Genomic DNA, 72,089 nt, shown 5'->3' on the forward strand with positions numbered 1-72,089 from the left:
AGGTGTTACTCTCAGTAGCTTCTAGGGCTATACAGAGAGTTTGAAAGAAAAAAGAATTTGCCATGTTGTGATTGTTTTTTTTTTTTTTCCCTAGGAGGATATATAACACATTCCATGTCATTTTGGAATTGTGTTGCCTGAAATGATTACTGTTTTCAATACTGCTTCATTAGTCTGTGACAGACAGACAGACATATATGTATATAGGTAGGTATGTAGATAGATAGACGGATCGATAGATAGATGGATAGATAGATAGATAGATAGATAGATAGATAGATAGATAGATAACTGTCTAGACAACTAGACAGTTGTCCCCCTGTTATGTCTCAGGTGGAGAGATACTGGAACCTTGCATGTGTGCTCAGTCAGAGGATCTGCCTCTGCTCAGGGGAAGTTGCCTCAGTCTGCTGGGAGGGCAAGCGGGAGTATTGCTTCCTGTCACCTCTCTAACTACTTAACTGCTTTGGTGGGAAGCAATGGGGAATTTCCAACCAGAACCCCAAAGTGGGCAATGTCCCCAACTGGCCCTGACTGGTGATGGACCTTGATTTTATGTCCATCAGTGAATGGTCTCATTCATAAGGATAGAGACTAAACATGAGATTTAATTGGCATAGAGAATTCTCAGGTGAGGAAATACCATCTAGCAATGTAAGCTGGTGCCTTAGAGGGTTCCCTGGAACAAAGATGTCAAACATATGGCCATCTGTCCATGTGTGACCTCTCAAGTATGGCCTGAAGCAAATTAAAATGCAATTAAGACATATTTAACAAAATAAATAAAAATATAATAAAACATAGATAACACATTTTAAACCTAAGTCAACATATATAGCAATAGGTATATTTATTTAGGGATTGTTTTTGTTCAATCTTGTCTGATTCTCATGAGCCCATGGACCATAACATACCAATATTGTCCATGGGGTTTTCTTGGCAAATCACTGGAGTAGTTTGCCATTTCCTTCTCCAGTGGATTAAGGTGAACAGAAGTTAAGTGACTTGCCCAGGGCCACATAACCAGTCTATGTCAGAGGCAAGATTTGAATTCAGATTTTCTATTTTTTTTTTCAACTTTTTTTTTCTTTTTGCAGGGGGGAAGGCAGGGCTATAAGTGTTAAGTGTCTGAGGTCGGATTTGAACTCAGGTCCACCTGACTCCAGAGCTGGTGCTCTATTCACTGTGCCACCTACCTGCCCCAAAACAATTCTTTCTTTCTTTCTTTTCTTTTTTTTTGCTTTTGGAGGAAGGTAGGGCAATTGGGGTTAAGTGACTTGTCCATGGTCACATGGCTAGTTGTTTTTTGTGGGTTTTTTTTATGGTTTCTGAGGCTGGATTTGAACTCAGGTCCTCCTGACTCCAGGGCCAGTGCTCTATTTACTGCACCACCTAGCTGCCCCAAATTCAGATTTTCTTAAAGAGTAGCTCTCTCTCCATTATGTTTTACTGCCTCTCAAATTTGGGTATAGGAAAGCAAAATGTTTTAATCCCTATTATTGTGCATCACTGTTTCCAGTTGGGAAACTGAGCAATGTTCCCAAACTTGGAAAGCTATTCTTGCATACATACCTCTAATTGTTATTTCTTTTTTGGGGGGTAGAATGTAGGGAAGGAGGCAACCTGGGTTACTGACCTGCCCAGGGTCACACAGCTAGTAAATATCTGAGGCCAGATTTGAACTCAGATTCTCCTGACTGCAGGGCTAGTGCTCTAACCACTGCACCACCCAGCTGCCCCTCTGATCGTGTTTCAAACACAAGAACAAAGCAAACAATGAGGAGAAGTAAATTATTCTAAGAAAAGAATCTTCTTAATTTCTTCTCCCCTTGAAATGAGTGGGGGTAAGGGGTTTGTCAGGAATTACAAGAGGAGAGGAAATAGACAAATAAGGTACCATTTCTTGAATATATAGAAGGGAAGATATTTATTGAATTAGGTGCCATTTTGGTACTTTTTCATTAATCTTTTTTTGGGGGCAAGAGGCTGACTAATTTTTTGTTTTAATGTACTGGTGAGGATAGAGTAGATTTGCTTTCACAAGAGCAAAGTGGTTCAGGGCCAGAAGTAATAGGAATCCCAGTTAATGTTATTATCCTTCTATGCCCCCTCTCCCCCTCCCCCACACCACTTCTCCCATCATCCTCCCCACTTCACTCCCCTATGCTCACTACTGTTTATACCCATCCCTTTAACAGTTAGGGTCAATTCTGAGCATTTAATGGACTGCAAATTCAATACAAGTTAAATGTAATACAGCAGCCAAAAGAGCTAATGCACTCGAGAGGCAGCATGGTGCAGTGGATAAAGAACTATACTTAGATCTAGGAAGCACTGGGTTCAAATCCTGCCTCTGACTAGCTGTGTCACCCTGGGTAGGTCACTCTTCCTCACCTGTCAAATGAAGAAGTTGGAGCAGATGACCTCCAAGGTCCCATCCAATCTATCATCCTCTAATCTCAGGGTGCCCTAAGAGAGACAGAATGAGCAGAATTAAACTAGGAAGATAATAGTCCCCACTGGACTTTGACCTGGTCATACCACATTAAAGAACTGTGCTTAGAATCACACATCAGGAAGGACAGGGATAAATTACAGCATTCAGAGGATGGCATCTAGGTTGGGGAAGGACCTTCTGATCATGCCATAGGATGACCAGTTGGGCTGAAGAATATTAAATTTAAGTGGAACATGATAATTGTCTTCAAATATTTGAAGGGCTGCTGTATGCTATGGGGCAGCATGGTGTGATGATAGTGCATAGAGCACTGGGCTTGGAATCAGGAAGACTGATACGGATGAGTTCAAATCCAGCCTCAGACACTTACTAGCAGTATGATCCTGGGCAAGTCATTTAACCCTGTTTGCCTCAGTTTCTTCATCTGTAAAATGAGACAGAAAAGGAAATGGCAAACCACTTTACTCTCTTTGAAAAGAAAACCCCAAATGGGGTCACAGAGGTGGTCACGATTAAGATGAATGAAGAAAGTGCTAAACTTATGCTGCTTGATATCAGATAGCAGATCCAATGTACAGAAAATTTTTTAAAAGCAAATTTTGACTTTGATATTATGAAAAACTTAGCTATGCAAAAGTAGAATGAGCTACCTTGGGGAGGTTAGTGGGTTCCTTGTTCCTTGAAGTCTTCAAGCAAAGGCTTGTTCCTTGGAAATGTCGTAGAAGTGATTCTTGCTCCAGTGTAGGTCGGCCTAATTGAAGGCCCTGTAACAGAGACCTGGCCTCTGGAATCTTCTGAGACTTGGAAAGCCCTTGATTTTGGAATAAGCCTCTCCCTGATCCCTCTTAGCACTTACATGCTAAACCTAAAAGAGAAAATTCTTACCTTTAGGCCCAGCAATTTGTCAAACACCCTTTCAGAGTGTACTAACCTTCCTCCATTTCTGCGATTGCAAGAATTAAGGCAACAGTTACTTTATCCATTTGATGTGTTTTTTTGCTGGGCCTAGAGGAAGGAAGGGTGTTCTTGAACACTTTGAAAATGCTAGTTAAGGATCAGTTAGTAAAAAGCCCTTGGTGCACAAAATGCCCATGAATTCAAGTAGTAGTCACATTTTAAAATTCAAACATTGCTTCTCAATTCAACAAAATGGTTCTTTTAAACCCTTTTTAAGATTGCAACATTTAAAAGAAAATCCACCTTTTAAAAAAAGTCTTTGTGGTTTAAACATTTAAAGTGAGCAGGGAAATCATTCTTCTTTATTGACCAATGGTTACTTAACTTCTGATAGTAGAAAAGGAAATAGATTTCTCATTGGGGTTACTGTTTTCACTTCCTCATGGGAAAAGGGGACATAGTACAGAAGAAAGGGTGCAGTCAGGGCATTCATCTTCAGCAGTCATGGGTAACTGGGCAGTGAACGAGGGGCTCTCCATCTTTGTCATTGTGAGTACAAAATGAAATGTTATCATTGTTTCTGTTCTTTTTGGAAATGAAAAATAGCCAAGGTCCTACCCCTTCTCTCCACCCTCAGCAGCTTCATTAGAACTCATTTAATTTACTTTATCGGTACAGGTCTTTTAAAATGCCATTTCCACCATTGCCATCTTTTCATGAAAATAATGTATTTGAGGAGAAGGGTAATTTTTGTCTATTTTAAAAACTGTCTAAGTCACTTGAATGGTTAAATTAACGGACATTTCATGGTGGGAGAAAGCTACATTTCATGCTATCATGAATCCAGGTTCCAGGTTCTCATGCCTTTTCAAATAGTGTCTCTATTGCTATTCATGATGTATTTATAGTCTTATATAAAAATAATGGGTAATTAAAATGTTCCTATGATCTTCCAAAGTAGTATGGAACTCTCACTAATGAGAATTTTGTTTCTCATGTGAATCACTACTAAAATATCCCAAGTTCCTAGCTTCTGTACCCTGCCACCCTTCTCCCCACCCTTTTTTTTTTTTTACTTTACTTTGTCTAAGTTTTAAACAGAAGTAATCTATGATAACCTAAGTCAAATAAATTAGCCAGGTTAAAAAATTTCTCTTACTTTCTGAATGCATGAATAACAATAGATGGAATTTATATAGACTTGCAAAGTATGTGGGAAGTGGGATGTGAACCCAAGTATTTCTGATTCTATGTCTAATGCTCAAGTCATCATGCCAGGGAGTTTCTATAAACTGAAGATTGTTTATGCTACTGTTTTGTTCATTTTTAAAGAGGAAGCATTCTTTCCTTCCCTATATAAAATCTGAAAATAATCAACTATATCCTTTAAATGAGATTCATGATGCCAATTAACTACAAAGATAAGAATGAAAAAGGCTTTGTAGGCCAATTAGGCAAAATAGACTCTAACGGATGAAAGCAGGTGAAACAGGTTTGCAGAGACCTTGGACCTGTACCTTTGATTACTCAGGGCTACCGAGTCGCCTTGACTATGAGTCACTTTCATAGCAGCAGGGTTAAGAAGAAACCTGGGCTTTCCCTAAACATGCTCCTCAAAGTGCTATCCGTTCAAGTGACTTAAATCTGAGCCAAAAAGGTACAGTCACAGTGATGAATATTAAAAAAACAAACCAAAAAGCAAAAATCGTTGACAACATGGGAAAAAAAGAAGTAGCTTTAAATACTTTTTTAAATGTAAAGAAAGACAAGGTTTTTTAAAATAGTCTTTTGGCTTTTATGACCTTTTAGTCTTTTATGTTTTTTTATAGCCTTGACGGCTTAAAGGCAGAGTAGAACAAAACAGATCTGTGGCAACCACAGCTGAATGTGAGCAGCTGAGGGAACCTGAAACCCCCCAACCCCATGCCCTGAACTACCCCACAGGCTCGGTTGGTTCTGGGCTGACCCTTATCCTGACCCAGAAGAGCTTTTCATATTTTTATCCCAAGACTGGTCACCATTCCCTTTCTCACTGAGGACCCTGGGGGACCGTCCATGGTTTCTACATCTGCTCTTCAAAAAGTAAATGCAACCTGTGGGAAAAGCCTATGGGACCTTGGGAGAGAAGATGAAACAGCTTCTTTTCCTCCTTTTCTCTTATTTTCTTCATGAACTGCTTGGGTCAGATTCCACTCTCTCCAAAGATCTGCCCCTGCATAAGACAATAGCCATAGAGTGACATCTTTAAACAAATAGCTCAAACTTCAAAGTTTTCATTTAAATACTTATCTAAGGGCAGAGCCCGGAAGAAAGAAGAAAAGGGGAATAAGTTGGGAAAAAAAACCTAGTAATAAGGAAAGTTGGATAAGCACAATTAAAATGACAGTAGGTTATAAGGAACAGTGATATAAGAGTAGAATAGGAAAGTAGGTAAGCAACATGGGTGTGTTTGGTAGTTAAGGAGAAGGAAGAGAAAGATAAGAAAGAGAAAGAGAAAGAGAACAAGGAGAAGGAAGAGGTGACTTACCCTCACATAGGGCTTTTGTTGTTGTTCAGTCATGTCAGACTCTGAGTGACTCCATTTGGGGTTTTCTTGGCAAAGATAGTGGAGGGGTTTGCCATGTCCTTCTCCAGCTCATTTGACAGATGAGGAAATGGAGGCAAGTGTTAAGTGACTTGCCCAGGGTCACATAGCTAGTAAGTGTCTGAGACCAGATTTTAACTCAGGGAGATAGATCTTCCTGACTCAATCACTCTATCCATTGGGCCATCTAGTTGCCCCTATGTAGTGTTTTACAATTTACAAAATGCATTTTATTTTTGCCTTCAGAACGGCCCCATGAAATAGGTGGAACAGGTTTGAGTAATCCTGTTTCATGAATGGGAAAGAAGGAAAGAAATAGGCATTATGCTAAGCATTTTATGAATACTATCTCATTTGATCCCCATAACAACTCCATGAGGTAGGTATTATTATTATCCCCATTTACAGTTGAGAAAACTGAGGCAAATAGAGGTTAAGTGACTTACCCACAATCACGCAGCTAGTGTCTGAGATGGGATTTGAATCAGGTCTTCCTTACCCTAGATCCTCTATCTATTGTACCATTAACTGAGGAAATTAAGACTGAAAGAGACCAAGGGGTTTGCCTAGGGCTGTACCCTGTTTCAGCAATCCTGTCGGTGTAGTTCCAGGAGAGAGCTTATTCTACCTTAGCTGCCCAGCCCTTAGGGTTCCTGGGGTCCCTGGGGATCCTGATCTGAAGTTGACAGACAATGGTCATGGGGAAAATAAAATTCTTCATTGTAATACTGTAATGCACAGGAAGACATTGTTTTACAAGCTTTTCTGTTCTGTGCAGCTCGTGTGGCTGGGCTTAAATGCCTTCCTCTTTGTGCATTACTACCAAGTTTATGATGTTCCAGACAAGTACTTTTATACACGCAAGCTTCTTGGGGTAAGTGTAAAGCTTTCCTGCATTTAAAATTCCCATGCTTCATTATTCATTATCCCTTTTGATTTTTCCTTAACCATCTTCTTCCACTCTGGGAAATTGAATTTTTTAATATAGGGGTTCTTAGCATTTTTTGTATTGCAGACACTTTTAACAGTCTCATGAAGTCTATGGACCCCTCTTCAACATAATGCTTTTTAAATGCATAACAGAATGCAAAAGAATAAAACATGAAACCAATTATATTTAAAATCACTTATCAAAAAAAATTTTAAGGGTCCCAGGTCAAGAACCCTTGCTTTAATATGAGATATAGAAGGTATAATTATTATATAGAGTCTGGTGCTTTGTGCATTTTTTAAAAAAAATGAGCCTTAGCAGATGTTTCCTCTTGGGAAGACTTTTCTGTGTACTGAAAGCAATCTTTATATGACTTAGCAAATAGTAATCATCAAATATTGTCTTAGAATAATGATGAGTTTGATGATGATATGAAAACAAGAATAATAAATCTTATTTTATACAGCTGAGGTAGTAGCAGATCCCTTTGGGTTCTGGGCATGGCTGTGCCTCAGCAAAAGTGAGGCTGATGAGTTTGCCTTTAGTATTCCCCTTATTGTTGACACCTTCCTTTTCAGTCCCTCCCTTTCCCCTTCTCTCACCAAAAAAATCCCCCAAACCCCAAAACAACAGCTTTCCAGGACCTGCCCTTCTTGGGCAAATCCACTTGTCCCCTTCTCTCCTTTCTTCCCTACCCATGACCAAGACCCAGGACTTCTCCTTGTTCCATGGTTCTCTATAACCTTCCAAAGGGACGACGGGTTAATCTGACAGATTGGTAATGACAGATGAGGAAGTCAAGGTTTCTAACTCCTTTCCAGGAAACACAAGGGCTATTTAACAGTGGTATGCTGTAGACATGGGCCTGTGTTTGTTGTTGAATTCAAATCTCAGGTCAGGTAGGAGGGAAGATCTTTGCCATGGAAAGCCAATGGAAGATACATTTTGGGGGAGGTGGCTTTTTGGAAGCTCTTTAAAATCTCTGTAAGTGATTCTACATGATTTTTGTGTGTGGGAGACCATCTCTCAGGTATCAAGTTTGTTTGTTTTTTTTAAATGTTTTTCCCTCTCTCCTCATGAAGACTTTGGGGAACTATCTAAATGATGACACCCGAATAAGTAGGTTAAGATGGAGCTTAGGAACTGGGGAAAAATATTCCCCTTGTCTTGAAGGATGCGTTTGTGAATTGTTGACAGAATTTCCTGTTGAACAAAATGGTGCTGCAGGAGAGACTATTGCACCAAGGGAGACCTTCTTTCTGGTCCTGCTTCTCCAGGCCCTCTCTCTCTCTCAGGTCCTGTGGCTCTTTCAGTGGCTATAATCATAGAACAAAGTCCAGAAGACTTTGGGTAACCCCAAGGAAAGGTTGCTAGTCTAATTAATAAGAATTTGATCTGTTAGCCCAAACAAACATAAGGCCTTTAAAAAGACATAGCTTCATGATCAAAAGATCAATCCTGAGCTAAATTGATGTAGATTCAGGACTTTTGAATCTACTCATTCTCAAAACTCAAAATTTATGCTTAAAAAAGAAAAGAAAAGAAAAAGCTACTTCTAGAATTCATTCCACTCCCTTTTGAATTGCATTCTAGCCTGCCCTGGCCTTAGCCAGAGCCCCTGCTGCTTGCCTGAATTTCAACTGCCTGCTGATCCTGTTGCCTGTCTGCAGAAACCTGCTCTCCTTTCTCAGAGGCTCTAGTGCGGTAAGATGAAGAAAAGCCATTTGTTGTATCTGAGCTGCTCCTGTGCTAGGAAAAAATCCACTGAATTCCTCACATTTTCAGATTTTCACATTTTAATGACCCATTGCTCTTTCCTAGGAGTTAGTCAAACAAGCATCCTCAGTCAGTCAGTCGAGGAGCAAAAATATGGTTCCTGCCCTCAAGGGGCTGACATTCTAAAGGGAAAAAATTATACTAACTAGTTAGCTATACATATTGATAGATATACATATGTGCACACATACATAGACATATTAATATATGCATATATGCAAACACACACACATAGAATATAGTATAAATGGAAGTTGCTCTCAGACTGGGGGTCTGGGAAAGGCTTCCTGAAGAAGCCAAGATTTGAGTTCAGTCTTAAAGGAAGTCAGTGGGGGGAAGTATGGGGACAGCCCATGAAAAGGCACAGAGTTTGGAGATGGGGTATAAATAGTATGTAAGGGAGATCAATAACCTCCAGGGTTGTTGGGTCATAGAGTACATGGAAAGAAATGAGGGGTAAGAAGAACAGGAAGGTAGGAAGGGGTCATGTTGTGAAGGGCTTTAAGTAACATGCAGATTTTTAAATACCAAAATCAAATTTTACATTTGATCCTGGAGGCAATAGGGAGGCACTGAAGTTTATTGGAAGTGGGGGAGCAGTAGAAATCTGATCAGGCCCAAGTTTTAGAGAGATTGTGTGGGCAGTTGAAAAGAGAACAAATTGGAATGGGGTTGATGAGGCTGGGGACCCACCAGCTATTGCAACAATCCAGGCATGAAGTAAGGAGGCTGTATCAGGGTGGTAGCAGTGTGAGGGTAGCGTAGGAAACACACACACATATGTATATGTATACATACATACATACCCACATATGTGTGTATGCATTTCTTTTCCCTGAATTCAGAAAGACTTGGGAAAGGCCTAGGTTTTTTTGGTAAGACCTATAGGATTCCTTGTTTTAACTTTTTCATCTTTATTAGGGTACAGTTCAGTTTCCATATTATAGGATGTAATATCTAGCTTTTTTTGTGTGTGATTTTCATATTTTTATTTTAATTTGGGTTGTTTGCTAAGCAGTTTTTATAAACTATGAAGTAGAAGAGAAAATAACCATGTTATTAATTGCCTTCACCATCCACCCCCCCCCCCCACTCCAACTTCTTCCAAAAGGAATAATGTTGAGGAATTTGAGATGCTTTAAAAAAGTTTATGAAGTTTTTCTGGATCATGTTGTGACCAGTTTCTTGGTTGCAATGAGTAAGCCACACTTTGGCAAGTATGACCTTTTAAATTCAGAATCATCCACTCCAGACCCAGCATTTTGAACAAAGTAGGAACTTAATAATCTTTATTATATAACTGGTGCTGTTTATATATTACCGATTATATCTGTAGTAAGTATCTACAAGGTTTCATCTCAGCCTGAGGAAAAGTCATGGAATTGCCATGCATTGGTTGAAAGTTGAACTTATGAGGGGCCTAATAACTGAGGACTCAATAGATTTTTTTTTTAATAGCAAAGACCTTGAGTTACTGTGGGGTATGTGTGTGTGCACACATGCGTGTGTGTATGTTGGTAAATGTTTAATGACTCCAAAAAAATGCAAAAAATACACTTTTAAGTTTAATTGGATTATTAACATTTTTCTCTACTGCTTTCTCAAATCTAAACCAGAGGGGTGAAACATGTAACTGTTGCAACTGAAATTTAACAAGAGGGTAAAACTGAGGCAATCCTTTGAGCAAGATAACATTTATTAACAGGGGCATGCTGCCTGCTAATGAATGGATCAATGGCTTGCCTCCATCTATACCAAAGACCCCAAGCAGATGGACAATTATCCCTTTTTTTAAGTTTTGGGGAATACACAATTGGGTATATGACATCATGAAACTGGGGACATTGGGGCAGCTAGGTGGCACAGTGAATAGAGCACTGGCCCTGGAGTCAGGAGGACCTGAGTTCAAATCCAACCTCAGACACTTAACACTTACTAGCCTGTGACCTTGGGCAAGTCACTTAACCCCAATTGCCCTGCCTTCCCCCCTCCAAAAAAAAAAAGAAAAGAAAAAGAAACGGGGGGGTATGACTGGTTACCAAACTGAAATGCAGGATGCTACATAATTGGTTGGAGGTTTGGTAGTGGGGGCTATCAACCACCCCCCTTATTCTCTCATGAGATTAAGAAGTGCATATTGTCTGAGTCCAGTTCCTAGATAGTGAGTGGGCTAGACATTTGGACAGCAGCCCAGACATCCCTGAAGGATAGATTGGAGGTGTAGAGACATCAGGTCCTGTTCCTTTATGTTCACTCACATCTCCCGAGGTCAGTTAGATTTCTTGAGGCAGAATATGTTAGCAGGATTGCTAATTAGAAGGGATTAGCAGGAGAGCTAGAGTTTTAAAATGAATCCATTATAGGCCAGCTGAATTTCTGAACTAAATTCAAGAGACAAAAGAACCTTGCCTTAAGGAGTTACAGGACAAAATCAATTACTTATAAAAAGGATCAATATGAAAATGATACTGAATTCATCTTAATCTTCTCATAAGCCATGGGCTGCATGTGATCTACAAGACTCCTGAATGTGATCAAAACCAGAATAAAATATAATTGGGAAATATTTAACAAAATAAGTTAAAATGCAATAAAACAAATAATACTACATTTTAAAACTGTCAATATGTGTATCAGGCAAAGATCCTTATGTATGGGTTAGTGGCCACCTTTTCTATTGGAACCCAACACCACTATTCTAGACAATCAACAAAACAATAAATAAAGCTTGAATCTGTAGGTTTGGTGATTTATGAGATATAGATGTTCACACTGAAAAATTTAGCAATGGGCTAAAAAAACCCATTGGAGCATACTCCTGTTCCGGCTCCTCTTTGAAGATCCTGGTATTCTTCCCCACCCCCATATGCCTCCCCCCCAACTCCCTACACCCACACCTAGTTTTTTCTCTCTCTTCTGATATCCATGCTAGAGGAAGTGTATAATGAGAAACACAGTTTTCATCAGGGTAGTCTTTGAAGAAATCTGTTACCCCATGGAACTAATTTGCAATGCCAGTGCACTGCAGTCAGGCTATTATCTGTTTGTGAGGGTAGGTATCATCTTGGTCCTCACTGTAATCAAGAGTTAGGGAGGGAGGCAGAAACGTGGGGAGAGGAAGAGAGACAGAAATAGAGACAGAAATAGCAAGGGAGGTCTGGACCTGTGATTTCATTGCTATGGGGAATTCCCAAGTAAGTAAACTCTATCAATATATAGGGTGGCATCTTGCCAACAATTAATAGTCCTGGAGAGTTGTCCAGTGCACTGAGAATCACTGTGTGTCCAGGGTCACACAGCCAGTGTGTGTCAGAGACTACATACGAGCCCAGGCTGTCCTGGCTTTAAGGCTGCCTCTATGTTGGCTATGATACTTATAGGAGTGAGTTGCTATGGAATGAACATTAGCCTAGAAGTCAGAACTCTGCTTCAGGCCTGGCTCTACTGATAACTAGGTGTATGACCTTGGCCAAGTGATATAATCTGTCTGAGCCTCAGTTTTCCCCTTCGTAACAATAACAGCGCTAAATGAAGAGGCTGCTCCGCTGAATCACTCTAAGGTCCTTCCCAGTTCTGATTGGGGCTTCAAAAGCAGCCTTAGCACTGGGTAAGGAGGGACAGCACCCTGGACCCTGTGCTTCCGAGTGGGGAAGAGGAGACCACATGCTCTGACTCATTAGAGGAAGTAGATCTGAACTCAAGATTTCTGACTTTGTATCCAGTGATGTCCCTGGTATGTCAGGCTGAAATGTTCCTGATATAGAACTCTGTTATGAGTAGTGTGAAGACACAATTAGTGGACAGTGAAGCCAGTATGTATTTTCCCCATTAAACTGTGAACTCCTTGAAAACAGAGAATTTTTTTGACCTTATAACTAGGTATTTAATAAATGATTGTTGACTGACTGACTTACAAAAAGTACTTCTGCTCTTTCTTTAGCAAAGGAGGGGAAGAAGCTCTGTCCCCAGGGGAGTGTGCTCCCCATAACCAGTATGTCCAGTACCCTTTCTTTGGATTTATTCTTTGGATTTTTTTTTGGTATCCAACAGTACCAAATAGGGCATAGAGTATATATGAGTGGCAGGCCAGTTATTCTGACTTATTAGTGACTACTGGTTATTTTTGTCTTTTTTAATAAACCCAATGTATTATCTATTTATCAGTTTATTTTTCAACATCTTGAGTCATATAGAACCAGATGAGATGACATTTGAAAAGCACTTAGCATAATGTCTGGCACATAGTAGGAACTATATAAATGATAGTTGTCATTATTGTTGATATTGTTGTTATGTATTGCACTTACATAACTGAAGCCTTCAAAATGTCTCATTTTATCACTGTGTATCCTCCTTCCAACAATGCACACCGGACCCCTTCCACACTATTAAGTATTCACTACTCAGGAAGTTCCATGAGTTTCTGGGAGGAAAGAAATAATCTAGTGATCAACCTTTGGTTAACAAGTTCACCCCTGCTCAGTATTACTGGTTTAGTCGCACCCTTTTCCAGGCCCATCTTCAAAGACTCTTTCACTTTGTAGGACCTACCTGGATTTCTGTTCCATTTCTATAGTCCTCAGAAAACCCAGGATCATCTCCTTTTTAAGAGTTTATAAGAGTAGGACTTCAATTGGAATTTCCCATCTATGCCACTTAAATGTCAAGACATATCATTTAGTATTTTAAACCAGACCCTGAAAGCATCCATCTGTTGGCTTTTAACACCATACGTGATTTAAATTCCCCACCAAACCTTGGGATATTTTCTTCAGTGAAAGACTGTGGGGTTCATTATTGTGGAAAGCCCAAAGATCCTAAAACCCATAAATTTGCTTTGATGGTTGGTGTGTGGTTCTATGTGTTAGAAACTTCTTGTCTGAGCTGGGTTTTTCATGACTAACTTTTGAGCTGTCAGGAATCAAGGGTCTATGATGAGTAATTTACATTTTATTTATTCTATATTACATGTAATAGGCATTTAAAAAACCTTGGATGATGCATTACATTTAGAACTGCTGTGTTTATTCAAGTGTTGTGTTTATTTAAATATGGGAGCACAGCACCTAAAATACAAGGCAGTGAAACATTTTTTATTGTGGATATAATGGATATTTTTTTCGTTATGAAGTGCTTATTACTGACCATCTTCTTAACTTTATATTGAAAATACTGCACAGCTATTGAATGCATTTTTATGTATGCATTGTATGCATATTTTAATGAACTTTATTAGTTTTTTAGTTAAAAAATTTTGAACATTAAATTATTAATATCCCTTGAAATATATCCAGAGGTCATTAAATAAAGAGAAAATCCATTTGGTTCTCATTCTTACCTATGTGAATATTTTTAGCTTATGCATTATATATCTTAAGTTGATACCTTTTTTGGGCATGAAAAACATATGGCATATAACTAATTTGTGCCAAATTATAATTTCATCCAAATAAACCATCTGTCACCAGAAGAAGTGATGAGGACGGTTATATTTGCCAATGATGATGGCAATAGTGTGGGTAAGACAATAGAAATACTACAGATGTAGCAACATAATTATTTTCTTTAAATTCAGTAAGGAGATATCAACATTAAAAAAATACAACTCTTCATGTAGCTGAGAAATTCACCTAAAGATAGAAGAGGAAAGAGTGTGGTAGCTATTGGCTAGGAAAAAGATAGATAGATAGATAGATAGATAGATAGATAGATAGATAGATAGATAGATAGATAGATAGATAGATGTAATAAATACACATATATATATGTATGATATTAACACATTGATATATAGCCATATATTATATTTATATATGCAAATCTATTTTATATATGTTTTATATGTGTATATAGGTAATGTTAGAGAAAATATTTACTCACTTTTTTACCAGACCTATTATTATTTCATACATATGGGAACTCCTGGTGAGGAAACTACCTCTCCCATAGCATATCAGCCACTGCTGTACAATTTATAGCCTTAGAAACGCCCAGGGACATTAAGGGGTTATATGAATTACCCAGGGTTACACAACCAGTTGACTTAGGAGCAGGACTTGAACCCAGGGTTTCTTGACTCTGAAACTTGGCTCTCTATCTGCTCTAGTGCACTGCCTTTCCTATCCTTTGATCATGTCTGTATGAAATACTCAATTCCGTTCCACAAACCTATAGTGACATACATAGCACGATCTCAACCTTGAGGAACTTGCATTCTACTGGATAGAACCAGAGAAGGGAAGGAAGTGATTGTGCTGTGTAGGCAAGTTTGTGTACAGGAATCATGGGACGATAGCAATAGCTTGCAAGTATATATCGCTTTAAGGCTTGAAAAGCACTTGACTTGTTTTCTCTTTTGTTCTTTCACAACTGTTCAAAGTAAATCCTATTTCCCCATTTTACAGATGAAGAAACAGAAGTTTAGTGACTTGTCCAGGGTCATACAGCTAGTAACTATGTGAGGCAGGAGTAAAAGTCAGGTCCTTCTGATTCCAAGTCCAATGCTCTATGTATTAGTTGCTGAGTGAGCCAAGGAGAGGTCCAGATGAGATACTCTAAAAACGTTTTTGAAGGGAGAGATCACTTTCAGCTGGGATGACTGCAGAACAGTAGCCTTAGAGTTGCAACTTGAAGAAAGGTAGGGAGCATAAAGGAATAAGGGTTTATTAAGCATGTACCATGTGCCACGCACTGTGCCAAATGGTTTACAAATATGATCTCAGATATGGTCTCTAAAAGACAGGGGTGAGTCATCCATGGGATATGTCTTGAAAAAAAATGTAGCAGTAGGGCATCGCTTGTCAAGTTCAGGGAAGAGTTAGCAAATCATTTAGGTAGAATGTAGCCTGTATGAAGAGGAGTCATGTGAAATGAAGTTGGAAATGTAGGTTGGCGTTTGATTGCTAAGAGTCTTAAGTTCTGGGTAAAAAAAACTATATTTTGTCCTAGGAGTAACATGGAGTCACTGCCCTTCAACCTCTTTACCCCTCCACCCACTGAAAACTTTTAGAGTAGGCAATGATATGGCTTGCTTTTTCCTTAGCAAGATTTTTTTGGTCTCAAATTTTTCTTTTTTTTTTTTACAAGCATTTATTATCTCTCCATCTGTTCTATGTATCCTCTCTAATTGAATAACAGTAATAAAAACTCATAACAAACTTGCATTTTCTAGGAAAACAAATTCCCACATTGGCCATGTCCAAAAATGTTTGTCTCATTCTAGATTTTAAGATCATTGCCTCATTGGCAGGAGGTGGGTGGCATGATTCATCTTCAGGCCTCTGGACTCATGGTTTATCATTGCATTAGTCTGAGTTCTTAAGTCTTTCAAAATGGCTTTTCTCTGTTATGTTGTCATTGTGTAAATTTTTCTCCTGCTTATTTCACTGTATCAATTTATAGAGTTCCCAGTTTCTTCTGAAACTGTCCTTTTTATCATTTCTTGTAGCATTGCAGTATACCGTAGTTCGATTAGTCATTTCCCAATAGGTAGTTTCACTTTCTAGTTTGGGGCTACTGTAATAGCTTAGGAAGAGTTTGAATGATGGCAGTGAGGAAGGAGAGAAGGGGACAAACTTAAAAGATGTTGGGGGAAGAAGGGAATTGACAGAACTTGGAACCTTGAGGAAATAATGGAAACAGTAAAGTCTAAAGTGACTCTAAAGTTTTGAATATAAATGACTGAGAAGATAGTGGTACCATCAACAGAAGCAGGTAAATTTTGAAGAGGGATCATTCTGAGAAGACTATGAATTGAGTTGAGGACTACTGAGTTTGAGATTACAATGGGACAATCAGGTAGAGATGTCCTGTCGGAGTCACAGAGAAGGGATAAAGATGAGCACTAGTGGGTGGTGTCTTAGGTCCTCACAGACAAGACCATCCGCTAGACCTCTGGTGCCATGCTGTTGAATTGAATCAAATCATGGACTCAAGAACAAGTTTGTCAAGCCTCCTCTTGAAAACCTACAGAGAAAGGAAACTCATGATCTCCAGAGGCCAGCATTCTATGTTTTAATTGCTTTAATTGAAAGGAAGTGTTTCCTTACATCAAGCCTAAATCTGTTTCTTTCCTAATTCTGCCCTTTGGGGCCAAATGGAAAAAGTTGAATCTCCCTTTCACATGACAGTTCTTACAATACTTTAACATTGTGGTCACATCCCCCCTGAGTCACTTCTTCAGGATAAATTTTCTTGTCCAGTTTGTCTTACCTTTCTCCTATGTGGTATCTAGACCTCGACACTTTAGACCTGGACAGCTTTCCATAGCTGCTTGTGCCTACTTTGGCACACTATTGACTTGGTAAGTTTACCAAGTTTATTACTTTACTTTATTAACTTTATTTTTTTTACTTTATTATTGTTTATTATTGTATTATAATAAAGTAATAAAATTACTTTATTAACTTGGTAAGTTTATTGACATGGTAAGTTTACCATGCACTAAAACCTCCAGATTTTTTTTTACACAGATTTGTCTAACCACATCTAGAAGCTGTTGGTAGCACAGTGGATAGCATGCTGGGCCTAGAAGTAGAAAGACCTAAGTTCAAATCCAGCCTCAGATACTAGCTATGTGACTCTGAGAGAATCACTTAACCTTTGCCTGCCTCAGTTTCCTCAACTGTAAAATAGGGATAATGATAGCACTTACTTCCCTGGGTTGTTGCGATCAAATGACATAACATTTGCAAAGTGTTTAGCCCAGTGAATGGAACCTAGCACACATTTGATCAATGTTTGTTGTTTTTTTTTCCTTCAACATTTTCCTCAACCATTCTTCCTATCTCATTTACTCCAGTCATTTACTTACTGCTCACTTGTTTCTTACAGAAGTCTGTATCATAATGGCCAGAAAAGGAAAGCAGAAACAGAAAGATAATATATAACCAGAGATAATGTATAACACAGACATAGCTCCCCTATGCTGTGGTGTAGCTTCCTGGCCCATACCCCACCTGGGCAGATTTTCCTAGTCTTTCTTGGTCCTAGAGAGTTAAGTGATTCTGTTTCTTGTGGTGGGTTTCACAAATTCTGGTCTACACATCTCCCTTCTTGGAAGGTTTTCCAGTCTTTAGGATCTCTGTATAGATGAAAAAGGCAATGTAGAAGCAACATTTATGTTTATACATTATTCAAGGTCATGGTGACAAAACAGTGAATGTAAAGGTCCTTAAACCCTAATGGAAATTTTGATAACAGATTAAGAGTAATCCTCCAATTGTGTGTACCTAGTCACAGACAGTGATTAGAAGTATTCTGGGCACCTCAGTAGTTAAATTTATCATAAAAAAATTTTAAGTTAAATATCAATTCAATTACATGTGATATGAAAAATTCAAGATATTAGTATGAAATACTCAGAATCTCATTTTTAATCTTAGCCAGTGAATAGATAGATTGGTTTCCTAATCCAAATCACATTTGTATAAAATCTTGAGTTCCCTGTGATATTTCTATATCATTGCTTAAAACCTCTGTTGATTTTTTATTTCTTGGTTTTAGTGCTGTTCAACACGGATAAGGAGACAATTGGACAGGAACCTGACCTTTCATAAAATGGTGGCATGGATGATTGCCCTTCATACTGGTGAGATTTTTGAGAACCTTTTAACTTTAGACTTTATGAAAATGGGGGAATAGAGATTTTCCACATTCTTCAACAAATTTACTTAGTCTCTCAGGTGGGGACAGCTTTCATAAGTAATGTCAGATCTAAGGGGATTGTCCATAGTGTTCCTTTCCTTAAAATATTCAACATATTTCCTACTATCCTATAATCAGATTACTATTCTTTTAGCAATTTTTACTTTTAAGAGGGAATGTCTCCCTGGGAAAGTCTAATCTTAGGCCCCCAAAGTCCTGTTTGACTCATCATGGAAGATGAGAAAGTAGAGGATGTAGTTAATTGCTTTCAAAAACAAAGCCAAAAGGATCTTTTGAGCTCATAGGATCATAGAATCATAGATGTATAGATATAATGAAAATCAGAGGCCATTTACCCAGTTCCTTATACCCTGTCCCATTTTACAGGCAAGAAAACTGAGACTAGGGTTTAAATGACTTGCCTAAGGTCACACAATTAGTAGCCGAGCCAAGACTAGACTATCTTCTTACTCACAGTCTAGCAGTGCTCTTTACCCTATGCCAAGCTGCCTCTCTGGAGGATCACTAGAGATCCTTCCCCCCACAATCCACAACATGTGAGTCATTCTCCATATGATGTAGTCAAGGGTTACTTCTTGGGTGTCTATCCTAACAAGAATTTGCAAAATATTCACTCAGTTGTTTTTGTTTTTTTGTTTATTTTTCTATATCTTTCTCTTTCCTTCTGTCCTCCCCAGCAATCCATACCATTGCTCATCTCTTCAACGTGGAGTGGTTGGTGAATGCAAAGTCCAAAATTCACACTGATAATTATTCAATTGCCCTCTCTGCCTTTGAAGATAACCCATCTCTTGGCCAAACTTATATTAATTTTGTTTCAAAGCCATATAAGGTAAGCATCCTTCTGCCCTAACCAATGTTCAGGAGCCCCGTTGATTGATACTGAGTAGTGGGTCCCAGAATATGTAGTACTCTGATCAGGAAAAAAAGAAGTCTCATTGTTTCTTACCTATAGAGCAGGAGTGGAACGTGATAAAGACTCTGAAGGATGAGAAATCTTTGTAGGTTGAATGGCAACTGGTGGGGAATGTGAGGGGGAGACAAAAGGGGTACCCATCTGTGGTCAAAGGAAGCAATTCCTTGTGTGACTACACCTAGATACTGTTCAAGCTGTCTTATGGGAGATAATTTTAGAGGTCAACGATTAAGAGCAGGAAAGAGCACAAATTACCACCCAATTCAAAGCATCTTGGAGCTAGCCTTTTTTCTTGCTAGTTTTCATGGAATAGAAAAAGATTGGTTTGCTTTTTTTGTTTGTTTTCCATTACTATGCAAAAAACCCCTAACAAAACACACGAAAACCCCCAAACCCCAATATAGTAAATAATTATTATAGGTGTAGCTGGGCTGAGAAAATTCAGGATTTAAAAGAAAGATCAGCTTTCCTGCATTTATTCATTCATTTATTTATTCATTCATGCATGCATTCATTAAAAATAACTAGGGCTCTGTGTAGGGGGACAGGGATAAGTCATTACCCTCATGGAATCTATTAGGGGATAAGGCTCCAATCTGTATAATTAGAATGGCCTGTTCTAGAGATTACCACTCCATAAGAGAATTGACCAAAAATACATTTGCAAAATCAAATTGTTCTTGTTTCAAGTAAGATAAATGGAGAGAGAAAGAGCATCAGCTGCCTCAAGGGCAGCTACCAATCTGCATTTTTTTCATGGTCAAACTCAAGAATAAAAAGACTTGCAATTTAACTAGAGAGAGCTTTTTCTCTCCTTTCCCCTTCTGTCCCCTCCTCTCCTTTCCTTCCCTGTCCTCTGGACCTCCCTCCTTCCCATCCCCTCTCTTCTCTCCTCCTCTCCCCCTCTCCCCTCCCCTTCTTTCTTCTCTCTTTTGTCCTTCCCTGTCCTCTCCTCTTCTCTCTTCTTTTCTTTCCTCTTCCCTCCTCCTTTTTTCTTTCTTTACCTACATTCTTTTCTTTTTTCTTATTTTCTTCTTCCTTTTGTTACTTCCTTCTCTTTCTCTCATTTTCTTTTTTGCTCTGTTTTTCTTTCTCTCTCTTCCCCCCTTTTCCCCTTCTTCCTTTTTCCTTCCTATCCCTTCCTTCCTTCCTCCCTCCCTCCTCCCTCTCTCCTTCCTTCCTTCCTTCCTTCCTTCCTTCCTTCCTTCCTTCCTTCCTTCCTTCCTTCCTTCCTTCCTTCCTTCCTTCCTTCCTTCCTTCCTTCCTTCCTTCCTTCCTTCTGTTTTAAAAGGGAGAAAAAGTAGAGAATAGTCTCAGGAGTATAAGACCTTTGGCCACCTCCAGGTGGTAGTTGGCAGCTGCAACTGCTTCCCCATTACCTTTACTAAGGCACAACCACACATACTTTTCTCCTATCTTACAGAATCCCGAAGGTGCCCTGTATGTGGCTTTCACTTACTTAGCTGGACTCACTGGAGTTGTTATCACATTGTGTCTCATACTAATCATAACCTCCTCTACCAAAACAATCCGGAGGTCTTACTTTGAAGTTTTTTGGTTCACTCATCACCTCTTTGTTATCTTCTTCATTGGCCTTGCCATCCATGGAGCTGGGTGAGTAATGAACTAGTCATAACTCCAGTGAGTATCTGAGAATTACTGGTATGAATATTTATGGTAAAGGATGATAAGAGAACAGCTAAGCAGTCAACACTGGTCAGCATGTTTACCGCTGTGATGTAGGGTTGTCATAAGGTGAGTTTGATTCATAGTATAATACCAGAAAGAGCACTGGACATGATTTTGAGTCCTGATTCTGATACTAACTAGCAATGTAAGCATGGTCAAGTAAGATAAAGGCAGGATGGCACAAGGGATAGAATGCTGGGCTTCAAATCCTATGTCTGATATTGGTTGTGTGACCTGAGGATGTCATTTAATCTCTATGTGTCTCAGATAACTCCCTAGCATTTATCCACTAAATAAATGGTTAAGATAAGGGCAGTTGGGTGGCACAGTGGATAGAATGCTGGGTCTGGAGTCAGGAGGACCTGAGTTCAAATCCAACCTCAGACACTTACTAGATGTGTGACCCAAGGTAAATCACATTTAAAATTAAATTAAATTAAAATTAAATCACATTAACCATATTTACCTCAGTTTCTTCATCTGTAAAATGAGATGGAGAACGAAATGCTAAATCACTCCAATATCTTTGCCAAGAAAACCCCAAATAAGGTCCCAAAAAATTGGACTAAGATCTCCATCAGTGAACACTTTCATCATGGGAATTTTCCCTACATTCATGAAATCACATGCCCTGCACACATGTATATGTTAAAATGGGGCTAGTAAAGCTTGTCCTACCTACTTCTCAAGGTTGTGAGGGACATATTTTTACAGACTTTAAAGTGCCATATAATTGAGATTATCATCGATGAAGATCGATATTCAATTTTAATACATTAAACAATTACTATGCACAAAAGCTCTCCACTAGCTATTGAACAAAGATGAAAAAAAAATTCCCTTCCCTTAAGGAGATCACAATCTAATGACAATCCAGTTTCTGACTCATTCCTTTTCATATCTTAGCACATGTGGAAGTTGCTTATTTCAAACATAACCGCATAACTGGCTAAGTGAACCTTTTTGCAACTTAACCGAGTATTGGTTAGGAGTCTAGGAAACGACTAAGTTCCTTCTATGTTTTTCAGCAGGAAGTTAGGTTTAAAGTTAGAGTGTAAATAGTGGCTGTGGGTCAATGAGTTTGATTTATTATTAGAAGTCCTCTTTTATATAAGCTTTCTTTTTTCCTCTTTAAACTCAGTTTTTCACTGAGAACCACCTGTTCACCTACAAAGAAAGGGGCCATCTTGGTGGGTGGCTAATATGACCTGGTAGCAGGGTGGGGAAAGCTCATTCTCTTTGCTTCTCTATACAGTCAGATGGACTCTGCACAAAGTCTGTCCAGGAGAAGCGTGACACAGGGTGTGGAAAGGAGAAGGCGAGAAAAAGAGGAAGAGAGAAAGGGTGAGGAGTGTGAGAACTAGGCAATTATTTCCTATGGGCAGTCTCCCTCAGAGTTCCCTGGCTAAGGGAGCTAGGGGAAAGTTGCCTCAATGTGGAATGGCCCATGTTACAAATTATTGAATATCCCCATCATTGAAAGCCTTAGATAGAAAGGATTCGTGCATAAATATTAGAGAAAATGGATATTAAAGACCGTTTAAGCAGAATCCCTCATTTTGCAGATGAGGAAAGTGAGAACTGGGAAGGGACAGGGGGGTAAGAAGTGACTCTCCCAAGGTAACATGGCTAGTTAGAGTCAAATCCAGATCTAGAAGTCAAGTTTTGCAGATTCTTGTAGCTGACACTTTTCATTACAGTGTCTAGAAGTGGAATGGGTTGACCATTCATCTAGAATGTCAGAGAAGGTATTCCTTGTTTGGATAGGAGTTGGACTAAATGACCTCTGAGGTCCCTTGAAAGGGAGTGTTTAAGAATTTTCTTGAGGCAGATAGGTGGTGTAGTGAATAGAGCACTAGCCCTGGAATCAGGAGGACCTGAGTTCAAATGTGACCTCAGACACTTGACACACTTACTAGCCGTGTGACTTTGGGCAAGTCACTTAACTCCAATTGCCCTCCAAAAAGCAAATAATAATAATAATAATAATTTTCTCCCCTCTATACCTTAGAAGGAGCATCACTGGGTAGCCTCCAGATACATAGAGAGACTCAGATTTCTTATTTGGATTTCACAAATGATAGAATAATCCACACAAATCACTATCTAGACATTTTATTCCAGAAAACAAATGACTTTTTCTTAGTTGTCTTAGTTGTGATTACAAACAATCCCCTTTACTGGGAATATTGAAGGAAACAGTCAATTATTTATTCATGGTCATCCAGTTACCCAGTTTTGAAATCTGAACATTACCTGGCTTTTCACTTTTCCTCGACTCCTATACCCAAACAATGGCCAAGTATTTGCCTCAATTCTGCCTTAACAGTATCCTTCACTCACACAGTCACATCCCAGTTCAGGCTTTTATCATGTCTCGCCCAGACTACTGATCTAGCCTGCTAATTGGTTGTCCTCCATCCCAGATCTCCCCTTCTCCAATCCATCCTCTGTACAGCTGCCAAAGGGATAGTCTTAAACCCAGGTCTGACCATGCCACTCCTCTATTCAAAAAGCCCCTTCGATTCCCTATTGCCTACATGATCAAATACAAAATTTTTCTGTCATTTAAATCCCTTTATGATCTGGAGCCAGCCTACCTTTATAAGCTTATGACATATTACTCCCCTTTGTACACTATACATTCAAGCCAAACTGGCATATTGGTTGTCCCTTGTATAGGATATCACACTATGTTGCCTTTCTTGAAATGTAGTAGGCACTAAATAAATTCTTTGTTTACTGTCTGATTGGTGACATTATAAGGAAAAGAAATGGAAATTATGACAAAAATAAATCAATTTTTATTTACACGTTTGACGGATCAGAGTATAATGTAAAGAACTCTTAGTTTTCTTTACGTGAGTCTTAATAAGGGTTCCATCACTTGTTAGTTATGTGATATTGGGCATTTCTCTTAAAATCTCTCTTCCCTCAGTTTCCTCATTCATAAGATAGTATAATAACACCATTATTGCCTAGGTCACAGGGTTTCTGTGGAGATCAAAGGAGATAATATAGCTGAAAGTACTTTGTAAACTATAGTGCTTTATGCAGAGGTAAATTACTGTCATTATTGATGATGATGATGATGAGGATGATGGAGGACTAGCAGTTCAGACTTGCAACCTCTTCTCTCCAGGACATAGTAGCCACTGTCTGGATTTGACCTTTTATCTGACTCTATTTTCTCCACCGCAACCAGGTCTCCCTGATACAGCTTGTCAGTTCCTTTTTACAGACCCTGAGGTCAGCTGCCCTCTACAAATGTCTTCCTGACTAAAGTGAAAAATGCCTTTATTTCAAGCTCTAGATGCCACTTGTGCTTGTTGGTTACAGGTATTGTGGGAATACAAAAAGAAAAAACAGAGAAAGTTCCTGACTTCAAGGGGCTTAACAATTAAATGGGGAGATGGAGGCATAGTCAGGGAAATGTGAAGTCACAAGGTTATGAGTCACAAAGAGAAAGGTCCACATGTGAAACCTCTCATTTAATATATAAAGAAAACAAAACCTAGAGAGGTTCAAGAATTCCATCAAGGTCTTACAATTAATGGTCTTCACATGAAATGCTCTTATAGTGATTACTATTAATTGAAACTCCCCAAAGCAAAATATTACTAAGACTTCTTTTTAAAACATTACTCCCAGAAACAGAGTCACCATGTGCCTTAAGGACACAGGCTTTCATGGGCCCCTGGAGACTCAGAGATTGTTTGGGGGTAGCTATGTATATGAGAGCTTTTAAAGAGTACTTTTAAAAAAGGAGAACTTTTCATTTACTTTTTTTTTTTTGGAGGGGGAAAGTAGGGCAATTGGGGTTAAGTGATTTGCCCAAGGTCACACAGCTAGTAGATGTTAAGTGTCTGAGGCTGGATCTGAACTCAGGTATTCCTGACTCCAGGACTGGTGCTCTATTCACTGCGCCACCTAGCCACCCCAACTTTTCATTTCCTTAAAGGCTTTATGTTCTTCCATTAATCCTAATATTTCAGTTTGATTGGGTTTTTATGTTAATTTTTATTAGAGGATCAGACCCTTCTGAATAGACAAATAACTAATATAAACTGCACTGGGGCTATTGTTTATCTATTGTTTAAAAGCAAAAATTATTTTAGGGAACAAAACTAATAGGGAGGAGAAAAACTCATTTACCCCTTAAGTAAAAGATTTGTTTTATTTTGCAATCCTAGAATTACCCACCATAAATAACATATTTCTAGATATTTCTAGTGCCACAGTTCACATTTTTCCTACTGATGGAGTACATGTATCATTTCCTCTTTTGCCAATCTATCTTTTGCAGAATGTGGTTATTTTGCTAATCAAAATTTCATGGTTCCTAAGTTATGGAAAAAGTCTTAAAGATATCTCTCAGAAAAGAAAGGAACAGTCGTCACATTTAAAGTGTATTCAGAATGACTGAAAACAAAATTTCTTTCCTTTCTACTAATTAATCTGATTTTTCTTCTCCTTTCCTTTCTATATCCTCTCCCCATCCCACACCCACCCCACAACAGGAGGATTGTACGTGGACAGACAAATGACAGTTTGAAGATTCACAATCCAAAATTATGTTATCAAAACATCTCCTTTTGGGGAACTGAAGGAAACTGTTCCATCCCTCAATTTGCTGGCAACCCTCCTATGGTATAACCCATTGTGTCTTCATTACCATCTTATCAATGGCAGTCTATTGTTGTTATTGTTCAGCCTTAGTTTTTTCTAAGAGAACCAATGACATCATAGGGTGAGGTCATCACTTGAAAATGACAATCTATAGTGAAGTGTTGGATATATCAGAGGCTATGTGTACATGCAATTGAATTGCTTCCTGCAGATGCAAAAAAGCTTACTTAGGGTAGAGCACTTTTTGTCTAAAGACCTAACCAGAGAGACAAGCATTTGGCACACCAAAGCCCGATATACCAAAAAGCAATCTCTGCTGCCATGCCAGATCCATGATTTTGCAAATATATTTCCAATGGCAAATAGGCAATATGTTATATACCTGAATAAAACATTATTTTAAAAAGTATAATTCTCCCCTTCCAGCTCAGGGTCATAATAACATATGTGACAGGGTTACAAAAGGGAGAAAACTCTTCTCCACCCTTTTATTATCTACTGAGAGGATTCTATGCCTAGTTTGAGCAGAGAATTAAAGATATGCTGGACCAATTACTTCCTCTGCAGCTTTCATATCAGAAGAAAGAATTTAGCAGTAGGGACTCCTCAGGACTGTTGCTGGATGAGACAGGAAAAGCTACATCTAAGGCTACCAGACCAGTCCTTGACTAAGACCATGAAGCCATATTTTCATTAGTCTGCAGTGACCCTAAATATGAGGAGCATCTGTAGGAAGGAGAATGGTGACACATTTGCCTTTCTCAAGATAAATCCTTCAAGAGTTTCATTTTAGGGGCAGCTAGGTGGTACAATGAATAGAGCACTGGCCCTGGAGTCAGGAGGACCCGAGTTCAAATCTGTACTCAGACACTTAACACTTACTAGTCATGTGACCTTGGGCAAGTCACTTAACCTAAATTGCCCTGCCCTCCCCCCTCCAAAAAGCAAAACATAAACAAAAAAACAAATAAATAAAAGCTTCATTTAAGGGTTTTTAATAGTCCACTCTGCTTCATAAGCAGGAAGTTATAGTGAAACTTGGAGTTGGGAAATATGGGGTCAAGACATGACTCTGTAACTTCTTAGTGTATGACCTTGGCTACTTCTTCACCTCTATGGCCCTCAGTCAACTGTAGACAATGAGAAAGCTAAACTCAATGGTCTCAAAAGCCGTTTCTAACATCCTACAAATTATCAATCATATTCTATGTTGACTAAATTTTGAAGTTTTCCTTCCATGCTTGGTGGTCCCCTGTGCTAACCATAAGAAAAAAAAAAACCCTGCAATTTATGTCGTCTGAATTTACATCATTTCCTTGGCCACTTGTTTCTTAGACTGAACAAAACCTAAAATGATGGCTCTTTGCTACTCCCTCTCTCCCTTCCTCTTATCCTTCAGAATCCTGTTCACCTTCTCAGACAATTCTGAGATGCAAGAACATTGATTTATGGTCCCTATGAGATTTGGCAGCACGATATAGTGGAGAGAGTCCTTGCCTCAAAATTGGGAAACCCTGGATGCAAGAGTTGCCTGTGAGATACAGGCTGTGTGACCCAAAGCAAAGCACCAATTTCTCGATTCTCTAGGCAGCTCTAAAAATTCTTAAGTTTCATAGAAGGTGCTGACTTTCATTGGTCAGAGGAGTTTTTCTCAGGAGATCCCTATACCAATGAAATCAGAGGTCTGGTTCTTATCCTTATGATATTTGAATGTCTCCAACTGATAGTCCTATCAGAAAGAAAATATAAAGGAGAAGGGAGCAAGCACTTATTAAGTACCTACTATTTGCCAGGCAGTGTGATAAGCACTTATTAAGTACCTACTATGTACCAGGCAGTGTGATAAGTACTTTAGAAATATTATGTCATCTGATCTCCAAAACAATCCTGTGAGACAGATGCTATTATTATCCCCATTTTACAGATGATGAAACAAAAGCAGACACTGATTAAGTGACTTCCTCAGGACCACATAGATCTGGAGCCATATTTGAACTGAGATCTTCCCAGTCCCAGGCCCGGTGCTCTCTCTACTGCACCACCCAACTGCCTCTCCCACAAGCATGAATGAATCACTACACTGCATGTAGACATTAATAGGAAAAAGAAAAAGCAAAATTCATAGCCATCCATGTGTCAGATGAAAGACATAATTCCCTGATGACGTGATTCAGGTCCAAAGGCTATAAAGTAGCTTTCATTGTTATGAGGACATTAAAGAGAAAAAGTAAAGATTTTTTTTTTCTTCTCACACTTATAAGGATAGATGGAACCCACTTTGCAGAAATCCTACCATAATAAAGTTTTGGCCAGGGGTAGCAAAGGAATTTTCCTGGCCTGCTATGCACAAGCCATCTAATCCTAAATGGAAATGGACATTTTAAATATAAATGACTTATTTTACCAATGCTCACAGAGAAGTGAATGGTCCAATGGCATAGAGCAGGCCTCTATCACATACGGCTCATGGGCCTCTTGTGGTAAAAGCACCAAAGTATTACACCAAAGTGGCCCAAAAGTATGTTGTGCAGGCCTGACATAGAGCCAGCAACTGAATGGTAAAGCTGAGTCTTGAATACGGATCTACTGATGCTGAGTCTTGCCATGCCTACAATTTCTATGATGTAAAATGAGCATGGACTCCTGAAAACATGTGGGATAAAGCCTCTCTGGGATGCATTGTGAGGAAATCACTTTCTACAGGAGTTCTAGACCCTTAGTCCCACAGCTATTTAAACCAAAAACCAAAACCAAATAAACTCCAAACTCTGAGATTCTAGGTGTTTTTCTAGATTTAAGATTTTTCTTGGTTTATTTTTTAAGTTTTTCTTGATTTATTTCTTAATTTCTTGTTTATGGAGAATCCTAAGATTTTAAAGCTAAAAGAGGCTGTCTGTATCATCTCATCTGGTGTCTTCATTTTATAAATGAGGAAACTGAAGTTTAGATTGAAGATACAACTTGTTCATGACCTCACAGAAAATAAATAGCAGACTGAGCTTCCATCCCCAAATGTAATGGCTTTGTCTTCACATCAGAGTCTGGGTAACATCTTTTAACAAGAATCTGTTGCCATTTCAGCAACTGCAGCCTCCTGATGACATCCAGGATGGACCTATCTCATATTGAATTCCATTCCTTGGTTAATAGTGATACTGAAGTTAGAGTATCTTAGGAGCCACTCTGAGTATACTGATCCAGAGAGGCTGAAGGGAATTCAACTCAATCCAATGACATACATTTTTATTTTCTAGTCAGGGCTCTGTGCTTGGCAATGTCAGAAGAAGCTATCATTCTTACTTAGGCTTTACCGCTATTAAAGAAGCATATTGCATAGTTCTCAAATCTTACATGTTATGAGGGTAACAGCTACCAATATTGCACCAGATTTGTCATCTTGCAATCATAGTATGGATTCTGTGGCTGATGTAAAGCAACTGCAATGTTGCATTAAATATATGGTGTTGTTGAAATGCTACCCTTTAGGGAAATACTCTTTCTGTAACCAACCTAGTTGCCAGTATAATTATTGCAATTGCAATTGTGACATAGAGGAAATCCCACTCTTCTATGGAGTTCTGCTTGGAAAGTTTTATGTTATTGATAGAGTTCCTTAATTTAGGTTAGGGAAACATTCATTTTAAATGCAGACTGTCTCAGTAAAATCATGTAGTGATTAAGGAAGCTAGGGAGTACAATGGAGATGGTTACTAGATGACTTAGTGAATAAAATACTTGTCCTGGAGTTAGGATGGCAGCTAGATGATGTACTGGATAAAGCACCAGGCCTGGAGTCAGGAAGACCCGAGTTCAAATCCAGCCTCAGACACTTGCTAGCTGTGTAACCCTGGGCAATTCACTTAACCTCTGTCTGCCTCAATTTCCTCATATGTAAAATGAGGGTAATAATAGTACCTACCTCCCAGGGATGGTGTATCAAATAACATATTTATAAAGCATTTTGCAAAACTATTAGACTACCAGGATTCCCATCTTTGTCAATCTAATTCTAATCTATATGTGTCTCTCTCCCATCCTGGTCTTTGCTCTGTTAACAGACTTGGAAATGGATTGTTGGTCCCATGTTCCTGTATCTCTGTGAGAGGTTGGTGAGGTTTTGGAGATCACAACAGAAGGTCGTCATCACTAAGGTAACTTCTGAGATGTTTCAAACCCTTTCTGTAATTGCTTCTAAAACCTTGGGAACCTGAGTGGTCAGCACATCTAAGAGCATTGTTGCCATATCCATCCATGTGCTCTGTATTATCTGCCCCTGGCAATTAATTTCTTGGCCAGTTTGGGTAGCTTTCAGGACCCCGAGAGTAGCCTTATAGTTCATTTGGATGCAGTTGTCTTGATGATCAACTAGGAGGGACATAGTAAACCCTCCTTCTCCCTTCTTCTGCAGCTGCCACATTGAATTTTTGAAGAAACCTTAAAGTGCTATGTAAGTGTCAATTATTCTTATTCAATATAAAAATTTAAAAACAGCATAAGATCAATATGGTAGAGAGGTGAGGGAGGAGACAAGAGTAGAGAGGAAAAAAAGAAGTCTGATATGTAAGAACATGGTGAGCACTAAAAATTTAAATTTTTAAAGGGTCAGGGTAGGGCTGATTTGTGTTGATGATGTTTTCCCATGTCTTCCCACTTACTTTTTTGTCTTGTCTTCTTTTACCATGAATATTTTCAAATTCTGTAATTTTAACAAAATAACCACATTTTTCTTCTACTCCCTAGCATTACTGTGGAAGTAAAATCTGTCTGTGACTGTAGTTGCAAAGTTGCAACAAGGAAAATCTGTTTTCCATTTTCAGTTATTCTAAAAGCTTTTTGAGTTTTAAAATGTGGTTTCATTGTCACCCTTATTCATAGGGAAAAGAATAGTGTGGGGGGGTTTTCTTTCTTTTTTTTTTAGTTGCAATTCCTTTCTGAAATGAATTCTGACAATGTAACCAGACAGCAAGAAGAATGGTTATCAACTTTTTTTTAGATTATTATTAATCATTTATGTATTTTATTCATTTTCTTTGGGTTAGAATAAAGGCTGTCCCATACCTGGTATTATGTGGTTATGCATTGTGACATTGAATGATTATATGGGAACTTGGAACCCTTTTACCCACATCTAAAGACATCTAGACAGGAACTTGATGGAGATTTTCCCCGAGCAAACTCTGGATGGGGGCAAAGTGACCTAAACAGAGAGTGATTTAGGGCATCAACTCCCAAGACTGAATCGGGGTCATATCAGGGCACTTATTTTTGTTAGAATGTTCAGTTTTCTTAAAAGTATTACCACTAGGAAGCTATTATTTTACACTGACTAAATAGCCTTTCACTCTTGTAAATTCCAAAATTTATAGTTCTTATTTCTAATTGTAAAGTTTTTATTGGTAGAATGAGAGGACTTTTGAATCATCAGAGAAAGAGATCATATTAATTGTAGCTTCTATTAAACATATTGATTTTTCTTCTGATTCTTTGAAAAAAAATTATGGTTATAGTGTGTTTATAGTAGGGTATTATTAATCAGGATATTTGGTCAGTTGAGCACAGTATCCAGACCATGATAGATAACTGTTTACTTGTATATATTCTATGTAGTCTGCCTTTTGAATTCAGTTCAGCTTTATAAACAAGCCCAAAGAAATTAGCAGCTTCCTTCTCCCAACACACACAACAACTAGATTCTGTAAGTTGTATTATCTCCTTATTAATTTAGATCAGAAAAAAGCAACATTTGTTTTTGGTTGTTTCAATCATATCCAACTCTGTAACCCTGTTTGGGATTTTCTTGACAAAGATACTGGTTTGCCATTTCCTTCACTAGTTCATTTTACAGATGACAAAACTGAGGCAAACAGGGTTAAGTGACTAGTCTAGGATCACAAAGCTAGTAAGTGTCTGAGGTCAAATTTTGAACTCAGGAAGATGAGTCTTCCTGACTCCATCCCTGGCACTCTATCCACTGAGCCACCTAGCTCCCCCCAAAAACAACATAATTGGACCTTATTATCTCAGTTCTTTATAAAAATGCCTTTACTGGGTTATGATTTAGTGTTATGCCCTGTGGTTTCATAGAGGACTGTTATAAGACTCATACAATTGAATGCATTTCTCTATCTTACTTTTGATGCTATGATTCTAGTTGGGTCTTTGCCACTAGCAAATAGGGTGACCTTGAGGAAGCTATTTCTTTCCTCCTCTAAGGGTATTGGGTTAGATTATCTATAAGATCCTTTCCAACCTTAACATTCTCTGCCTCTAAGACATTGTCCACTCTGCTACTCAATGTCCCTCATATAAGGTCTCACATTTTATTTCTGCAAATGAAATTATATACCTTATTTGCCTCAGCAGGAATACTCTGTGAGATAGAATGTCTCTCCTCCTTTTTTGTTCTATCTACAATAAAATAACCAAATTCAGTGCCCAGTCATAGTATAGTCAACTTATAACAAATACAGCTAATGTGTGAGGGCTATAAGTTCATATACTCTTACTCATTCATTCAATTGGAGAGACAGATATCAAGGCTTGAAATCCACTGGAAGTTATTTGGTGACCCAGCTTCATTCATTCATTCATTCATTCATTCATTATTCATTCATTCATTCATTCACAAGCATTTGTTAAGTTCCTTCTATGTGCCATGCACTGAATTAGTCACTGGGGCTATAAAGACAAAAATGTCCCTGTCCTCAAGGAGTTTACATTATATTTCTTCATACAGGTGGTCACTCACCCCTTCAAAACCATCGAACTACAAATGAAGAAGAAGGGTTTTAAGATGGAGGTGGGACAATATATTTTTGTCAAATGCCCCAAGTTGTCAAATTTAGAGTGGCATCCCTTCACACTGACCTCAGCCCCTGAGGAAGACTTCTTCAGTATTCACATCCGTATAGTTGGAGACTGGACAGAAGGTCTTTTTAAAGCTTGTGGATGTGACAAGACAGAATTTCAGGAAGCATGGAAATTACCCAAGTAAGTGTAAAATTGATAATATGAAGAAAATCTGTCAAAGAAAAGTAGAATTGTTAAAACTTCTTTGATTTTGAACAGATGTCTCATCTCCTCCCCAGCTCTTATGACCTTTGACTCTAGACTTTGTTGCTGTGAGGAGATTCTTAAGGAAATATTGAATTTTCTATGTGTGCTCTCCCTCTTTAGTATAGGTATGTTTTTGTAAACTTTATATGTACATAATTTTAATATAGTTTTATTTATTTCATTAAATACTTCCCAATTGCATATAAAAAATTTTAACATTCTTTTTTTCAATTTGAATTTTAAATTCTCTCCTTCCCTTCCCTCTCTTACCCCTTGAGAAGGCAAGCAATATGATATTGATTATATATGTGAAATCATGCAGACATATTTCTGTGTTATCCATGTTGCAAAAAAACTCTGTGTGTACATATGAGGTATGGAAGTATTTTATATTTACTATTTTTTTTTCCTTAAGCAATTGGGGTTAAGTAACTTGCTCAAGGTTACACGGCCAGGTGTTTCTGGGTGGGTGCTAAGTGTCTGAGCCCGGATTTGATTCCAGGTCATCCCGACTCTGGGGCCAGTGCTCTTACTCGCTGTGCTAACTGGCCTCTCCTATATTTACTTTTACTATCAAAAATCCTCATTTTTTTCTCTGCAAAAATGATTATAGGGACATAGAATTTGGAACTGAAAGGGACTTCAGTAATTTCCAATCTATCCCTTTCATTTTATGAGGAAACTGAGGCTCAGAGAGGTGACTTGTTGACTTGTCTATGGCCCTAAGGACAGCAAACACAGTAATAGCTCACATTTATAGAATATGTTTATAGGATTTTTCAAAATCTTTTAAAATTTTACAGGATTAAGAAAGAGGAGCTGAACATACTAGACTGTTCACACAGAGTAAATAAAGTTAGAGACAGACACAGAGAGAGATTCATTCTGTATATGGAGAAATGCTTTCACTGAAATTTCCCCTTGTGACTTTTGAGTCCAAAGTTGCTAATAATATAGTTATTCAAAAACTGGCATACTCTGATCTTCAGATTCCAATTGAACCAATGGTTCTTTTGTTGGGAATTGATGTACCTGACTTTCTCACATGCTTGTTGAGATACATTTTATTCACTCCAAACACGAACACTTCTTCACTGTGGTTGTGTCCAACTCCATAGGGTGGCAGTAGATGGGCCCTTTGGCACTGCAAGTGAGGATGTATTCAGCTATGAAGTAGTTATGCTAGTGGGAGCTGGCATCGGAGTCACACCATTCGCATCCATTCTCAAGTCTGTCTGGTACAAGTACTGCAGTGATTCAACCAAACTAAAACTCAAAAAGGTAGGTCCTCTCTCATTAAAAAATAATCTTATTTTTAATAACACTTTTTGCTTTTATATAATGTTTATTTCTGAATATTTTGTTCTCCCCCACCCCTTTGCAGACATTCTTTTTTTTTTTTTTGGTGGGTGGCAGAAATCTTTTTAAACTTAAAAAAAGAGGAAAAAACAGTTCAGTAAAACTTATCAATACTTCAATTATGTCTGACAGCATATATATATTATTCCATATCCATAGTTCCCCACTTTTGCAGTGAGAGGGAAGTGCATTTTCTCAACTCTTGTCTGAGGCCAAACTTGGTTTTTATTCAGTATTTAGTGAGTGTATTTTTAGGGGAGGAAGAGGTGTGTTCTTTCCATTTAGAGTGTAGTCATCATACATATTGTTTTCCTGATTCTGTTTCCTTCCCTCTGTATCAGTTGATATGTCTTCCCATAGTTCTCTAAATTATCCATATTCATTGTTTCTTGGGATGAAGTAATATTCCATTAGATTCATGTGCCACAACTTGTTTCCCTGAATGATAGGTCTCCTTTTTTTAGGAAGCAATTTTCAGAAGTCCTGTGATGACCATCTTTTTCTTTACACTCAGGAAGATATCTAGGGAGAATAAAAAAGAGGATTTTTTTTTTCTTTTTGGCTGGACTAGGGAAAGGGAGAAATCATTTTAATGGCTAGTTAAGAGTAATTTTCACCCCAGTGTTACTAGAAAAATGAAAGATGACTATTCTCAGAGGATTTTCTATTATATGTACTCTCCATCCTTAATAATAGTTATAGTTATACTCATTTTTACTGAGGAGGAGGAGAATCTAGAGTACTCTTTATTTGGGGGCCACTCCTGCTGCTATTCTTACTGTGGATGGGCTTAAGGAAGAGGGGGTGATTACATGCATTTAGTCCTTTGTGAATCTGGCCCCTCCTCTCATCACCATCCCCTAGTAATTGAATCCTGGAAGGTAGGACTTATTTGTTCTAGTCTTTGTATCTCCAACACCAAGAATAATGTCTGCTATAGAAATTTTTTTGAGTAGCACTTAAAGTAAAAACTCATTACACAATGAAATAAAAGATAATAAAAAGATAACAAAGTAATGAAGTAAATGAATTAGTGAAGTAAAAAGCATTACACAATGAAATAAAAGATAAAAAATAACATTTTGTAAAGGTTAAATATTTCTAATAGGTATGAATTCTGAGAGAAAAGCCAGTTAGTCTGCTTTCAATTTCATTCTTCCATTTTTGTCTGCAAATTTTTTTTTGTGAGATAAGGAGTTAGGAAATAAAAGGATTTTTTTTTCTAGTGTCTTACTAACTCCTAGGCCTAACAACTAAGAAATGAAACCTACTTATAAATGTCTATGTTCTTCCAGACTTATGAAAGGAGGAAGGGTGTATATAGAAGATAGTGGGTACCATGGGAGAGGAAGGGAAATTACTAAGTGGAGAAAGAGACAGTGCAAAAATAGGTCAAATGAAAATTTGCTGGACTTAATGTTTTCTTTCTTTTAAACTGAAGTTAAAAAAAATCCCAACATCATAACTATCTCTGAGCAATCCCTTTCCCACCTATTGAACCCTCCCTTGTATCAAAGAAAAACTATTTGGTGACATTTCACACCCATGGTCCCCCACCTCTCTACCAGGGGAAAAGTGGTATATTTCATAATCTGTTCTCCAAAACCAATAGAGTTTATTGCCATTTCTGAATTTAACTTATGTTTTAATACTTTCTTTTTAAAGTATTTTTATATATAAAAATATATATAAATCACCACTATTTATTGTTTTCTTGTTTCTACTTTCATTCCACTTTTGTATAGCTCTGATTTATTAGTAAGTTATTCCTTATAGCAAACCTAAAGCTGCTTCTCTATCATTTCTTTTTTTAATTATTATTCTGAACTTAAAAACAAAGAGAGTACATTTCCATATACATACTAGAAACATAAAAAGAGGATTTTATGTGAAATTGTGAGTCTCCATTTCAGACTACTGGCTTTCATTTTCAAAGTACATTATAAATTCTCTATGTTGCTTTCAAAATGGTCCTTATTGTTTGTGCTTTCTTCTGAGCTCCTATTGTTTTCTGTCCATTAAAAAAGTCCCAATGCCTTTTTTTCTTTTAGCATTACAATTGCTAACCTCACCTTCTTTTCTTGGCCCCTCCCATATAATTAACCCAGAAAAAGGGGAGAAAAATGCTTGTAAAGCATAAACATAGTCAAACAAAATGAATCTTACACGGTGGTCATGTCCAGAAATGTGGGTCTCTTTACCTTGTATTCATCCCTCTCTGTTAGGAGATGGGGAACATGCTTTGTTGTTGGTCTTCTGAAGACTTGATTGGTCATTTCATTCATCAGAGTTCATAATCTTTTGCTTTTATTTACGACATTACTGTGCTTGCATGAGTTATTTTTCTGGTTCTGCTCATTTCACTCTGTCAGTTTACAATACCCAAGGTTCTCCGAAATCCTCCCTTTCATCATTTCTTACACCACAATAATATCTCATGACATTCATATGACACAATTTGTTCAGCAATTCCCCAGTCGTCCAACAGGCAATCTAAGAATTCTTCCCCCCAACTCACCTCCATTTAAATTCTAGGTCTTTCCTTTCCTTTCCTTTCCTTTCCTTTCCTTTCCTTTCCTTTCCTTTCCTTTCCTTTCCTTTCCTTTCCTTTCCTTTCCTTTCCTTTCCTTTCCTTTCCTTTCCTTTCCTTTCCTTTCCTTTCCTTTCCTTTCCTTTCCTTCCCTTCCCTTTCCTTCCCTTCCCTTCCCTTCCCTTCCCTTCCCTTCCCTTCCCTTTCCTTTCCTTTCCTTTCCTTTTCTTTTTCTTTTTTTTTTTTCTTATAAAAAATCCCAGAATCAAGGAGTCTGTTTTGCTTGGAACTATTTTCTTCTTAATGTTATCTCTCCCTCACCTCCATTCCCACTTGTCCATGATTGTTTCCATGTCAAGTTTTATTGAGTTTAATGTATTTACAAACCAAACTGTGTTCAGTCCTTTTTTGTCCATTTCAAAAGAGAGTGAGATTCATTTGATGCCTACTCCCCTTACCTCTTCCTCCTTTCTGTATATTCTTCTCACACACCCCAATTATGAGAAGTAGAAAGTTCCACTCCCTTCTTCCTCTTTTCTACACTAATATAAACTTTCTTTTACTTCCCTTCTCTTTCCTCTCTTTAAACCCTCAGAAAAGGAGTGATCTATAGCTCCCATGACTTCCATTTTAAAAAATAGATCATGATCACTACCTCCTGCCTTTTTCTTCAGATGAAGCATAATAGATTTTGCTCCATCTCCTTATGTTAACTCCATATGTCTTTCTGTTTAAAGTGTGTCTCTTGTAAATAACATGTTGTTACATTTTAATTTCTAATTCATTTTGCTATCTGCTTTCTTTTAATGGGTGAGCTCTTTCCATTTACAGTTATGATTGCTAACTGTATTTCCCTCTGTCCTATTTTCTTCTGTCTATCCTTTTCTCTCTCTCTTTTATCCTATCCCTCCTCAAAAGTCTGTTTTGCTTCTGACCACTGCTTCTCTATCCACCCTCATTTTTGTCATTCCCAGCCCTCTCCCCTTTCTCTTATACCCTTTCCTCCTATTTCCCCCTTGGGTAAGATAGATTTCCATACCCATCTGAGTGTGTGTGTGTGTGTGTGTATTCTTCCCTCTTTGAATCAATTCTAATGAGAGTTTCAAGCATTACCCACCATCCTCTACCCTCCCCAACTTTCCCCTTCACTGTAAAAGCTCTTTCTTACTGCCTTTTATGTGAGATAATTTCCCTCATTCTACTTCTCCCTTCCTTCTTTCAGAGCATCCTTCTTTTATACCCCTTCATATTTTTGGAGATCATAACAATGCAATTGACTCGTACCTGTGCCCTCTATGTAAACTGCTTCTAACTGCCTTAATAATGATAAAGTTCTTGAGAATTACATGTATCATCTTCCCATATAGGAATGTAAACAGTTTGACTTTATTGAATCCTTATGATTATACTTTCATGTTTACTTTTTTATGCTTCTCTTGAGTCTTGTGTATGAATCAAATTCAGCTCTGGTTTTTTCATCAGTAATGCTTGAAAGTGCTCCATTTCTTTAAATATCCATTTTTTCCACCTGAAGGATTTTACTGAGTTTTACTAGGTAGGTTATTCTTTATTGTAATCCTAGCTCCTTTGCATTCCAGAATATCACATTCCAAGCCCTGCACACCTTTAACATGGAAGTTGTTAAGTCCTTACTGTGGCTTCATGATATTTTAATTATTTCTTTCTGGCTGCTTGAAATGTTTTCTCCTTGACCTGTAATCCCTGGAATTTGACTCTAATATTCCTAGGAGTTTTAATTTTGGGAACTCTTTCAGGAGGTTATCAGTGGACTCTTTCAATTTCTATTTTACACTCTGGGGTAGTTTTGCTTGATGATTTATTAAAACATGGTATCTAGGCTTTTTTTTAATCATGACTTTCAGGTAGTACAATAATTCTTAAATTATTTCTCCTCAATCTATTTTGTAGGTCAATTGTTTTTCTGATATTTCACATTTTCTTCTATTTTTATTATTTTGTCTTTGTTTTTATTACTTCATGAAGTCCAACGGAGTCATTGGCTTCTGGTTGCCCAGTTCTAATTTAAAGGAATTATTTTCTTCAGTGGGATTTTGAACTTCTTTTTCCATTTGGCCAAATTTGCTTTTTAAGGAGGTGTTTTTTTTCTTCAGTGATTTTTTTCAGTGAATAATTCAGTGAATTTATCTTCAGTAAATCTTTTACTTTTAGAACAATTCTGTTTTCTAAAATGTTAATCCTTTAGGATTTTTTGTGTCTCTTTTACCAAGCAGTTAATTCTCTTTTCATATTTTTTTTTGCTTCATACTCATTTCTTTTCCCAATTTTTTTTCTTCTATGGTTCTTCCTTTTTTCTATAACACTTCTAGGAATTCTTGTTCGGTTTAGGTCCAAATAACATTTTTATTTGTTGCTTTGATTATGTCTGTTTTTTCATTATTATCTTATGAGTTTGTGGTTTGATCTTCCCTGGCACTATAGTATATAGCTTTTTATGGTTGAGTTCTTTTTTTGTTGTTGTTGTTCATTTTTCCAGTCTATTTCTTGACTTTGAACTGCAAGTTAAAGTTGGGCTTTGCTCACCTGGGTGTAAAAAAATAGCATTATCCTGAACTTCAGGCTTTTTTGTGCTACTCTTTTAGAGCTAGTACTGGGGATTTGCAAGTTTTCGGTGCTTCCAAAGTGGTGTGATCTGGGGAGATGTGTGGTCAATGCTCTCCTGATCTGTGCTGTAGTGTTTACCCAGGAAGGGCCCCCACTACCCTGCAGTTGTAAGTGCCAGTGTTCTTCTTGGCCTTGAAACTGTGCCCAGTTCCCTTTTGGCTGACCACAAGCACTCCTCTCCACTTTGGAATTGTGACTCAGAATTGCATATGGGCAATAGAGCTGCCAATCAGTGCCAGCTGCAAAGGGTCCCCTATAAACTCTTTCTGTCCAGTTATCTGACCCCCATAGTTGGCAAATAGAGTGTCTTGTGGTAAGGAAATCTTCGGTAGGCAAGTCATAAGAGGGCAAGATAGTGGGTAGAGGTAAAGTAGAGGAAGCAGGAGGTAAAATCATACATAAAAACAAAGATCAAGAGTAGAATATGTTTGGGAAAGTATATGTCTATATGTGTATGTATATAGCTATAGAGAAACATATCTAATTTATTGTGGCCTTCTGGGGGGAATGGGGGGAGGGAAAAAAAAGAACAAAGTAAAAAAGTGCACAGCAGAGAACAAAAGAAAACTTAGAAGGAAGCAAAGAAAAGCTGGACAGTTCTCAACACAATGAGTATTATTTATCATACAGGTTTTCTTGAAATGAAAATTTATTGTTACACATTTTGAATCATGTCTTATGTTCTGTTATGCACGCTACATGCTTTTCTTCTTTCTAACTCTGTATTTAAAATCCAATATTTAAGTTTATGATATGTTTTTGTTTCTTTTCTCTCTTCTGTATTTGAGTTTTGGCGTTAGTCTAAAAATTTTTCCTGCCAATCTTCTAAGTTGTCTTAGGCTGAAAAAAATGCCTCACCCTGACCTTTTCTTGACTCTGACACTCTGACAAAATTCAATTTGAGGTGTTATTTTAAAGTTGTTTTGGAGAGAACGCTAGGAAAGTTTGATTGGGTTGCTGCCTCTACTCTGTCATCTTGGACCTATTCCCCTATCTCATCTACCCCCTTCACTTTTAAGTGGTATGGTCAGCCATTCCTGGTCTCAACCTAGGTTCTTGTAATTATTTCTGTTTTCCAAGAATAAATCCCTTTGACACGAGTACTAGATCTGGCATCTCAGGACACAATGTTAGTGGCCGCAGAGCTCCTGAATCTGGGCTGTCCTGGTCATTGCAGCAGCACTGAGCTGGATCCACCAAACTGATCACTGCCTGCTGCCCACTCCCTGGGGTGTTCAATATTCCTGAAGGACTTTCTAACCATGCTGGAATTTCTCAGGAGAGACTGCCATTCTTGCTGCTTTTGAACACATAGCTTTTCCATGTCGATTCTCTGATGCTTACTTTGTTGGAAAGACTCTTGATCCTACTATGTATAAGCTTCAAGCCAGACTCAACATCCCCAAGTGATGCTTCAATTCTACCTCATATTCTATGTTTTCCTTTCCCCTCACCATCTTAGTCAGTCAACAATCATTTATTAAGCACCTACTATGTGCCAGGAACTGTTAAGCACTGGGGATATAAACAAAGACAAAAGGCATGCCCTGATCTCAAGAAACTCACAGTCTGAAGGGGGAGAGTACATGTAAACAGCTATGCATAAAGAAGATAGAGATGGGTGTGGAGCCAAAATGATGGAGCAGAAACAGGACTTCCATGCGGCTCCTGCTTCCATGTCCTCCAATACATGTAAAAAATGACTCTAAACAAACTTTGGAACTACAGAACCCACAAAGTGACAGAGAGAAACTAACCTCCTGCTGAAGACATCCCGGTAGGCTGGCAGGAAGAGGCCATACCAGCCCTCTGGGAGCAGAGCCCAGAATTTGGAATGACTAGCAAAATTCCCAGGTTTTAGTCTCAGGACATCCCACCCAGCCACAGCTAGAAGGACGTTGGGATAGTAGATCACCAGCAGCTGTCATGGTTTCCAGAATTATCAACCCATAAATGCCAAAGACAAAGTGATAGGTCAATGGACTTTGGGAACAGAGGGTCTAGGAGTGCAGTCCAGGCTCTGCCCTTGGAGGGAGAAGCGACTGAGGCACAGCAGCCACAGCTGTGTGGCTGCTTCAGAGCTTCTGGCCTGCAGATTGTAGGGGGACCAAGGGAACAGTCTGAGGTGTAATCGCTCTTGCTTTAACTTGCTTGGATCTGGATCACTGTCTAGGGTAGAGGTCCTCGGGTGTATGACCAGTGAGCCAGAGCATGTGGAGGCTTCAGAGAGGGCAGCCAACTAATAGCTCCAGCAGCTGAGAAAACCCAGTGATTCGGGACAAAGATCCCCCCTCTGGAAGCAGAATTTTACTGTGGCAAAAAGCTAAAAAGTCAAGTAATTGAGTGGCAACATGAGCAAGCAAAGGAAGCAAAGCAAGCAGAGCAATCTGACTTTGGACTTCTTTTCTGGGGAAAAGATCCCAAAAAGAAAACTCCTAGGAATATTACAGCCAGGTTCCAGGGTTCCCAGATCAAGGAGAAAATATTACAAGCAGGCAGGAAGAAACAATTTGAATATGGTGGAAACACAATCAGGATAACACAGGATCTGGCAGCTTCTACACTGAGGGATTGAAGGGAGGGCTTGGAATATGATATTCTGGAGGTCAAAGGAGCTGGGATTAAAACCAAGAATCACCTACCCAGCAAAACTGAGTATCTTGTTTCAGGGGAAAATATTGTCATTCACTTGAATAGAGGACTTTCAAGCATTCATGATGAAAATCCAGAGTTGAATAGAAAATTTGATATTCAGATACAAGAAGCAAGAGAAGCATGAGAAGGTAAACAGGGAAAAGAAATCATAAGGAACTTACCAAAGTTGAACTATTAACATTCCTACATGGAAAAACAATAATTGTAACTTATGAAACTTTTCTCAGTATGAGAATAGTTGAAGGGAATATAAATGTTTATACACATATATGTATGTATACATACATATATTTGTCTATATAGGAGGATATATAGGCTTATGAATACATATGTGACCATGTATATACATATACATATATATATATAGGAATACATAGAGGACACAGGATCAATTGAATAGGAAGGGATAATAATTAAAAGATGTAATTGAGAGGTGAGAGAGGAATATAATGAGAGGAGATGGGGAGAGACAGAATGGGGTAAATTATCTCATATAGAAGAGGCAAGGGAAAACTCTTACAATGGAGGGGAAGAACAGGAAGGCAAAAGGGAATTAATCAACCTTACTCTCATTGAATTTGGCTTAGGGAGGGAATGACATACACACTAAATAGGGTATCTCACCCTACAGGAGAGTAGGGGGGAAGGGGATGAGAGGGGGGAGGGCAGGTTGGGGAGGAAGGAAGTTGGAAGTACACACTTTTGAAAAGGGATAGAGTCAAAGTAGAGAATAGAACAAGTAGGGGATGGGATAGGATAGAAGGAAATATAGTCAGTCTGTCATAATATATCCACTATGGAAATGTTTTGCATAGCTTCACATATACAACCTATATTGAATTGCTCATCTTCCCATTAAGGGTGGGTGACAAGGGAGGAAGGGAAAGAATCTGGAATTCAAAGTTTTAAAATCAAATGTTTAAAAAATATATATACATATTTTTTTTTTACATGCAACTGGGAAATAAGATATACAGGCACTGGGGCATAGATATCCATCTTTCCTTACTGTAAAGTTGGAGGAGGAATGTGGGAGGAAATAGGAGAGAGCAGATTGGGGGAGGGGGTACACAGTGGGATCACTGTTTTGGGGTGGTGGGTAGAGGAAAGATGGGGAGAAGATTTTTAATTCAAAATCTTGTGGAAATGAATGATGTAAACTAAAACTAAACATAAAATTAAATTAAAAAAAGAAATACAGAACACTTAAATAAATAAAATAAAACAAAAGAAGATAGAGGTGGAGATTAGAGATAGAGATTAAATTAGAGATAATCAAACTAGGGCAAACACTAGCATTAAGGAGGACAGAACAAGGCTTCTTAAAGAAGGTTGAATTGTAGCTGGGAACTTGGAGGAAACCAGGAAGGCCAAGAGATGACATACCAGGAATTTGGAATGACTAGCAAAATTCCCATAGTTGGCAAATAGAGTGTCTTGTGGTAAGGAAATCTTCGGTAGGCAAGTCATAAGAGGGCAAGATAGTGGGTAGAGGTAAAGTAGAGGAAGCAGGAGGTAAAATCATACATAAAAACAAAGATCAAGAGTAGAATATGTTTGGGAAAGTATATGTCTATATGTGTATGTATATGTGTATGTATATAGCTATAGAGAAACATATCTAAATTTATTGTGGCCTTCTGGGGGGAATAGGGGGGAGGGAAAAAAAAGAACAAAGTAAAAAAGTGCACAGCAGAGAACAAAAGAAAACTTAGAAGGAAGCAAAGAAAAGCTGGACAGTTCTCAACACAATGAGTATTATTTATCATACAGGTTTTCTTGAAATGAAAATTTATTGTTACACATTTTGAATCATGTCTTATGTTCTGTTATGCACGCTACATGCATTTCTTCTTTCTAACTCTGTATTTAAAATCCAATATTTAAGTTTATGATATGTTTTTGTTTCTTTTCTCTCTTCTGTATTTGAGTTTTGGCGTTAGTCTAAAATAAAATTTTGGAAAAAGAAAATCTCCTCTGGATGGACTTCAATGATAATCTGATGGAGAGAAGTACCAGTGGTTAATGCCAGTTTTGATGGGGTAGTATTTCCCCTGATAATAATTTGCCAGTAATTTAGTTTCTTTTATGTGTTTGTTTGGATCTAGGCTTTAGGGTTTCAAGGCAGGGCTACTTTGACACCTGAGTTAGTTTAATCCCAGGCTCCCTGGTCCTACTTCCATTCAATCCCTACCATCATGGCCATTTAAAACCCCACTCTTGCCCAATCTGATCCTGGGAAATGAAAATATCAGAACCCTTAGAGCTATCACTGGATATATCACCATGACGTCAGCCTTGCTTCTCCTCCTGGCCCTATCTTACATCCTGAGATCCAGTAACTGAATACTGGTCTTATCTCTCCTCCCTTCTGCCCACTCCCCAAGCCTGAGGCTCTGCTCCATTCCTTTGGTTTAAATCCCTTATCTCCTCAGGATTGGGCTGTTCACTCTGAATTCCATCCCCTGCTCAGTAGCTGGGTCTCTAGCATCATCTGCCTGTCCTCTCAGGCATCAGTTGCTATACTGCCTTGACCTCTATTCAATGTTCTCCTGACACTGACTATTCATTGAGATATCTGCCACTCACTTATTCAATAGATGGCCCTGAGGCTTACTGTCAATCTGCCTAGACTTCTCCCTATTGCTCCATGATGGACCCATCACCAATTGCCTGAACTGTCCCAATTATTTGATCTGTTCTCTCAAAGGTACCTTCCAGTTCTACAGTCTATGATTCTATAGTACATAGTTCCAGATATCCTGGGCCATGGGGTTCTTGTGATGCCAAATGGCAGAACCATTGTGATTACCTGCCTTACCTTTCCTTTCCAGATTTATTTTTACTGGCTATGTCGAGACACACATGCCTTTGAATGGTTTGCAGACCTGCTGCAGTTACTAGAGACCCAAATGCAGGAGAAGAACAATGCTGATTTTCTCAGCTACAACATTTACCTTACCGGCTGGGATGAATCTCAGGTAACAACAAAATCAAAGCAGGCCTCTTGTTTTTCTACAAAAGTGCCCAAACTGCCCTTCTGTCCTGAAGTGTCTTTTTGGAAGGTGTATCATCAGGAGTTGACCTATCCATCTACTCTCTCTCACTACTTACCCCTTATGGACCATAAGACACCATGAGCAGGCTGGAATTCTCCATGAAATCTACAGGGTAGGACAAGCCCTAGTTACTAACAACCAACAACGACAACAACAACAATAGTTAACATTTATATAGCAATTCACATATACGGAGTGGACCAAAATACTTAGTGTACTTTTAAGCTTTAATAACTTATTATATTATTTGAGGCTCACAACAACCCTGGGAGGTTTTATTATTATCCCTCTATAGACAGGGAAACTGAGACACAAGAGGTTAAATGATTTTTAGAGAATCACATAACTAAAGTATCTGAGGCAGGATTCAAACTCACAGCTTCCAGACTCCAAGTCCAGAGTGCTATCCACTACACACCCACCTGCCTATCGACAACCTTCCTTCCCAGGCCTCAAGCCACCACATTTTATATTTTTACTCTATGTTAGGCTCTTTATTTTCCTAATAAACTATAAGCTCTTTGAGGGCAGGGACTGTGTCTTACCTGAAACTTGAATCTCCTCTAACATAAGTGCTTGATAAATGTTTGCTGTTATTAACTGGACATAAGCTCTATAATTTAGTGTTTTAACCAACTGAACCATTCATTCCTGGAGTCATTGAATGATAGTATATTAGCACCAAAAGGGAGCTTAGACATCCTTTACTTCAAGTGTTCTTAACAACTTTTTGTATCGTGGACCCCTTCGGCAGTCTGGTTAAGCCTATGACCCCTTCTCAGAATAATGATTGTTCCTTACATTTGAAGGAAATTTGAATGTGAAAGAAATGAAAAATTGAAGGAAATTGAATTCCAGTTAGAGGTTGGTGAAAATAAAGTAGTTTTTTTTTTCTTATCCAAATTCATGGACCCCAGGTTAAGAACCCTTGATCTAGTTCAATTCTTTCATTTTCCAAATATGGAAACTGTGTCCAAGAAAGGTTAAATAACATTATCAGTATTACACAGTAGGGTATTGAGAACCGGGCCTCAAACCTGAGCCTCCTCTCTCCTAGCCTAGTGTTCTTTACAAAGTATTATACCAGATAGCCTTAAATTGGCTTATTTACCCTCCAGTGTACTAAGTAACCATTTATTTCTTTCCCCCAAACTATCTCATTGTGAGTGGTTTCAACTGTCACTTCTAACCTCAAACCTAGAGCAACATCTGACTCTCCTAGATAGGAGCTCTCCGCAAGGCTATTTGGTCTGAGAGGGAGCGGTCTAGAGGCATTCTCCCTCATGCTCTGTGTGGCTCCTCTACATGGAATCCAGAGCTCTCTGGGATCACTCACTTGTGAATCAGAATCATCTATTCGTGGGTTTACTCCGCGCCCCCTCCCCCCCAGAAGATCTGTGGCTTTTTTGGCTAATTGTGGTCAGGAAAAACCCAAGTTCTGATCTTGCCTTAGATGCTTATTAGCTGTGCAACATGGGTTTGTTACTTAATTTCTCTCAGCCTCATTTTACTCCTCCGTAAATAAGCAGGATTTACCTCCCAGTGTTACTGTGAGGATCAAATGAGATAATGTATGTAAAGAACTTCACAAAGTTTAAAGTGAGATATTTCATACACACACATCTTATGTATATGTATATAGATACACATATATACATGTAAACACAATGAACACAAATATTCACATACATACATATACACACATGTATGTTGCCTATTATTATGTAACTAGACTCCTATAACTGTGAGTACTACTACTAATCTTGAACAATGCAAGTGAAAATTTCAACTTCTGTAAGTTAAAAAAAGTCATAGATCAAAATGAAGCCATAAAAACATTTCTACAATATGCAAGGGTGTTGTTGTTCGGTCATTTCTGATTCTTCATAGCCCTAGTGGTTTTCTTGGTAAAGATACTGGAGTGGTTTGCCATTTCCTTCTGCAGTTGATTTTTACAAATGGGAAACTGCACCCATAATTGAGGTCAGCAAAATAAAACATCATAGTACAACAACATAGTACAAAACAATAATACAAAAAGAGAAACTGTCTTGTTTTAATTTTTAAGAATGAGTTTTTCTCTAGGGGCGGCTAGGTGGCACAGCGAATAGAGCATCAGCCCTAGAGTCAGGAAGACCTGAGTTCAAATATGGCCTCAGACACTTAACACAAAAAACCAGCCGTGTGTCCTTGGGCAAGTCACTTAACCCCAATTGCCCTCAAAAAAAAAAAAAGACTTATTCTCTAATTTTATGTAACTCACAGAATTATAAAGAATTCTAGATAGGAAACTGAGGCACACAGGGTTAAGTAACTTGCCCAAGGTCACACAGCTAGTAAATGATGGAGGCTGAACTTGAACTCAGGTCTATCTTGACTTCAGGCCCAGTGCTCTATCCCCTGTGCCACCTAAGTGCCCAAATATGCGTTGGCTAGTCTGCTTAAATAAAGACAACTTTATGAAAATCTAAGCTTTTCAAAGACAAATGAGTTATTTTCTAGTTTTATGTAACTCACAGAATTACAAAGAATTCTAGGTCTTAAGTTCTTCAAAAGTAGGAGTAGGGAAGGGAAATAAAGACCTTAGAGAGAAGGAAGTATAAATATGTCAGGATAAATTTTTGCAGACTCTTGTAGTGTTTTCATTTTTTTTTCTCCTTTAGGCCACTCACTTTACTGTGCACCATGATGAAGAGAAGGATGTTATAACAGGCTTGAAACAAAAGACATTGTATGGAAGACCCAACTGGGAAAATGAGTTCAAAACCATTGCAAGTCAACACCCAAAGTAAGACAGCAACTCCACATTGTCAACCTGAATTTGTAGAATAGAGGGAAATTCTTCTATTAGCCCTTTGGAACTCAGTGTTACCTGTGGCATATAAGACAGGTCTAAACTTAGACACTTTCATTTCCATGGATCAAGTAAGGGATAGAGGGAAGGGTTCACCCTTTGACAACAAAATACTTAGGCAAACTATTTTGTGGACTGGAAAATAAGGAAAGAAAAGCCAGATGCATTGGGCAGAGCATAAGCCTAGGAAGAACATAAAACCCTTTTCCAATGCCCAAAGATAAACTTTATTTGAATTAGAGCTCCTTGGTAACAATTTGTTATTGAGGAAGATGATTGGCTAGAGTCAAGGGTGCAGTCTATGTCTTTGTTTTTTTTTTCTTTTTTCTTTTGGGAGAAGGGAAGGTAGGGCAATTGAGGTTAAGTGACTTGCCCAAGGTCCTACTAGTTTCGTGTTAAATGTCTGAGGCCGAATTTGAACTCAGGTCCTCCTGACTCCAGAGCCAGTGCTCTATTCACTGTGCCACTTAGCTGCCCCAATGTCTTTGTTCTTTATGTCTGTGAATAACCACCATGTTTGGACAGTCATTTACTAAATGTGTGCTCTTGGTCATGGTCAGTGAGAAAGAGTGGAGATTAACCACCATCATTATCATAGGAGAAGTAACCAGAAGCACATGTTCTGCTGCTGATGGGGCAGCAGGGCCATCCTTTTATATTTTATTAGAGGCCTGGGACCAAGAAAACATAAAGGGAAGCCCCATTTTAAAAGAACACAGTTGATCCAAGAGATCTTGGCGTGCCACTGGTCATTAGAGAGTGCCTGTACCTTCAAAGGCTCATTGTTATGCTGCAGCTCTTGAGGCCCCAGTTTCTAGATATTATAGCTTGAATGGGGATGGATAAATGGATGGTACAAAATGAGACATCCCTGCAGACTCACAAAGCAATGGCTATTTCTCTAATAGAGCATATTTCCACCTAATTTCTACTTGTATATCATTCCAAGGCAGTTAGGTACCTCTAAAATTATGAATTATAATTATAAATTATAATTTATTTAGTTATATTTATTAATTTAATTAATTATAAATTATAATTATAAATAGGGTTGAGTTAAGCCAAGGGAAAGTTCAATCACTCACCCTAGTCTGTGGGAAAATGTATACCTTCGGCTGCTTGGGGATCTGTGGAAGGAGCCGAAGGACTTGGCATCATGGGAATTGACTCAGGAGCAGTGTAACTTTTTTTATATAAACCAATAATGCCTCCTTAATACTGGATGTTTTTTCTTCCCCTCCCTAGTACCAGGATAGGCGTATTCCTCTGCGGACCTGAAGCATTGGCTGAAACTCTCAACAAGCAAAGCATTGCCAACTCTGATGCTGGCCCTCGAGGAGTGCATTTCATTTTCAACAAAGAAAACTTCTAACTCCTCTCCATCAGGAAGTGTGGCCATGAGCTCTATACCCAGTCAAACAAAACAAATGAAAACTAGAGAAGCCTCTATAGCTTTTATTTTCTACCATGTGAGGATCACTTCTGAAGTAGCATCCATCTTTAAACAAGACAGAAGAAAACCAGTTGATTCATTTTTCTTTTGCATATTGTATGTTATCTCTGTGGCTCCAACATATGCATAGGAAAATTGTCCAAGCTCACCCAAATCTTGACTCAGCCCTTCAGTGATCCAAGATTAGCAGTAAAGCCTGCTCCAGATTGCTAATAGAGCAGTCCAATTCTATTAACCAGAAACATTTCCAAGAAACGGTTTAGTTCAGGCATATTAGAATTAGGGAAAAAAATCATTTAGACAGAAAACTCTTTAAAAATATTCCTGCAATATTCTGTAAAAGGCAGCTAGCTGGCCCAAGTGGATCTGGGCCTTGAGTCAGGAAGACTTGAGTTTAAAACCTGCCTCGAATATTTACCAGCTGTGTGATTCCGGGCAAGTCACTACCTCTTTCTGCCTCCATTTCCCAAACAGTAAAACGAGCACAATAATGGCACCTACCTCAACCAAGATATTGTTTGAAAAGTGCTTAACACAGAACCTGGCAGGTGATATAATAAGGGCTTATTGCCTCCCCTTTCCCTAAATTGAATAGAGGACTGAGCTTGGAGGCAGAAAGACTTGAATTCAAATCTTGCCTCTGATATTGGCTGTATGCTCCTGAACAAGTCACTTAACCTCTCTCAGTCCCAGTTTCCTAGTCAAGAAGGTGGCTATAATAATAGCACCCACCTCCACAGGGTAGCTGTGAGCACCAAATGAGAAAACATGTAAAGTGCTATACAAATTCTCCTTGTCAGTATTATTATTTTTCATGTTCCTCACACAGACCAGAGGGGCCTGATTCTGCTGGTTGTAGGGCCCTAGCTGAAGTGAAGTAATTCCATCTGTTCTTACATGCTCGAATTTCAGGTATGCAGTGACTATCAGGGAATAGTTCTCCTGGCCATTCATTGTCTTGGAGGGCATGCACTAGACAGTGTGGCACAGTATTCTTGAGAGGACCTAGATTCTAGCAGCAGAACATGAGTGATGTTGCAATAGTTTAGACGGACTCCTCCAGCCCAGCACCTCACACATGCAACTATGCAAAAGATCTAAAACATCGGGACAATGGGGAATTCCGCATGGTAAACCCCTTCACCGAAGCAGATCACTGCCCTGGTAAACCTGTGACCCAGATGATAAATTTTAGGATGGCACACCTGAGGCATTAAAAGTCAGTGACTTCCCCAGGATCCCTTACCCAGCTAGTAGATACCCCACGGGGGAGTTGAGCCTGCTTCTTGTCAACTCCTAGCCCGGAGTTCTAGCTTGCTGCTTTCTCTAGACTCAGCCCAGTGTTTGGTAGCTATTTGCTAATGATGATGGTGAAGGCACACTACCTGTCTAAGCTTTGGCAAAGTGACAGTGCAGATGGCCAAGACTTCTCTCCTATAGTCAAAGTTAATGTTTGAATGGAAGGATTACAATGAATAAGTTATTTAATGATTTAAAATGGCTCCCATGACCCCCCCCCCCAAGCTTTTTAAAAAAATATGCATAGTCTACTTTGCAATTTTTATTTGACTTTATTACTGTCCTGTAGTTTATGATCCACAAATTAATGAGGCAGCTAGAGGACACAAAGGTTAGAGTGCTGAATCTGGAGTCTGGAAGACCTGCCTCCTAGACTGTGTAAACTCTGCCTGCCTCAAGCTTCCTCCCCTGTGAAAGACCGATAGTGATAATCCCTCCCAATGTTGTTGTGATAACAAAATAAGTCAGTATTTGGAAAGTGCTGTATCAATGCTAGCTATTGTTCAGTCAGTCAATGAACATTTATTAAGTGCCTACCATGTGCACTGTGCTAAGTGCTGAGGCTATAAAGAAGGGAATAAGACAGCTCCTACTCTCCAGGAACTCACGGTCTAATAATAATAATGACAATTATTATTATTAATTATTATTGTAACTCATCTGTCCCAGTAGGTTTGAATAGAGCATATTTTTTCCTGACATTTCAAGGAACAGTTACTAATGTTAATATTTGTCTACCCAGCAGTAGCTTGTTCCTAGAATTGTGCTCATTTTTGGGGAGGGAAAATGAACAGAGCTCCTTTGGCCTCACTATTTGGTGTGAGTGTTTAGAACTCTAGGGGAGGAAGAAGAAGGGGAAAAAGAGAAGGAGGAAGTGAGCGTTGGGAAAAACAGAGTTGGGAGGGGTAAAGTCCAAAAGGAAGAAGGGAGCAAAGAAAAGGCGATTAGAAAGACTGTGTATTTCTAGATTATGGAAAGAACATAGGATTTCCAATTCCAGTTATGCTACTCTCTCACTGGTCTCATTGGACAAGTCACTAAACCTCTCTGGGCCTTCATTCCCTCCTGTGTAAAAGGACTGGGTAGGAATAGATCATTTTTAAGGTCCCTTATTTCTCTAAATCCTGTGATCCTATGACTTCTGAGAAGAATAGAAACATGTAAGAGAGAGGAAAGAGAAGGGTTCAGAGACCTGTTTTCAGGAAGCTAACCAATGTGGTTTTCTACTGATTTTGGATAGCCAAGTATGCATTTCAGGGACCCAGACCTTGAATAAACTTCAACATTACATGTATTAATTGATTGTCTATTCTTAACATTTAAAGTTCTTCAACTCTACAAGGAAATTACAGGCAGATTCAGATTAAGGTGTCATTGAGATTATCTGATTAAAAAAAAAATCTGTACCTGTGTTCCCTGCTATCCCTTAGTCCCTCAGGTATTCTCAGGTGTTCATAGCTTTTATCATCATTATTAGCATTAAATTTTATTTTTTCAATGAGCAAACATCTCTTAATTTTCCATTAGGAAGAATCTCTTCTTCTCTTCCCACTGGACAAAAATTAAAACAAGACCCTTGTAACAAATATGCATAATCAAGCAAGACAAATTCCAAAAAGGTAGTTCTCTTGCTACATAGTTAGCCTATCACCTCTCTGTTTTCAAAATCAGACATCTGGAATCAAGCTTGATCATTACATTGATCAGAGTTCTTAATTATTTTCAAGTTGTTTGTTTTTACATTGTTGAAATAATATAAATTGTTCTGCTTCTGCTCACTTCACTCAGCATCAGTTCATATAAGTCTTTGGCACAATAGTATTCTATAGAATTTTATTAATTCATATACCATGCTTTGTTCAGTCATTCTCTGATGATGGGCACCCCCTTCATTTCCAGTACTTTGCCACTACCAAATAAGAGTTGATTCAAATATTTTTTGTTAATCCCACTGAAGCTAGGATATTCATCTGATTTTAAATGGCTCATACCCACTCTTTCTTTTATTTAAAAAAAAAGAGTATCCTAAGAATCTAATTTCAGACTTTTCTTTAATTTGCTGTGAGCTATATTTGAGCAACTAAATGGAGTAGTAGATAGAGTGCTGGGCCTGGGGTCAGGAAGACTCCTCTTCCTAAATTCAAATCTGGCCTCAGAAACTTACTATGTGATCCTGGGCAAGTCACTTCTTTCTATTTGCCTCAGTTTCCTCATCTGTAAATTAAGCTGGAGAAGGCAATAATAAACCACTCCAGTACCTTTGCAAATGGGGTCAAAAACAGTCTGAAACTGAACAACAAAAGTTATACAGAGGAAATTAACCCCTAACATGTTTTGCAGGGGGTTAATTGGCCACATTTATCCTAACTAATAAGAACTGATTGGGTCATACCATATCTAAAACACCAAGGATCTGTCCCAGCTTATTATCCTGCCTTAGGGACAGATTTCTATAGTAGATACTTGGGTCCAGGTATTATACTTTGCACATGATATCTAAGTTAAGATAATCTACACAAAAGCAGTATTCTTTTTCAATCAAGTTAAAAAAGAAAACCAGGATGAATATAATTTGCAAATCCTGACTTTCTTTACCCTTTACCCTGGTGATACAATAGAAAACATGTTCATTTGCCTGTTGCAGAATTTTCCTTTTGAATAGTTAAAAGAAATTCTAATGGGGGTTAATTACTTCTTATTGCTAAAAATAGGGGGAAATCAGAAAATCTAGCATGTGATATGGGTTTGTTTGTTTTTTTTAAAGCAATTGGGGTTAAGTAAGTTGCTCAAGGTTACATGGCCAGTTAGTTATTTCTGGGTGTGGTGCTGAGTGTCTGAGCCTGGGATTTGATCTCCAGGTCATCCCAACCCTGGAGCCAGTGCTCTTACTCACTGAGCCACCTGGTCGCCCCTGTGATATGGGTTTTAAGATGAATAGTAGCTATTAAATGCTTGTCATTGCAAACATTTAAGCATTTCTCTTCCCTTCTACTCCTCATTTTCCTGCCTATCACTAGCTTTTGATTTTGAGCATTTAATTAACAGCACTAATAGGAAGAAAATACATACATGAAGGATTTAAGCTGTTTGTCCTTTAAAACCATGAAAGTTTTAGTGTCTGAGCTTTTTTTTTTCTCCAAAATGAATTGAATTTCATTCAGAGTTTGGGATTCTTTTCACTGTCCATTATGTTTTGTGAATGCCAATAAAGATTCATTAACATTTCTAGGAGACTGATATTGTTGTGAAGTGTTATGGTTGTCATTGTCTCAGTGGAGTTGGATTCGGTCAGAGTTGGTCAATTTAACATCGCCAAGACAAAAGACTGTCTTTAGGAGGATAAGAAGAGTCTTAGCAAAGAACATTCTGTGAGATTTCCCTAATTTTGCAGATGAAGAAAGAGAGGCCCAGGGAGATTAAATGATTTGTCCGAGGTCATATGATACAAAACGACGAAGACCCCAGGTTCTCTGGCCCAAATCCAGTGTTCTTAGTTTAGACACTGCCAAAATTATGTCTTCTTTCATGTCCCACTAGCCTTATTGAGGAGTAAGTCAAAGAGCATGCTCTCCGCTACTTAGGAATTAAATAGGGGGTGTGCATATGTATCTGTGTGCGTGTGTGTGTGTGTGTGTGTGAGTTATGTACAATGAATTGCCATGGGGGGAAAAAGTGCATGACTTTATAAAGAAGTGAGCAAGCAACCAACTTACTCTAAGCTCTTTACAATTCAGAGAAGGTAATTAAATGTCCTTTAAGGGCACCTACCACTGTGTCAGAAAGGATTTCCTCTGCCACTCAGTTTTATTATATACACTTATAAATATGAAGACAAATATTTAACTGGAGAAATTTGTAGATTTAGAAAGACAATTAGGAGCAATCCTGCCCAACCCATTCATTTTACAAACAAGGAAATTAATGCTCAGAGGGATTGCGCAGTTTCCCCAGGGTTACCCAAGGAATAAGTGGTAGGGCCAGGGATTCAATCTTAGATTCTCTGACTCCAAATAAAGCATTCTTCCCAACCAATCAGTAAGCCTCTGTATTGGAGTTAATCCAGGGATTCTCCTCCAATTTGGGACACATCGAATGCCTATTATGTGACAGATTTTGCAGTCACAAAGAAGAAAATTAAATAATCTCTGCCCTCAATTTGTATTCTGATGACAAAGCAGTGGTATTTATGTTACATTGCAATGAAAAGGTCATGTTACACCTCACTCTAAGTCTTAACTTAAAAGCCATTTTGTCCCTAATCTGCCCAATCATGTAGGTTGGGTGGTCAAATACATTTCCTTATAATTTATAAATATGTGTAATGAATGCATGGCAGAAGAAATCTTTTTCTGAGAGAGAAGTGAGTGTCCATGGAGAATGATTAGAGAGACACATTCTCATAGGTACTAAATTTAAGCTTCTAGATGAATAATGGCCTCTTAGCTGACCAGACATAATTCAGTATTTCATTGACCTGTGACTGAGCTAGGGTGGGTACTCACTCCTTTCAATGATACAGGCCCAAACTCCCCTTGACTTAGAAGATGGGCTGCACGTGTTTCTGTTACTCCAGATTTTTATCATCTTGCAGCCAAGATAAGGCTTAACTCAGGTTCATACTTCTTCAATAAGTCTATCTCAAAAAGATTTGAGTTTGAGGAATTGTCAGAACTTGTGGTCTGCTTACAAAGCCTTAGAGAACCCCTGGTCATCTCCCCATCATGATTTAGCAAACAAGTTGAATTTAAGCAGAAGGATCAGAGAGAATAAGTGAGTTCCCCCAAGATCACACAGCTATTCTGCATCAGAAGATTTCAGCTAGGGACTCCTGACAAACAGTCCAAGATCATTTTCATCTCAGGAGTCTTAGAGGATAAGGTAAATTTGCTCACATATCTGAGGCAGATTTATAAAACAGGGCTCTACATCTATAGTCATTTTGCCCTCTCAGGGTAGGTATGTAAAAGTTTATGCTTATACTCACAGCTAGAGAGCAAAACTCTCTAACAATGGTTAAAGAGTGTTAGGAAAGATCTGTCTTCACCTCAGTGACTCCCAATGCACTCTCCTGCCAAAGGCAAAGGAATATGGCTTGCAAAATGAGGAACAGGATTTACCACAGGTATTTATGAGAAATAATATTAAATCTAGTAACTGTTTTCTTTAACAGAATAAATAAAAAAAAAACACAAATGGAAATAAGGCTGGCACAGGACAGGGCCTGCCCCTTTGTTCCTCTCTTAGCTGGTTTGTTTCTCTTTCTGCTCCTGCTATTGGGGTGAGAATCCAATTTAAAACACAAGTCACACATGCCTCTCAGCTTCTGCTCTTACAGGAAGGGCATGGCTCATAGTCCAAGGCAGCTGGTGACAAAGTGGATAAAGCACTCATCCTGGAATCAGGAAGACATGAATCCAGCTTTAGATACCACTGTGTATCCCAGCACAAGTCACTTAATCTCTGTTTCCTCAACTGTAAAATGGCACATGTGGCATATATATATATAAATATATAATATATATAGCACATATGTGTAAATTTGTGGTGAGGATCAAATGAAATAATATGTGTAAAAAAATGCTTAGAACAGTACCTGCCACATAGTAGATGCTATACACATTTTATTCTTTTCTTTCTCCTTTTTTTATGCAAAGACTGAATTCTACCTACTGACTTCCTTGGCTACCTTTAAGCCCCAACTAAAGATTCCATCTTTTAAAATCTGTCTTTCCCAATTCCTCTTACATAATGCCTTCCCTCTGATAATTGTTTCCTATTTATCCTTTATATGCCTTTATTGGTATATATTTGTTTCTATGCTATCTCCTCCATTAGACTCCTTGAGGGAGGTTTTGTTTTTGAGGAGGGAAGGCAGGACAATTGAGGTTAAGTGACTTGCCCAAGGTCACACAGCTAGTAAATGTGTCAAGTGTCTGAGGTCAAATTTGAATTCAGGTCCTCCTGACTCCAGGGCTGGTGCTCTATTCACGGACTCACATAGCTGCCCCTGGTCTTCTGCTTCTTCTAAGTGCTTCCCCAGCACTTAGCACACTGCCTGATACATAGGAGGTGCTTAATAAATGTTTATGGATTGATTGAGAAGGGGACTACAGAGATGGCAGACCCTGCCTGCTGTTGTCTCCTCTCCCGCTCTTACCCCACCCCCCAAAGCTGTTGCCATGGAACAACCACTACTTCTCTTTTCTTCTCTTCTCATTCTCCCCAAGAGTCCTCAAACTCCATAAACAAACAACTTCTGCTTCCTCTTGTCTGAGGGTTGATCTCACGTTAGTTTCCACTTTTCCCAGACTGGGAAAAACTACAAATCTCTAGAGATTTTGTGGCTGGCCAACCCTTTGTTAAGGGTTGTTCCATTAAAATACCAGCTAAGACAGCCATCACAAGCAGTTCAGAGAAGGATAGCTGTACCTTGGATAGCTGATAAAAAACACTAAAATTCACCGATTCTGGTGAAGTTTTGCACAGAAAACCAGATTGAAGGTGGAGGCCCTGCTGTTTAGTTCTTTCCATTTAGAAAGCATTGTCCCTTTGATGTTTTGATACATGGAAAGTGTTTGAAATTGTAGGAAAAGTGGTGGAAAAGGGAATTTCAAAGGATGAAAGAACCTCCTAGAAATGTGCTAAGAGCGCTGCACTGAGAATTAAGGTAAGTGGGTTGGAGTCCAAGCTCTGACAATTGGCAGTTCTGTGATCTGCCTTGGGCCAATCAACTAACTTCCCTGAGCCTCAATTGTATAATCTCTAAAATGAGTCTATGGAGGGCTATCTCTCGGCAGGTGCATTTAGTGGAAAGGGGAGGGGAGAGGAAGGAGGAAAGGAAGGAAATAAGCATTTATTACATGCTATTACACTGTGCTATTATCTCTATTGTTTAGGTGCTTGCCCTCAGAGGGCAAAACCGGGAACCGTGGCTGGAATTGAGAGAGAAGCAGATTTAGGCTTGGTGTAAAGAAACCTCTGTTAGAGATTAAAACTGTCCAGAAGTGGAAGGAGTCATAGGAGGCTTTCAGTGGGATTCTAGATGACTACATGATGGTAATGACATAGGGCAGATGCTTGGCCAGTCAGTAGGCTACACTCTATGGATCCTTGAGATCTCTTCCAATTCTGATGTTTGATGGTACACTAGATGATAATCTAAGGCCCATCTATCTGTAAACCTGTAGAACTCAATGAATACATACATGTAAAAGTTCCTTCTTTTCTACCTATATCTTCATCTTGATTTGACAGTTTATTGCATATTACATCTGTCTATATTCTCCAGTAGACATATGTGCTATTCCATATACTTTTGTGGCAAAGTCATAAGAAAATGCCCTGGAGGCAGCCATCTTTATTTTATTACATGCAAACTAAGCCCAAGGAGGCTTAATAAAGCCTAAATCTCTACTGGAAAATTAGTCATCACCAAGCTTATCATCAAGGCAGAGATCTTTATTGTCTCCCTTCCCCTTCTCAGTCATTAAAGACTTACCCAACAAAGGAATAATAACATCTCTTATCTACTGTCATAGCATTCAATTTTAAGAATCTGAAAGATTTCTCCATTCATCTCTAACACAGGACAATTCAGTATACTTTTTTGTTGTTATTGTGGAAACTTGGTCTCTATATAAGTGTAGCAGTCACTTACAAGCACAATCTTAATACTGATGAACACTAAAACTTTGATCTGCTCTATTTTTAACCTGGGCTGGTTCTCGCAACTTCAGGCAGTCTAGTGGTCCCCCATTCCCTAAGGGTCACCATGTTGGTACAGACAGTGCAGATACTCACTTAGGACTTAGCCAATGGCATCTCAGAACTTCTGCGCCCAACCAATCAGCCTTAGCCTCCCCTTGTAGAAGAGATTATAGACATTCATGACCATATCCAGTCCACATTTAAGGAGGTGCACTTCTCTCTAAAGTGGTGCTGGTGATTTTTAGAGTGGAAGTGTGCCTGTTATTAAAGAAGTCATGTGCTAATGAAATAGCTCCCAGGAAATAACATGCCTGTGTTGGCTTAAAATCAACTACTACTATCTCCATAATTAAAATATCCTTCACTATAATTGCATTTTTTAAGGTATTTAGCATACATGTTGTGAGGCTATCATTTGATCTTATAACCCACCTTCTGAGACAGGCAGGACAGGTTTTATTAACCAACCACTAGCCAAAGAACACTGGCCTTGGAGCTCTGGGTTTCATTTCTGATTCTGATACTAACCACACCATCTGGTATAGTAAAACAAAACCAAACCAGAATCAGATTTAGAGTATGGAACTCAAGTCCTGACTCCCCCATTATTTAGCTCTATGGTCTTAGACAAATTATCTACTCTCTGAGCCTCAGTCTACTCATCTGCAAAAGAAAGGAATTGGAATAGATCAATGATACTGAAATCAAATAGAAATGGGGGCCACTAATCCATACATTACAATCCCTTTGGGTCACATACTGGCTTAGTTTTAAAATATAATACTATAATATTTTTATTTTGTTAAATATTTACCAATTACACTCTAATTTGGTTTGGGCCACTAGAGAGAATTGCCCTCAGGCCACATGTTTGACACTTCTAGGCTATAATGAGACTTCTTAATCTTTTTTGTGTCTCATGGACATTTATGGCAATCTGTATTGAACCCCTTCTCAAGTCAAGTCAATAAGTAATTATAAAGCCTTTTCTATGTGCCTCCACAGGCTTTAAGACCCTATATAGATCTCAGGGTTTCAGAATGACAGTTAAAGATTACATGACTATTTATCAGAGATAGCAGAAATTTCTTCCTGGGATTCTACAATCCTCATCTAAGCTCCCTAAAGGCTGCCATCTCACTTAAAACCACTAAATATTAAAATTATATTCGCTGATGTGCTTCAAAACTCCTTATCCTATTTTTGCTCATTTTGTTCTATTTCTTTTTATTATTGAAAGAAGCCTTTTCCCCTTTTATTTTATACCCCAACCTTCCTTAATTATCTGACTGTAATTATTATTATTTTTTTGCTATCATCTTTTCTTTCTTTTATTCTCCTCCTATCTCCAGTTTAACCAGTCTCAGATACTCTAAGAAGTCACCGAACCCTCTACCAACAGTGCATCTATCCTTGGATCTGACTGGGTCTCTGGTCAGCATAAGTTAGGTCTTTAAGTTAAGGGTCTCTAAGAAGTTGGTAGAAGAGGTCCACCAGGGAAGAACTAGGTTCAAAAAGTGCAATAAAGTTTTCTCCCATTTCCAACATTTGAATAAGATCTGCTCATAAGATCGAAATTGGACTAGACCCATAATTGAATAGAAAGGGAACTGAACTAGATCCAGAATTGAGTTACAAGATGTAGACAGCATGGGTCACTCAATTCCCTGATCACTTTGGTCTAAAAACAGGGATATCTTAGCCTGCTCTTTGATGTGCACCCAATGGATTGAGATGTATATGGGCCCTACCCTACCCTAGCTGGGCCCAGATCTCCATGCACAGGCTTTGTCCAGATCCAGAATACTTCCTATGCATGTGGAGTTCTTGCTTGCTTGTCATTCCTATGTCCAGCTTGCCTCAAGGAGTGTGGGTAACATGAAGCCACTTGGTGATCTCCATCACCCTTACAGTGAAAGCTAAACCCTTCCCCAGCTCAACACCATAGGAAACTCCAGACAGAGTTTCTAAGATAATTAGCATACACTGGTTATCTTGCTTCTGAAGCAAGCTCCTTAAGGCCTAAATATCTAAATATCTAAACCCTGTCTGATATTGGCTAATTTGTTTTTTGAATTAATCACACTGTTCCTTTCTTGAATCACTGAAAGAGGTCTTATTTCATAAAAAAGATCAAGAGTAGATTCATTTTTACAATAATTTTAACATCTCATTAACGAATATCTTGTGAGTACATTCTCACATATCGCAGACTATATCAACTGAGGTAAGGGGAGGGAGAAAATCCCTTTTCCTTTACCTTGATTAAAAACTTTGATTTTTGTGAACTGCATGCGTACAAAGGGAGTTTATATCTGCATATATGGTGGAGGCCTAAGAATGATTTTCTGATTTTCACAGGTTTTCTGTTTGTGGTCTATGAGCCTTAGAAATCTTCCAAATTGAACCTAGGCCTATAAAGTTATAAGGACCTCTGAAAGAGGAGTTATATTAATTTTAGGTACATAGGTTAATGAGGGCCAAAGGCCAAGTTAAATCCACAAGAATTTCTTAAGCTCCTACTATGTGACAGGCATGAAGCCCTGGAAATACAAATATAGGCAGAAAGAAAGCTAATCCTTGCCCTCAAGGACCGAACATTCTAATGGGCAAAGACAACATATAAAAGGAAGCTAAAATGGAGGTGTGAGAAGAGACAAGGTATAGTAAGAATAAGTTTTAGTATCTTAATGAGATAGTTTGTCAAATTGGTATAATTGATAATGTAGTGAGTATATTACCATAATAGCATAATAACTGAGCATAAGGATTCCATTTTGTTTTCAGCTTCCATTTTGTGATTCCAATTTTTTGAGTAATTTTTTGTTTTTCAATAATAACATAAGCAGCTGTGTGGCATGACAAGTAAGCAACATGAGCATTCTTAAACAACTGACAAACATGTGTAGGTGTTCTGCTAAGATAGACCACCAATAGAAAAATATTAGAAAGACTATATCGGCAATTTTCAACTAAACTGCCATCAAATGATGTAGTAAACAACTTAGGAATGCCCACTGCTAAAAGTATGAAAACCCAACCAATCAGTTCCTATGGCACCACTAAGAATGGCTCCTGCTTTCTCTATACTTGAAAACCAAGCAACTTATGTTGGCGTGCGGGCAGTTTTGATTAACAAAGGAGTGCCAGATGACCTTGCCAGGGAGACACAGACCTCTAGATGGGCAGAGAGGGAAACTTGTTGTGAGTCTGGCATGAAGGCCACTTATCTGAGTCTATAAAGACACTGATTGGTAGTTTTTTCTTGGGGAGTATTGTTTGCATGCTTTGATTAATAAAGATTGGTTGGATGCATTGAGAAGTATAAGTCTAATTAGCATATCTGTCCATTAATTAGCCAAGTTAAGGGTAAATCAGTTCTCAGTGTGCATCATAGGTTATATGAGCCCCAGTGCACTAGGACATGGTAGAGAAAGACTGGAGGGTCTGGAAAGGAAAGAAGACACGTTTGTTCTAGACATCCTCCAAGTGAGGTTCTCAGACAAACTAGCCTATGAGAAGGAAAGGCCACTGGAGAAGAGGGTGGTCTCCTTTTTTTTATATTTTATGTTTTCCTTTTATTTTTCTCTATTTTTTTTTTCAATTTTATTTTCTGTTCCAAAATTTCCCCCATCTTCTCCCTCTCATTGAGAAAGCAAGAAAAATAAACTCATTGCAAACATGTATAGATATGCAAATCAAATTTCTACATTAGCCAAGTTCCAAGAAAAAAAAGTAAAAACAAAGAAAGAGAAGATAATATGGTTCAATCTGAACTCTGAGTTCATCAGTCCTTTTTCTAGAAGTGGATAGTATAATGAGACTTTCAGAATTATGGCAGGTCATTGTGTTGATCAGTTACCAGTTGAAGAGGGCGCTTTTGAGGATGTGAAGCCCAGGGTGGAGTGAACTTCCAAGGTAAAGAAGTTTCTGTAGCTTGGTTGCTATTGTTTTTTGCTGCTGCTGCTATTGTTATGTGTCCTTTCTTGAGTTGGAGAAACTCATTATACCAGTTCCTTTTTTCACTGCATGAAAATTCCTATTTCTAGAGGAAGGTAGAGGGCATTTGAACTGAGGATCTCTATAGAATCAGAAAGTAAGCTCTAGTTTCAAAAGAGAAACTTCAATTTCTTCTAAAAGGAAAAAAAAAAACCTAATGTACAACAACTAGACAGTCCATGTTGAATATACTAATTCAAAGAGTTTTGTTTTGTTTTAATCCTCCATTCAACCTTGTGATGTAGTTTCATAATCCAATAAGTTAAAGTTCAAGGACATAAGGAAATTTCCTTATCTGCTAAGCTGGGTTTGATGTCCCTGGAGTCTGGTCTCTTGAGGAAGTAAGAAAGCTTCACAATTAGCTTCAAGGTCACATGTAGGTTAAACTGACTAGAAACAAAGCCCCAAAGCACAAACACTAGGCTCAATTATTAAATTGATTACTAATCAATCATTTTTACTGCCCATATTAGCATCGGTACAGAGTTAGAATCAGAGCCCCTGAAATCCCAAGTTCTACCACTAACAATTTATAGAGATGTGCCCAGATCACTTGATCTCCATTGAACTCAGTTTCCTAATCTGTAGAGTTAAGGTGTCAGACTAGATGACTTCAATGGTGCCTTCCAGCTCCACGTCTATGATTTGAGTTGAATTCAGTAAGGATGACATAGTGGCGACTGGAGGCAGCATGGTGTATAGTGGATAGAAATCTAGCCTCCGCATCATGAAGACCCAGGTTCAAGACCTATCTACGGCATAACTGTCTATGTGATCAATCATTTAACCTTTCAGTGCCCCGTGTAACCCTGTAAAATCTGTTCATCTGCATTGATGGAGGGAATTCTCTCACTGAGAGTTCCTTATCAGAAAAATAGCTCTGAATCAAATAAAAAATTGATGACATCAATATTAATTGATATTAATTAATAAATGATATTTCAGTTTTTGACTCATAAGCTAGCTCTTTGGAGGAGCTCAACATTAAATAACTACTTCCGTTTTAGAAGTAACATCTGTTTCCTAAACCAACGATGTATAACCAACAGCTGTTGCACTAACATTTTAGGTACGTTGTTGGGGAGGACCTGATCCTTTCCTATCCTTATTGAGGAGAGAGTGAAAAAAGTATCTCACTATGGGCCAGTGAGTGAGACAGGGTCTTTGTCTGTTTTTGGCTTTACCATGGGAAGAGACAAGTGTATATGTGTATGTGTGTGTATGCATGTATGCATGCATGTATGTATGTACGTGTGTATATATACCCATATATACATATATTTTAAAAAAACAAACCCAGACTAAAGAAGACAATGTAACCTCCACAGGTACTTTTGATACAATGCCCAAGTTTGTCAGATGTATTTTTTAAATTCTACACGTGCAAAAATCCAGGCAATGAATGGATCACAGAAAAAGCATCATTTGCAAGAGAATTGTGCATAACGTGAAACAGACAAGAATTTGTGAACTATTCTTTAGTGGATACAGCTTAGTATTGCTATGACTTGATGAGAGGTCAGAAGGCAGTTTAAAAGGATCAGGGCATAATGGAATGTGGTATCAGAGTTCAGGAGCCCATCAACTCTGGTCTGGTCTATTGCCATAGCCTCTTGCAGTATTTTGTCTCACTGTCTCAAGTCTATGTCTACTCTGATCCAGCCCACGCAGTTACTAAAACAACCATCCTAAAGTACAGGTCTGACGATGTTAATCCACTTCCTGATTCAATACTCTTAATGGCTTATTAAACTTCATCATATTTAAGTTGGTTCAATGCTAAGATTATATGATTGATCATGGATTTAGAGCTGGAAGGGTCCACAGAAGTCACCTGGCTCAAATCCCTCCTTTCACAGATGAGGAACTTGAAAACCAGAGAGAATACTAAGTGTTGTAAAGAGCTTTTAGGAACCCCTCTCTGTCATCCAGTGTTGTCTATGCTGCCCAACTTTGTGTGACCTTCCAATCTGATAGGCACATCACCTTTCTCTTTATCATTGATAAAAATGTTAAACTTCTCAAGTTAAGCACAGATCTCAGGGGCACTCCATTACAGACTTCCTTCCTAGTTGGTACTGAACTATTAATGACTATTCTTTAGCTCTGATAATTCCATCAGTACAATATCCAACCAACTGTACTATCATATGGCCCACATTTTCCCACCTTATCCACAGAGTTAGTGTAAAAGTCTTTGTCAGGAAGATATAACAACATTTTATTCTTTGTAGGGTCCTTCTTTGCCCTGCCTACTTTATAAGCTTTGACCAGTAATGGGCTAACTTAAAGAGGTAGTAACTGGGACATGTCTGTAAACATTTTAGCCTGAATCCAACCTTAGAGCAAATTTTGATTCTACCTAATACAGTAATCATTCAGACTGTTGTTCAGCAACTTCAGTCATTCTTTGTTACCCAATCTGGGGTGTTCTTGGTAAAGATACTGGAGTAGTTTGCCATTTCCTTCCCCAGATCATTTCATAGATGAGCAAACCGAGACAAAATGGGGTCAGTGACTTGCCCAGGATCACACAACTAGTAAGTGTCTGAATCTGGATTTGAACTCAGGAAGATGAGTCTTACTGATTCCAGCACTTTGTTCATTGTACCACCTAAGTGCCCAATCATTCATACAAGACACATCTACCAAGTGCTGAACTCAATTGCAAAACCAAGTGCTGGTTCCATTGCTTCAGTCTTTGTATTGTAACAGACTGTGAAATAGTTGATCTTGAGCTGACAAGGATAACCCAGAAAATTGCTCAAGGGAGCTTGCCAAACAGCTTTGTATGTTGGAATTAAAGAAGAATAGTGGGGAGAAACCAGTAAGAGTTACAGACTCCTCTGCCAAGCTGATTGAAGATTTCTGCATTTAACATTGTCTCTTTCCCTTCTCTTTATATTCTGGGTTTCTTTTAATGCCACTATCTTTGAAATGAAAACAACCTTTTTTCCATTTAATTTCTCTCCCATCAGGATGCTGTGACTTTCAGAAACCTTTCTTCTTCTAGCAGAAAATAATTGGTGGGGGATTAGTGAGGGAAATCAGCAAAACAGGGTTGACAATTGAGCAAAGTATTGAATGAAGACCACAGTCAAACATTAAAGAAGAGAGGTCATGCATGGTTTCTTCTGATAATGAAACAAATACAACAACTAAAAATGGGGAGGTTACATCACTGTTGGTTAAAGACATACACACACACAAAACTGTGAGGCAATGTATAGCTATTCTCTGGTCTGTTCCATACAAATACGTTTTAAATTTTTCTCAGAAGGAAGAAAAAAAGGGTTGGGGGAAGCATAGTGCCTTTAAATAAGCAGTTTGTGTCAAAGACTTTTTTTGGCAAAGAAATTTTGGCAAAATGCAGAGTTTAGTCTTTTTTTGTTGTTGTTTAAAATTCATTTTAAGATGAATCAAGACTAGGAACAAGGAGCTAACTGTGGGGGTGATACATGATTTGCAAGATAGCTATCAGGGCACCTCCTGATTGGAAAAAGAAGCATTCACTGGACCTGCAACATTTAGGACAAGGTGCTAGAGGTCTTTAGCAGTACCCTTCATAGTGTTTATAAAGAAATGGATTAAAACAGTCAGGAACTGTCTGCCGGAAGAACAGCCTATTAGCCCTGCTTCTTTTCTCTGTTAATTCATTTCCTCCTTTTAACATTCATTCCCTGCTCTGTTACCAACTCCCATTTGCCACTGCTGAAAGTACTTAGTAGAAGAATCAACAGGGGAGCTCGTGGTCTAAGGCTGCAGACAGTCTCAGATTAATCCCTACTTGTTGTCCTTACCTGTTTCCCTATCCCTTCTCCTGGTCCTGTTACCTCCGTTGATCTCCTTTCTTGACTAGATTCCTGACCCTGTGTTTATTAATTTCTTTTCCTGGAATTTTGATTTCTGTCACACAAACTTGTTCCTAGACCTATTCCTTACTTTGACTTCTGAAGTTACCTTTACCCTATAAACTTTACACGACCCACATCTTGGTCTTGACCTTGGGTCCTAGAACTTGCCCCAACTCTGGACTGCTAATTTTTTTTTCTAGATCCCATGATTCCCTTAAATAATGGTTTACAAGTTCTCTCGGAGTCTGGGTAATTCTGGGATAGGCCCTGACTTTCCTCTTGGCTTCCTCTCAACCTTTGCTTAGTGCCTAATTCCAGATTTTTGCCCAGTCACTGAGGCCCTGAGGTTTCCCGGGTTTAGAATGGGTAAAATCTACCAAAAGAACAATCCCATTATTATCTAGTTCATCTAGAAATTCGGCAGTGAAGACTTACTTCATTTAGAATTATAACACTGAGGAACTTTCCAGTTCTGCTACATAAACCTAGCAAAATATCTGAAAAGAACTCCAGAAAGTAAACCTAAAGGAAACAGAAGAAAACCCCTTCATCCAGTTAAAAACTGCACAAAATAAGAGTGGCAAAGGCTGGTAGGAGGGTGATGTGAGGGAAGTCAGTAATCACTCAGATAAATGCAGGTGCCAGTCAAGGCAGGGAGAAGAGCTAGCGCCAGGGAAGTCAGTCAAGATCCTCAAATGGACCTGAACCTAGCTAGTGCTCCAGAAACAGTACTTGCAATCCATTACCAATGCCAGTAATCTGGGATTGGAAGCCAAATTCTAGAACAGAACCATCTCTCATAGGTCACTGTGCTGGGAAACAAGGCCCAGATGGACTCTTCTCACTTTTTTCTTCTTAAAATGAGAATAATAATAGCATCTATCTCTTAGAGTTGTGAAGTTCAAATGCTATAAAATTTATAAAGCACTTTGCAAGCCTTAAAGCACCATATAAATTAATTGTTATTATATTAGCTATTTATTATTATTGTTTTTTGGGTTTTTTTTTTTTTTTGCTTTTTGGAGGGGGGAAATCAGGGCAATTGGGGTTAAGTGACTTGCCCAAGGTCACACGACTAGTAAGAGTTAAGTGTCTGAGGCCGCATTTGAACTCAGGTCCTCCTGATTCCAGAGTCAGTGCTCTATTCACTTCACCACCTAGCTGCCTCTATTTGTTATCATTGTTATTGTGAATAGCCCACAGGCGCAATTTTCTGATTATCCTCCAAAATGCCTGTTTCCAGAACCTGATAAAAAATCTGGTGCTTTGTTAAAGATTGCAACTGGCTATTCTTTTGTCTTTTATCTTTAATCTTTTATTACTTAGTTATGTTTTATACCATTGCATTCTTGCTCTAGAAAAACCATATTCTCTTATACAAACTTCATTGTGTTTCTCACTTTCAGTCTCTATAATTTGATGTTCCCACTAAAATTACAAACTCAGAGGACTTTTCTCTTTGTGATAAATTATATATTTGATGAAACTTCCCACACTTGTCAGGATGTTCCCCAAAGCCTCTTTAAGTCTTTGTGATCAAGTTTGCCAGATGTTTCCAGGCTCAGTAGCCTTCAGGCTCGGCACAAATTCAGGATCCAGTCCTCTATGACTATTCCTTAATTGGCTGCTCTTTTCTAAACCAGCCTGACAATTCTGTAATCTGAGTGATCCAAGTTTCCTGAGTTTGTTGACCAGGGGAACATGTTCCCTTCCAGGGAAGATTCCTAACTTAGGTTACCAACATCCCTCTGCCATGAAATACATAACCTGAATCTTGTAGAAAAGATACAGGACTCAAAGGGCCACGCAGGGAGGTAATGGTGAAGATTGAGAATGTCACTGCTTTGACAGAGAGTGGATTGAGTACAAGTTACCATCATATTCCAATCATACTATCAGAGATGTCTGAGGAAAATACCTTTACATCCCATAAGCTAGGATTTGGTGAACTGAGCAAAAAAGAATACCTATGTATCTAGGATAGATCAGAGGGAGTCTGAAGATTCCTAGGAAAGCTCCCTGTTAAGGGCACTGGTGTGTCCAGATCCACCATATCTCTGTAGCATCAGCACTGATTGAAGTCAATTCAAACTAGTCAAAATATTACCCAGATTCTACAAATTATAAGCTGGGACTCTATGCCTTCACACTTTGACCATTCATGTATCCTGGGCATTAGCCTACCGAAGGATAGAGTCAGGTGGTGGTAATTAATAATCACAAGGGCACTGGCCACAAGTGGATCCCATAAAATTTTACTTTGGTGATTCTCTAGTGCTAGAAATAGTAGAGAGATAAAGTGAGGCAAAAGCAAAAAGAGAACAAGCATGTTCTCACTGAATGAGTGGGGTGTGGGATAGGACCAAGCTGCAACTCACAGAATACACTTCACCAACTCCTGACCATTCAGAGAATGATCTAGGAAGATGCCTTTATCTGTAATGGAAGGTCTCAGAAACCATCACAGAGTCCTCTAGGCCACATGTATCACCTATAGTAAATTAATATATCAATCAAACAAGCATTTAAGGCTGTAGTATGTTCGAGGAAGTCCCTGCCTTCAAGAAAGTTATATTCTTTTTTTTTTTCCAATTTATTTATTTATTTTTAGTTTTCAACATTTCATTTCCACAAGATTTTGTGTTACAAATTTTCTCCCCGTCTTTTCCCTACTCCCACCCCAAGAAATCGAGCCTACTGAATATCTCTTCCCCCAATCTCTTCTCTCTTATATCTTCCACCTTCACGTCCCCCCCCCAACTTTCTAGTAGGGCAAGATGGATTTCTATACCCCAGTGCCTGTATATCTTACTTTCTAGTTGCATGTAAAAAAGCAATTTTTTTAAACATTTGTTTTTAAAACTTTTATTTCCAGATTCTTTTCCTTCTTCCCTCCTCACCCACACCCACTGGGAAAACAAGCAACTCAATATAGCTTGTACATGTGGAGTTATGCAAAACGTTTCCATAGTAATTATATTGTAAAAGACTGACCATATTTCTCTCCATCCTATCCCGCTCCCCACTTCTATTTTTTTTCTTCAAATGATTCATTAACTTCTGATTTTCATCATTCATTTCTGCCAGATTTTAAGTTACAAATTTTCTCCCCATTTTTCCCCTACCCACTGCCTCAAAACAGCAGTCCCACAGGATATCCCCTCCTCCAATCTGCTCTCTCCCATATTTTCTCCCATACCCCTTTCAACTTTTCCAGGGGATCTCTATGCCCCAGTGCCTGTATATCTTATTTCCCAATTACATGTAAAATAGTATTAATAATAGTATGTATATATATATATATATATATATATATTTAAACATTTGATTTTTAAAACTTTGAATTCCAGATTCATTCCCTTCCTCCCTTGTCACCCACCCTTACTGGGAAGAGAAGCAGTTCAGGATAGGTTGTACATGTGTGGCTAATGCAAAACAATAACACAGTAGATATATTGTAAAAGACTGACTATATTTCCCTCCGTCCTATCCCACCTCCCACTTGTTGTATTCTCTTCTTTGATCCCGTCCCTTTTCAAAAGTGGGTGCTTTCAACTTCCCTCCCCCCAGTCTGCACTCCCTTCCATCATCTCCCCTCTCATCCCCTTCCCCCTTACTCTACTGTAGGGTGAGATACCCAATTTAGTGTGTATTTCATTCCCTCCTCAAGCCAAATTCAATGGGAATAAGGTTGACCCATTCCCTTTTGCCTTCCTATTCTTCCCCTCCATTGTAACCATTTTCCCTTGCCTCTTCTATATGAGATAGTTTACCCCATTCTGTTATATTCCTCTCTCACCTCTTAATTTCACCTTTTAAGTATCGTCCCTTCCTGCTAAATTGGTCCTGTGCCCTCTATCTATGTATAACTCTATGTATATCACTATCATGTGTATATATGTAAACATATACACACATTCACATACCATGTTTCCCCGATAATAAGACACTGTCTTATTATTTTTTTTGGACAGAAAAACACCAGAGGGCTTATTTTCAGGGGAGGGCTTATTTTAATGAACATTGACAGCAATTTTAATAAACAGGTTAATGTGAACAAAAAAATATACCTTTATTCAATAAGCAAATCACTGGGGAAGAACAGGATGACATGCTCACTGCTGCAGCTCTGATTGGATGCAGCTCGGAGCACAGCGTGTGTTTCACCGGGGGGGGGCGGGGTGCATACAGAGGATGCTGTAATGTAGCGTGTAGTGCAGGGGATCACCTTCACTACAGTAGCAATCTCAATAGGGCTTATTTTCGGGAGAGGGCTTATTTTAGAGGAATCTTACACAGTAAGGGGAGGGCTTATTTTCAGGATAGGTCTTATTATCGGGGAAACACGGTATGTATTCATATGCCCATATACCCTCACATATAGACATATATATATATATATATATTTATATTCCCTTCAACTATTGAGAAAGGTTTAATAAGTTACAATTATTGTTTTTCCATGTAGGAATGTTAATAGTTCAACTTTGATAAATTCCTTATGATTTCTTTTCCCTGTTTACCTTCTCATGCTTCTCTTGCTTCTTGTATTTGAATGTCAAATTTTTTATTCAACTCTGGTTTTTTCAACAAGAATGCTTACAGGTCCTCTATTCCACTGAATGACCATATTTTCCCCTGAAACATGATACTCAGTTTTGCTGGGTAGGTGACTCTTGGTTTTAATCCCAGCTCCTTTGACCTCTGGAATATCATATTCCAAGCCCTTGGATCCCTCAGTGTAGAAGCTGCCAGATCCTGGGTTATCCTGATTTTGTTTCCACAATATTCAAATTGTTTCTTCCTGGCTGCTTGTAATATTCTATCCTTAAGCTGGGAATTCTGGAACCTGGCTATGATATTCCTAGGAGTTTTGTTTTTGGGATCTTTTTCAGGAGGTGATCGGTGGATTCTTTCAACCTCTATTTTGTCCTCTGGTTCTAAAACATCAGGGCAGTTTTCTTTGAGAACTTCCTGGAGGATGATTTCTAGCTTCTTACTTTGATCATAGCTTTCAGGTAGTCCAATAATTTTTAAATTATCTCTCCTGGATCTATTTCCCAGGTCAGTGGTTTTAACCATGAGATGTTTCACCTTTCCTTCTATTCTTTCATTTGTTTGGATCTGTTTAACAGTATCTTGATTTCTCATAAAGTCACTAGCTTCCATTTGCTCCAGTCTAATTCTGAAGCAATGATTCTCCTCATTGAGCTTTTGAGATTCTTTTTCCATCTGGCAAATTTGGCTTTTAAAGGCATTCTTCTCCTCACTGCTTTTTTGAGCCTCTTTTGCCATTTGAGTTAGTCTTTTTTTTTAAGGTGTGATTTTCCTCAGTCAGGCTGTTGAGTCTCATTTCATAATTTTCTTGCATCGTTCTTATTTCTCTTCCCAATTTTTCCTCCACTTCTCTTATCTGCTTCTTAAGGTCCTGTAAGGTCTGTAACCAGCTCATATTTTCCTTTGAAGCTTTTCATGCAGGAGTTCTGACTACACCGTCTTTCTTCTGTTCCATGCTTTGCTCCTTTTTGTCCCCAAAATAGGAGTCTAATTTTGGAATCTTCTGTCTGCTTTGTTTCCTTTGCCTGGTCATGTTGCCCCTCAGTCACTTGATCCTTGGGCTTTTTGGCACAGTAGGACTCTGCCACCAGACAGGGGAGCTTTCATCCCAAACACTGGGGTTTTCTCAGATGCTGGAGGTATTAGATGGGTGCTCTCTCTGAGGTCTCCACAAGCTCTGGCAAGCTGGACACACACCCCAGGACCTCCACCCTAGACTGCGATCCAGATCCAAGAAGGTTAAAGCAAGAGCGATTACCCCTCAGACTGGTGCTTGGTCCCCCTACACTCTGCAGGCCAGGAGCTGAAGCTGCCATGTGGCACTGGCTGGCTGTGCTGGGGTCTCAGTGGCTTCTTGCCCTGGGCGCAAAAGCCAAGCACTCCCATTTACTGGGTCCCAAGTTCAGACTTCACTGACCTCTCACTTTGTCCTTTGCATGTATGTGTTGATAAATCTGGAAATGGCCACAGCTGCTGCTGATCTGGAGTCCCTCCTGCCAGTAGCTGGTCAGGCTCGCC

The 72,089-nt window shown here is 38.6% G+C and overlaps 1 protein-coding gene and 1 long non-coding RNA gene across 3 annotated transcripts; one reads left to right on the forward strand and one right to left on the reverse strand.

The window, feature by feature from the left end:
* The first annotated feature begins 3,803 nt into the window (after positions 1-3,803).
* On the forward strand, positions 3,804-53,680 carry CYBB (cytochrome b-245 beta chain). Of its 2 annotated transcripts, XM_069063471.1 has the most exons (13): positions 3,804-3,904; positions 6,718-6,813; positions 8,464-8,574; positions 18,151-18,235; positions 18,990-19,144; positions 20,652-20,842; positions 25,438-25,567; positions 29,605-29,697; positions 32,283-32,536; positions 33,721-33,883; positions 44,624-44,770; positions 47,512-47,636; positions 48,948-53,680. In XM_069063471.1, exons 1-13 carry the CDS (start codon positions 3,860-3,862, stop codon positions 49,072-49,074), a joined length of 1,722 nt encoding a protein of 573 aa, XP_068919572.1. In that variant the 5' UTR covers positions 3,804-3,859; the 3' UTR covers positions 49,075-53,680. The 2 variants fall into 2 exon arrangements, with proteins under 2 accessions (XP_068919572.1, XP_068919573.1); XM_069063472.1 differs by lacking the exon at positions 8,464-8,574.
* LOC138142397 (uncharacterized) lies at positions 33,928-44,954 on the reverse strand. Its single transcript, XR_011163422.1, has 2 exons — positions 44,904-44,954; positions 33,928-34,483 (listed from the first exon to the last, which is right to left on the reverse strand). It is a non-coding gene; the product is annotated as an uncharacterized lncRNA (long non-coding RNA).
* Positions 53,681-72,089: the final 18,409 nt, after the last annotated feature.

The sequence above is a fragment of the Petaurus breviceps genome, unplaced genomic scaffold (assembly GCF_028583685.1).
Source record: "Petaurus breviceps papuanus isolate PSGF00001 unplaced genomic scaffold, PetGlider_PUasm1.0 90574, whole genome shotgun sequence".
In the NCBI taxonomy this organism is placed as follows: Eukaryota; Metazoa; Chordata; class Mammalia; order Diprotodontia; family Petauridae; genus Petaurus; species Petaurus breviceps.

Coding starts and splice junctions, on each gene's coding strand:
- CYBB (XM_069063471.1), top strand. CDS start 3,860: ATGGGTAACTGGGCAGTGAACGAGGGGCTCTCCATCTTTGTCATT. Junction 20,843..25,437: donor CTTGCCATCCATGGAGCTGG/GTGAGTAATGAA, acceptor ACCCCACAACAG/GAGGATTGTACGTGGACAGA. Junction 33,884..44,623: donor CCAAACTAAAACTCAAAAAG/GTAGGTCCTCTC, acceptor TTTCCTTTCCAG/ATTTATTTTTACTGGCTATG.